This window comes from Aegilops tauschii, chromosome 4, assembly GCF_002575655.3.
Source record: "Aegilops tauschii subsp. strangulata cultivar AL8/78 chromosome 4, Aet v6.0, whole genome shotgun sequence".
In the NCBI taxonomy this organism is placed as follows: domain Eukaryota; kingdom Viridiplantae; phylum Streptophyta; class Magnoliopsida; order Poales; family Poaceae; genus Aegilops; species Aegilops tauschii.
This window is the reverse complement of record NC_053038.3, coordinates 89182768-89254856: the sequence shown is the minus strand read 5'-3', so window position 1 is coordinate 89254856 and position 72089 is coordinate 89182768. Positions and strand designations below refer to the sequence as shown.

General features: G+C 45.8%; 1 protein-coding gene across 1 annotated transcript; it reads right to left on the bottom strand.

Annotated features, from left to right (window-relative positions):
* Positions 1 to 51145: 51145 nt before the first annotated feature.
* LOC141021679 (uncharacterized) lies at positions 51146 to 51928 on the bottom strand. The gene has a single exon (XM_073497531.1). The coding sequence runs from the start codon at positions 51926 to 51928 to the stop codon at positions 51146 to 51148; it is 783 nt and encodes a 260-aa protein (XP_073353632.1).
* Positions 51929 to 72089: the final 20161 nt, after the last annotated feature.

Below are 72089 nucleotides of genomic sequence, written 5' to 3'. Positions count from 1 at the left end.
ATGCATGATACTTATGATGAAACCACTTCTATGCTTGATACTACTGTGCCACTTGGTGAATTTCTTGATGAACAACTTGCTAGGGCTAGAGAGAATGAAATTATTGAAACTGATAATATTGAAGATAGTGATGATGAAGACTCTCCCCCTAATAAATATGAATTACCTGTTGTGCCTGAGGGTTATGTTTTGGATGAAGAATCTGCTAGAGCCATTCTTGCTTGCAATGATAGAAGTGATCTTAAGAAATTATTAGCTAAATGGAAGCAATGATCTCTTAATGCTAGAATGAAACCTGACCCTGCTTTTGCCACTTCACCTATCTGTGTTACTGATAAGGGTTATGAATTCTCTGTTGATCCTGATATAATTACTTTGGTTGAATCTGATCCTTTTTAGGCTATGAATCTAAAACTGTTGTGGCACATCTTACTAAATTAAATGATATAGCCACCCTATTCACTAATGATGAGAGAACTCGCTACCTTTATATCCTTAAAATATTTCCATTCTCATTAAAGGGTGATGCTAAGATATGGTTTAATTCTCTTGATCCTGGTTGTGCGTAGTCCCCAGGATATGATTTATTACTTCTCTGCTAAATATTTCCCTGCTCATAGGAAACAAGCTGCTTTAAGGGAAATATATAATTTTGTGCAAATTGAAGAAGAGAGTCTCCCACAAGCTTGGGGGAGGCTTCTCCAATTACTTAATGCTTTGCCTGATCATCCTCTTAAGAAAAATGAAATACTTGATATCTTTTATAATGGACTAACCGATGCTTCCAGAGATTACCTCGATAGTTGTGCTGGTTCTGTTTTCAGGGAAAGAACACCGGATGAAGCTGAAATTCTATTGAATAATATGTTGACCAATGAAAATAATTGGACACTTCCTGAGCCAATTCCTGAGCCTATTCCTAAACCAACTCCGAAGAAAAGAGGTGTTCTATTTCTCAGTCCCGAAGATATGCAAGAGGCAAAGAAATCTATGAAAGAAAAGGGTATTAAAGCTGAAGATGTTAAGAATTTACCTCCTATTGAAGAAATACATGGTCTTAATTTACCGCATGTTGAAGAAATATATGATCTTAATCCTTCACCTATTTAAGAAACACATGGTCTTGATAACCCGGCACAGGTAGTAAAGGTAAATTCTCTCTATAGATTTGATGAAGGTGATATTCCTCACTATAAGTCTGCTAGACAATGCTTAGAAGAGTTCGATAATTTTATTGTCAAACAAGAAAACTTCAATGCTTATTTTGGTAGACAATTGAAATACAATTCCGATACGCTTGAACACTTGGGTGATTATATGTCTAGAGTTAAAGGTGAACTTAAACTCATTACTAAACATGCTTCTATGGTTACCACTCAAGTAGAACAAGTACTTAAAGCTCAAAATGATTTGCTCAATGAATTGAATAGTAAGAATAATGATTATGCTGTTAGGGTGGCTACTAGAACTGGTAAAATGACTCAGGAACCTTTGTATCCTGAAGGCCATCCTAAGAGAATTGAGCAAGATTCTCAAAGAAATAATATAGATGCACCTAGTCATTCTAAAAAGAAGAAAAAGAAAAATGATAGGACTTTGCATGCTTCTAGTGAACCTATTGCTGAAACACCTGAGAATCCAAATGATATTTCTATTTCTGATGCTGAAACACAATCTGGTAATGAACATGAATCTAGTGATAATATTAATGAAGATGTTCATGATGATGCTCAACCTAGTAATGATAATGATGTAGAGATTGAACCTGCTGTTGATCTTGATAACCCACAATCAAAGAATCAACGTTATGATAAGAGAGACTTTGTTGCTAGGAAACATGGTAAAGAAAGAGAACCATGGGTTCAGAAACCCATGCCTTTTCCTCCCAAACCATCCAAGAAAAAGGATGATGTGGATTTTGAGCGCTTTGCTGAAATGATTAGACCTATCGTTTTGCGTATGCGATTAACTGATATGCTCAAAATGAATCCTTATGCTAAGTATATGAAAGAAATTGTTACTAATAAAAGGAAAATACCGGAAGCTGAAATTTCCACCATGCTTGCTAATTACACTTTTAAGGGTGGAATACCTAAGAAACTAGGAGATCCAGGAGTACCAACTATACCATGCTCCATTAAAAGAAACTATGTTAAAACTGCTTTATGTGATCTTGGAGCCGGTGTTAGTGTTATGCCTCTCTCTTTATATCGTAGACTTGATTTGAATAAGTTGACACCTACTAAAATATCTTTGCAAATGGCCGATAAATCAACTGCTATACCTGTCGGTATTTGTGAGGATGTGCCTGTTGTAGTTGTAAACGTTACTATTTTAACGGACTTTGTTATTCTTGATATCCCCGAGGACGATAGTATGCCTATTATTCTTGGAAGACCTTTTTTGAACACTGCAGGGGCTATTATTGATTGCAACAAAGCCAATGTCACCTTTCATGTTAATGGTAATGAGCATACGGTACACTTTCCGAGGAAACAACCTCAGGTCCACAGTATCAATTCTATTGGAAAAATTCCATCGATTATTTTTGGAGGTTTCGAATTTCCTCTTCCTACTGTCAAGAAGAAATATGATATTCTCATTATTGGGGATGTGCATATCCCCGTTGAGGTAACATAGTGTTATTCGAAATTTCTCCGGTTCCATGTTATTCGGAATGAGTTTGTTAACAAGACTTGATCAACCTTGTTAGTGGATTCCTTTTGATGAGCATGAGATGGATGAAACTAGAAGCACAACCTTCTGTACCCTCTCTCTACTTTCTGTTATTTAGTTGAAATAAAGTAAAATTTGTATTTTTTCTGTCTGTTTTCTGAATTATCCGTGCAATATAAAAATACCCCAAAAATAAAAGTTCTCCAAATGCCCTGAAAATGGAATATGTTTTCTTCTGGAATATTTGAGAATATCTGGCACTGAGAACACAGCAGGGGGAGCAAGCACCTGGCCACGAGGGTCCAGGGCGCGCCCCCTGCCTCGTGGGCCCATGGTGGCTCCCCTCCACTTATTCCTGCACCCACACACTTCTTCTTCCTCCCAAAAAATCACCATCCAGCTCAAGCACGAGTTCTAGCTCATTTTGCTGCGATTTTCGATCTCCTTGCTCAAAGCACCTCTCACAAAACTGCTTGGGGAGATTGTTCCTTGGTATGTGACTCCTCCATTGGTCCAATTAGTTTTTGTTCTAGTGCTTTATTCCTTGCAAATTTGTGCTGCCTAGGTGACCATGTTCTTGATCTTGCATGTCAAATGTATATGGTTTCAAGTAGTTCTAATGCATGTTATAGTCTCTAGGCACTTGTAGGAGTAGTTGCTATCAATCTTGTTGAGCTTGGTTCACTTTTATTTGAAGTTACTAAAATTTTCAGAATTTTTCAGAAAATAATGAAGAGATTTTTGAGGGGCTCATCGAGCCAAAGCTCGAAGGAAAAGCAAAGTGAAGAAGCACAGAGGCCCAAATATAATTTTCCTCGCACCGCGGAGGTCCGGCCGTGTGAATGGCCTTCCAATGATTTCTTGAGAGCAGCCGGGATTTATGATGATTTTTATGAATTGGCTGAGAATGCAGGCCTCACCGACTTCCTCCGCGACCAACGCGAACAGTATCTCTTACTCACCAATACTTTTGTGCAAAACTTCTACTATTATCCTAAGGAATCACCTCCTTCAGTAGAGTTTCATTTATATGATGTGGTTAAGAAGATGCCACTAGATGAATTTTGCAAGGTTTGCAAAATACCTTTCGAGGGTAGTTTAGAGGAACCACATCGTAAAGATGTGGACGGATTTATTGACACTATTACTGTAGGGGAAACTAGGAAGGTTTCCGATGCAAGAATCACTAGCATACATTTTCCTGTTTTACGCTACTTTGCCATATTTGCTAGTCGTTGCTTAATTGGTCGCGGAAACTGTGGAAACCTTAGTGTTCTGCTATTATTATTTTGTTCCATGGTTTATTCTGTGATAATACTATTAGTATGGGTGATATTGTTGCCAAACGGTTAAGTTTGAACCGTACAAAGGGTCCCATCTTTGGAGGTATTTATGCTTCACGCCTTGCTGCACACTATAACATACCTATTAGGCACTATGAAAAAGAATAAAAATTGCTGCCCACTGCTTATTTAGATTATAAGAGTATGGTAGCGCATGACTTTATTGTTAAGAATAGGGAAGGGGCGCTTAAATACAAATTGTTCTTTGATAAACATCACCCTGAGACTATTGCCTTGCCTGCTCCTTCCTTGTTTGATTTATCTGCAGGCCCGTATCTCGTTCCGTTGGCGGCCATTCACGCCTACCGGAACCCTACACCAGCCACGGAGCCAGAACCACAATTTGAACCTCCACGACAGTCTAATTACCAGTGGGATCCGGAGATGATTTCCAACCAGTGGCAATTAGAGTCTTCTTCATCTCAGTACGACCCCAACTACAACTATGGATATCCGCCAGGCCACCCGTGGCAATAAACCAACTTAGGCCAAAAGCCTAAGCTTGGGGGAGTACGTATTTCTCACCGACATTACATTCATGTTCACACACTCATTGCTAGATGCCGGTGCTCATACTTTTTCACTGTAATATCCATGCTAGTTTATTTTCTTTTTCTTGCTTTCTTCTTGTGTGTTTAATAAACCTTAAGAAAAACAAAAACAAATTAGTGTAGCTTTTAGTTAGTTTACTTTTCTTGCTGTAGTAGTAATAATTAAGAAGAAAACCCAAAAAGATTTCCCGTTCTTCTTTTGCTTGTTGGGAGCTTTCCCGTGTAAATAGTTTTATTTCTTTTCTTTTCTTTGGGGGTCGATAGGAGAAGACCATAATGAAATTGTTGAAGTGGCTCTTATATGCATTGTTGTTGATTTAACCAAGAGCCCATATTGCCTTGTCTTCTCCTGTTTATTGAATGCTCGTAGATTCCAGCTTAGTCCCATGCACGTGCACTCTTATTATTTTCACATCGTTCGGTCGTGAAAGTGAAAGGCAATTATGACGATATATGATGGACTGATTGAGATGAGAGAAGGTGGTATGAACTCGACCTCTCTTGTTTTTGTAAATATGATTAGTTCATTGTTCCTGATTCAGCCTATTATGAATAAACATGTTTGCAATGACAATTAGAGATTATAGTTGCTTGTGCCATGCTTGATTAGCTACGAGTTATAATGGTTTACCTTACGTGCCAACATGCTATTAAAATGGTTGTGATGTGGTATAGTGGGGTGGTATCCTCCTTTGAATGATTTAAGTGACTTGACTTGGCACATGTTCACACATGTAGTTGAAACAAATCAACATAGCCTTCACGATATTTATGTTCATGGTGGATTATATCCTACTCATGCTCGTACTCAATGTCTATTAATTTCAATGCATGTTCATGACTGTTGTCGCTCTCTAGTTGGTCGCTTCCCAGTCTTTTGCTAGCCTTCACTTGTACTAAGCGGGAATACTGCTTGTGCATCCAATCCCTTAAACCCCAAAGTTATTCCATATGAGTCCACTATACATTCCTATATGCGGCATCTACCTGCCGTTCCAAGTAAATTTGTATGTGCCAAACTCTAAACCTTCAAATGAAATTCTGTTTTGTATGCTCGAATAGCTCATGTATCAACTAGGGATGTCTGTATCTTCCATGCTAGGTGGGTTATTCTCAAGAGGAGTGGACTCCGCTCCTCACTCACAAGAAAATGGCTGGTCACCGGGATGCCCAGCCCCATGCTTTATGCAAACTAAATCAAAATAATTGCAAACAAAACTCCCCCGGGGCTGTTGCTAGTTGGAGGCACTCGTTGTTTCGAGCAAGCCATGAATTGATGCTTGTTGGTGGAGGGGGAGTATAAACTTTACCATTCTGTTTGGGAACCGCCTATAATGTGTGTAGCATGGAAGATATCGCCATCTCTTGGTTGTTATGTTGACAATGAAAGTATGCCGCCCAAAATATTATTTATCTCTGCTTTAAAATCGAGCTCTGGCACCTATACAAATCCCTGCTTCCCTCTGCGAAGGGCCTATCTATTTACTTTCATGTTGAGTCATCACCCTCTTATTAAAAAGCACCAGCTGGAGAGCGCTGCTGTCATTTGCATCCATTACTATTAATTTATATTGGGTATGACTGGATCTCTTTTACCATGAATTACAATGTCTAGTCAGTCCTTGGTCTTTAAAGGTGCTCTGCATTTATGTTTTGCGGTCTCAGAAAGGGCTAGCGAGATACCATCCTGTTATATCATATTATGATTGTTTTGAGAAAGTGTTGTCATCCGAGATTTATTATTATTGCTCGCTAGTTGATTATGGCATTGATATGAGTAAACATGAGACCTAAGAGTTATTGTGTATGTGGTTAGTCATAATCTTTGCTGAAAACTTGAATGCTGGCTTTACATATTTACAACAACAAGAGCAAACAGAGTTTCTAAAAGTTTTTCTTTATCACTTTCAGTTTATCAACTGAATTGCTTGAGGACAAGCAAAGGTTTAAGCTTGGGGGAGTTGATACGTCTCCGTCGTATCTACTTTTCCAAACACTTTTGCCCTTGTTTTGGACTCTAACTTGCATGATTTGAATGGAACTAACCCGGACTGACACTGTTTTCAGCAGACTTTCCATGGTGTTATTTATGTGCAGAAACAAAAGTTCTCGGAATGACCTGAAACTCCACGGAACATATTTTTGGAAAATATTAAAAATACTGGAAGAAGAATCCACGTCAGGGGGCCCACACCCTGTCCACGAGGGTGGGGGGCGCGCCTGCCCCCCTGGGCGCGCCCCTGCCTCATGGGCCCCCTGATGCTCCACCGACCTCAACTCCATATATTCACTTTTGGGGAGAAAAAAATCAGAGAGAAGGATTCATCGCGTTTTACGATACGGAGCCGCCGCCAAGCCCTAAAACCTCTCGGGAGGGCTGATCTGGAGTCCGTTCGGGGCTCCGGAGAGGGGAATCCGTCGCCGTCGTCATCATCAACCATCCTCCATCACCAATTTCATGATGCTCACCGCCGTGCGTGAGTAATTCCATCGTAGGCTTGCTGGACGGTGATGGGTTGGATGAGATTTATCATGTAATCGAGTTAGTTTTGTTAGGGTTTGATCCCTAGTATCCACTATGTTCTGAGATTGATGTTGCTATGACTTTGCTATGCTTAATGCTTGTCACTAGGGCCCGAGTGCCATGATTTCAGATCTGAACCTATTATGTTTTCATGAATATATGGGAGTTCTTGATCCTATCTTGCAAGTCTATAGTCACCTACTATGTGTTATGATCCGGCAACCCCGAAGTGACAATAATCGGGACCACTCCCGGTGATGACCATAGTTTGAGGAGTTCATGTATTCACTATGTGTTAATGCTTTGGTCCGGTACTCTATTAAAAGGAGGCCTTAATATCCCTTAGTTTCCATTAGGACCCCGCTGCCACGGGAGGGTAGGACAAAAGATGTCATGCAAGTTCTTTTCCATAAGCACGTATGACTATATTCGGAATACATGCCTACATTACATTGATGAATTGGAGCTAGTTCTGTGTCACCCTATGTTATGACTGTTACATGATGAACCGCATCCGGCATAATTCTCCATCACCGATCCAATGCATACGAGCTTTCCACATATTGTTCTTCGCTTATTTACTTTTCCGTTGCTACTGTTACAATCACTACAAAACCCCAAAATATTACTTTTGCTATCGTTACCGTTACTTCCATACTACTTTGCTACTAAACATTTTGCTGCAGATACTAAGTTATCCAGGTGTGGTTGAATTGACAACTCAACTGCTAATACTTGAGAATATTCTTTGGCTCCCCTTGTGTCGAATCAATAAATTTGGGTTGAATACTCTACCCTCGAAAACTATTGCGATCCCCTATACTTGTGGGTTATCAGGAGTCGACCTTGAACCTTGTGTTCATGCCCATAGACACGATGTAGATCTTATCATTAAAGCTTCTCTTAAATTAATTATTCCTTTGGTATAAGTTCATTTTATATTTGGGATCTGGCCTTTTGCAATCGTGGTTCCGACCATGTTCTCCTTTAAATACCATTTCGCGTGCAAGTTTAAGCACTTGTCTTCTGTAGAGCAATACCCCGGTCCAACCTCTACTTTGATCTGTCGTCGAGTATTACCCCCCTGGTATCTCGAGATTAGCACGGAACTGCATAACTTCTTATGAGTTCTTCATCAAGTACTACATTCTCACTGATTCCATTTTTTTCACGGGCTCTGAGTTATTAGACACTCAAAGACACCGATAACTGAATCGAGTTCGCACCGCGATTAAACAACTCTTGGTAACCTTCATTACTGATGAATTTGAACTCGATCACATAAGTCCTAGCCTGCTCGGCTATATCATTATCATGCTAAACTTTAACTGTGCTACCGGGTCCTTAATCCCGGAGCACAACTTTTGATGATGAGCTAAGCTTACGTCGATCTTCCTCGTCATACCATTTCGCCTTGAACAGCAAGCTTGATTTCGAGTTTGTGTCGTACCCATGGTTCCAATAACCTTTTGTTTCATCATTCCTTTAACTTGATGTCATCGCCGATCGATTACATCTTCATGAAGTCTCTCGACAAATGTGCCGTGATCATCATCAGCATTCGGAGCTCTTCCAGGATATCAATTGAATTCATGATGAGAAATACCATCCTTGCCCTCGATGATTTGTGTTGTCATCGACCACTTTAATGCCTCCCCTCCAACACAAACTTGTTCGTGTTCTGTGTTATACCTTGAGTTCCTTGCTATCCAGCATTTGTTCTTCTTTACCTTGGAGTACTACCATCTTTTATGTCAAGAATGTCATGAGGATTACTCCATCTCTTAAGAATTCTTGGTATAGTGACACTTCTCACCATCACCATTCTTTCTTGGTCCCCGTGTTGATTCCAACAAGTGAATGGTGTTGTTTGGATTCCTTCCTTCTAGCAACCCTATTGCTTTGAAGTTAATGGTCGACATTTCATTCTTAGACCATTGGTTATCGAATCACCATTATAACATCGGTCATGCTACCTAAGCCCATATTTCAGGTGCACCTTTCAACCAATGTTTAATTGTGTATATTTTCCTCGAGCATACATCATTATATCATTTGATCCGACAAATGTTATCTCCTTGTTCACATAATTGTGGAAATCCATCTTGTCGGAAATCTTGATGAATTGTCGCTGAGTCCCTCAGTCACCTCCTCGTCCTCTCCTTGGTTTGATGATGAACTCTTATTTTGGAACTCGCTTCCATAGTCCAATTCCCAAGAATCTTACAATGTCATCTCGACAATTTGTGTTGCACTTTCTTCTCACGCATCCTGAATCTGAGTTATCCTAACACCAATCAGATCTGAATCTCGGTCAGATATGATGGTTGGAACATATTTTCAAGAGTTATAACATTGATCCTCATATGACCCGGTAAGGTGATGTCATGCCTAGCACACTTGGCCGGAGGACCTAGTGTTATAGTTTCCTTTTTAACAAGGTTAACCATTTCTTCCATGAGGAAATTGAATGCCTTGTTTAATAAGTTTATCCTGATGGATCCTTTGTATATCCAAGTTCGACCTTTGCTTGAAGTCCATGTCAATGCTATCTCGAAGCATGTATGTGGTACTCCAATTTTCAACAAGAACATTTGAAGCCCAATGCTAAATGTTTCTTGCTCAATTATCCAAACACCGCTGTATGGGTAATGTCATGAAGTTTCTCTCCCCTTACCTAAAGGGTTTTCTACATTATATCTTGTCATAGATATCATGCTCTGCTTGTCCTTGGGAAGGATATGCCCCTGAAATATGTGTTTAAACACATTTTTCCTTTCCATTGTTCTGTTTAATCTAATAATCATATTTTCCTTTCCATTGTTTGGTTTAACCTTTCTTGTGATCTATATGATCTAAGCAGTAATATTCTCCTGCTTATGTAAACACCACGGTGTACAATTTTGTCAGCAAGACCCTGTTACTATTGTTGATGACATTCCGGTAGCCACCGATGGACGAGAACTTTGCCTATTGGTCCGCCTCGTTCAATGAGCAGGATAATGGTTCTCTTCGTCCCTCGCCCTTGGTACCAATGTTGTTGCCGACATAACTGACAGGCTATCCTCTCACATGCCTTCCTTACATGATCGTGTAAGACATCATCGCCTTCCTACTTTTAACCCACGTGGTGGGCCCATAACACACAGATCCCAGGATCGAAACCTGACTCTCCTGTACACCCTGTTGTCAAAATTATTCCTCGCGCTGGACTTCGTATGTAATTCACGGGCCACCTGCCTAGTGATCTATTTTGGATCAAAGACAAAACTTATTACCATTGCTCTAGACCCTCTTTTACACATTGTTTCAGGCTTCGAACGATTGCCTACCCGTTTGAAGCTTCTCATGGTACTTTCTTACTTGCTCTCAAAATTTTCTTAAGTTTTAGTTCGAGAGTTACTTTCCGCCACCTTCCTCGATGTTAGCTACCAGATAGTCAACCCTGCAGGTCCGTTCTCCCGGAATACCCGCCCTTTATTCTTTCGTAAGTGCGATGGAATTCCCGAAGAATGAATGCCGACTTCATCATGATGACCCAAAGCAGAGAAATGAAGACATCAATGTAATGGATCGACCTCTTCAAGAAGAGAAACCAAGACTGAGAAGATCCGTTAGATTTTTCGTAACTCAATCCCTCCCCCCTTAGTCCCCTCCTAAATCTCGGGACGAGATTTCTTGTAGTGGAGGAGAATTGTGACGCCCGGGTAATTAAGCTACAGTGAACCTCTGCTAATGATGCCACTTCACCTCGATTACTATTACTAATCTCGCGATAGTTCGAAATCGATTCGAATTCAAATTAAAAATCAAGCAAACAATAAAAGTTTTCAAACATTAAAACAAAATGTTCGGATTGTGCCAAGTATTGCCTAGGTAATTATGGTGAAGAAAACACATTTTTAGAAAGTACTTAGCTACTCTAAAATAAATAAAACAACAAAAGGAAAAAATAAATAAAAACCGAAAAGAATAAAAAAAAGAGAAACAAAGCCCCCATGCTGGGCCGTGGCCCAGCTGACCACCAGGCCAGGCCCAACCGGCCACCCAATCCTCCATAACCCCCACTACCCAAACCCTAACCCCCCACCGACACCCACTTCCCCCCTCTCCCTCCCCCCCGATCCAGATTGGATCGGGGCTCACGCACTCCCCCCACTCTCCCTCTCCCTCCGATCCAATCGGGATTGGAGCGCACCACACCGACGCTGCCCCACCTCCACACCGATGCCACCCCGTCCACACCTCGCTCCCTCGTCCCTCTTGGCGCCATACCGACCGCATCGCCCCTGGCGCCGCCACCCGTCGCCCGAAGCCGTCCCCGGCGCCACCGGACCTCGTCACCACGCCGGAGCGTTGTCCCCGTCCTCCTCCCCAAGCCCCGCTGCCATTACCCCACGTCCGCCGGTGAGACGCCACGCCTCCCCTCTCCCCCTGTCGGACGCCGTCTGCCGCGCCCGACCGCGCCGTTGCACGGGCCAAGCCCCGCTCGCCGCTGCCCTCCCGGCCTGCGCCCACACGCTGGCCTCGCCGGCCTCGCCTCGCCTCGTGCATCACCACCGCTGCTGCCCCGGGGACGCGGCCCCTCCCCGCGCCGCGGCCTGGCCGAGCGCCCGCGCCCCCGGCATTCCTCGTCTCGCTCTGCCGTGGCCTTCCGCCGCCGCGCGCCGCCCGGTTCTCTCTGCAGCGCCTACTCCTTCAGCCCGCGCTAGGTCGCACCCGGCCCGTTGTCGCGCTCCTCCCCCCGCACGCAGAAGCCGCGCCGGCACCAACTGCGCCGCTTCCCCCGGTGAGCCGCCCTGTGCACACCGCCGCCCCGCTCCGGCCTCCCTCGCCGCGGCCCGCATCGCCGCGCCCGCACCAGCCACGGCCGCCGCCGCTTTGCTCGCCGGCGTGCCCGTTCGGGCGACGCCGCGCCTGGCGCTCGCGCCCATCGGGCCCCCACGGCCTCGCCCGATAGCCCACGCACCACACCTGCTATGGCCCCCTGTGCCAATGAGAAGGGGGCCCCGCCCCAGAATGTTTTTATAAAAAAAGTAAAAAATGAATTAATAAAATTAATAATTAATGAATTAATTAAGTTAATTAAGCCTATTTAATTAATCTAATTAACTAGTTAGTTTAACTAAACAGTAATTAGATTAGCTAAATCCTAATTAACCTAAATAGAGTATGACAGGTGGGTCCCGCACGTCAGTTTGACCCAGTCAACGCCCTGTTGACTGCCGACGTCATGCTAAATGACGTCAGCATACACTATTCTGGATAATGTTGAATTAAAATAATTAAATAAATTCTAAAAATGTTTTAATCTTTTAAAAATTAATATAAAATAAACCGTAGCTCGGATGGAAAAACCTTATACATGAAAGTTGCTCAGAACGACGAGACGAATGCAGATTCGCAGCCCGTTCGTCCGCCACGCGTCCCTAGCATAGCAAACCTGCAACCTTCCCCCTCCGGTTCATTTGTCCGAAAACATGAAACACCGGGGATACTTTCCCGGATGTTTCCCCCCGTTCGCCGGTATTACCTATCCCTGCGTTAGATCACCTCTAGCACCGCGTATTGCCATGTTATGCTTTGTGATGCTTTGATTGCTCTGTTATTTATTGTGTTCCCCTCCGTTACTTCTTCCCGATAGTCCCCGAGACCGCTGCCGCTACCCCTGTGATCGACTACATCGACGACGAACCCTTCTTGCCAGAGCAACCAGGCAAGCCCCCCCTTGATCACCAAATATCGCCTATTCCTTCTCTCTACTGCTTGCATTAGAGTAGTGTAGCATGTTACTGCTTTCGGTTAATCCTATTCTGCTGCATAGCCTGTCATTGTTGCTACAGTTGTTACCCTTACCTGCAATCCTAAATGCTTAGTATAGGATGCTAGTATTCCATCTGTGGCCCTACACTCTTGTCCGTCTGCCATGCTATACTACTAGGCCGTGATCACTTCGGGAGGTGATCATGGGCATATGCTATATACTTTATACTGTTACATTACTTATGATACTGTTCGAAGATGGGGGCTGAAGGCGCAGGTGGCTCCATCCTGGTAGAGGTGGGCCTAGGTTCCCGACGGCCCTCGACTGTTACTTTGTGGCGAAGCGACAGGGCAGGTTGAGACCACCTAGGAGAGAGGTGGGCCTGGCCCTGGTCGGCGTCTGCGGTTACTTTAAAATAACACGCTTAACAAGTTCTTGGTATTTGATCTGAGTCTGGCCATTGGCCTATATGCACTAACCAACTACGCGGGAACAGTTATGGGCACTCGACGTCGTGGTATCAGCTGAAGCCTTCTTGACGTCGGCGACTGAGCGGCGCGCGCCGGATTGGACTTGAATGCCTGCTCTTGTATTAGGGAGGCTAGGTCTGCTTCCGGTCGCGTTCGCAATGTGCAGGTGTGCAAAGGGCGATGGGCCCAGACCCCTGCGCCATAGGATTTAGACCGGCGTGCTGACCTCTCTGTTGTGCCTAGGTGGGGCTGCGACGTGTTGATCTTCTGAGGCCGGGCATGACCCAGGAAAGTGTGTCCGGCCAAATGGGATCAAGCGTGTTGGGTAATGTGGTGCACCCCTGCAGGGAAGTTTATCTATTCGAATAGTCGTGTCCCTCGGTAAAAGGACGACCCGGAGTTGTACCTTGACCTTATGACAACTAGAGCCGGATACTTAATAAAACACACCCTTTCAAGTGCCAGATACAACCCGGTGATCACTCTCTCACAGGGCTGCGAGGAGGGGATCGCCAGGTAGGATTATGCTATGCGATGATACTTGGTGAACTTACCATCTACTCTCTTCTACATGCTGCAAGATGGAGGCTGCCAGAAGCGTAGTCTTCGACAGGACTAGCTATCCCCCTCTTATTCTGGCATTCTGCAGTTCAGTCCACCGATATTGCCCGTTACACAAATACCCATGCATAAGTAGTGTAGATCCTTGCTTCCGAGTACTTTGGATGAGTACTCACGGTTGCCTTTCTCCCCCTTTTCCCCCTTTCCTTTCTTCCTGGTTGTTGCAACCAGATGCTGGAGCCCAGGAGCCAGACGCCACCGTCGACGACGACTCCTACTACATCGGAGGTGCCTACTACTACGTGCAGGCCAGTGACGACGACCAGGAGTAGTTTAGGAGGATCCCAGGCAGGAGGCCTGCGCCTCTTTCGATCTGTATCCCAGTTTGTGCTAGCCATCTTATGGCAACTTGTTTACTTGTGTCTGTACTCAGATATTGTTGCTTTCGCTGACTCGTCTATGATCGAGCACTTGTATTCGAGCCCTCAAGGCCCCTGGCTTGTATTATGATGCTTGTATGACTTATTTTATTTTTAGAGTTGTGTTGTGATATCTTCCCGTGACTCCCTGATCTTGATCGTACACATTTGCGTGCATGATTAGTGTATGATTGAATCAGGGGTGTCACAATAGCAATTATCATCATCACAACGAGTAATAGGAGCAACATCATTTGGGAGGGATACCTTTCTACCTTTGCTCCGCCGTCTTTTCTTTTTCTTTTTCACCTCATGTTTAGGTTTAACCCTCTTTTTTGAGCTCCTTATTGATGAGATTGGTTGGATAGAAGGCTCCTCCTCGTTACCTGATTCATCATAAGAAATAATAGGAGGATATTGGGAAGCCTCTTCCCTTTCATTAGTATTCTCTTCATCCTCTATTTCTTTTCTTTTCTTTATGTAACTGGCAATATAAGGATTTTCAACGCAATTCACCGCACAATACATATAAATTTCCTCTAGATCAAAAATCAAGAAGTTTATCACGGGCAAATACTGGAAGATAGTTAGTTATACGTTTCATTTCTTCATATCCCATAAGCAAACTAGGTTCATTATGATGTGCAAGGGAAATCAAGTCATCACAATTTTTGGACACGATTAGATCATGAAACAATTTGCATCGGATAGTTAAATGACCACGTTCATTGCAAAGTTCACAAGTACAGCTAAGAAAATTTAAATTTTCAGCGCAAACATCTAGCCTTTCTTGCAACCATTTAGTTTCTAAGTACTTATGCCTCTTACAAAATCTATCTTCCCTTTTTGGTATGTATTTGCAAACTCTATGCACTCCACAAAAATCGACATGCTTATAAGAGATATTTTCATCATGACTAGTGCAATCGTCATTAGTACCATAGATATTCAAGGAGTTCATACTAACAACATTGCAATCATGCTCATCATTCAAAGATTTAGTGCCAAACATTTTATAGACTTCTTCTTCTAGCACTTGAGCACATTTTTCCTTCCCATCATTCTCACGAAAGATATTAAAAAGATGAAGCGTATGAGACAAACTCAATTTCATTTTTTGTAGTTTTCTTTTATAGACTAAACTAGTGATAAAACAAGAAACAAAAAGATTCGATTGCAAGATCTAAAGATATACCTTCAAGCACTAACCTCCCCGGCAACGACGCCAGAAAAGAGCTTGATGTCTACTACGCAACCTTCTTCTTGTAGACGTTGTTGGGCCTCCAAGTGCAGAGGTTTGTAGGACAGTAGCAAATTTCCCTCAAGTGGATGACCTAAGGTTTATCAATTCGTGGGAGGTGTAGGATGAAGATGGTCTCTCTCAAACAACCCTGCAACCAAATAATAAAGAGTCTCTTGTGTCCCCAACACACCCAATACAATGGCAAATTGTATAGGTGCACTAGTTCGGCGAAGAGATGGTGATACAAGTGCAATATGGATGATAGATATAGGTTTTTTTAATTTGAAAATATAAAAACAGCAAGGTAACTAATGATAAAAGTGAGCACAACGGTATTGCAATGCGTTGAAACAAGGCCTAGGGTTCATACTTTCACTAGTGCAAGTTCTCTCAACAATAATAACATAATTGGATCATATAACTATCCCTCAACATGCAATAAAGAGTCACTCCAAAGTCACTAATAGCGGAGAACAAACGAAGAGATTATTATAAGGTACGAAACCACCTCAAAGTTATCCTTTCTAATCGATCTATTCAAGAGTCCGTAGTAAAATAACACGAAGTTATTCTTTCCGTTCGATCTATCATAGAGTTCGTACTAGAATAACACCTTAAGACACAAATCAACCAAAACCCTAATGTCACCTAGATACTCCAATGTCACCTCAAGTATCCGTGGGTATGATTATACGATATGCATCACACAATCTCAGATTCATCTATTCAACCAACATAAAGAACTTCAAAGAGTGCCCCAAAGTTTCTACTGGAGAGTCAAGACGAAAACGTGTGCCAACCCCTATGCATAAGTTCACAATGTTACGGAACCCGCCAGTTGATCACCAAAACATACATCAAGTAGATCACGTGAATATCCCATTGTCACCACAGATAAACACATGCAAGACATACATCTAGTGTTCTCAAATCCTTAAAGACTCAATCTGATAAGATAACTTCAAAGGGAAAACTCAATCCATTACAACAGAGTAGAGGGGGAGAAACATCATAAGATCCAACTATAATAGCAAAGCTCGCGATACATCAAGATCGTGCCAAATCAAGAACACGAGAGAGAGAGAGAGAGAGAGAGAGAGAGAGAGAGAGAGATCAAACACATAGCTACCGGTACATACCCTCAGCCCCGAGGGTGAACTACTCCCTCCTCGTCATGGAGAGCGCCGGGATGATGAAGATGGCCACCGGTGAGGGATCCCCCCTCCGGCAGGGTGCCGGAACAGGGTCCCGATTGGTTTTTGGTGGCTACAGAGGCTTGCGGCGGCGGAACTCCCGAACTATTCCGTTCCCTGATGTTTTTAGGGTATATGGACATATATAGGCGAAAGAAGTCGATCAGGGGAGCCACGAGGGGCCCACGAGGGTGGAGGGCGCGCCCAGGGGGGTGGGCGCCCCCTGCCTCGTGCCTTCCTCGTTGCTTCCCTTATGTACACTCCAAGTCTTCTGGATTGCTTCCGTTCCAAAAATAACTCTCCCGAAAGTTTTATTCCATTTGGACTCCGTTCGATATTCCTTTTCTGCGAAACACTGAAACAAGGAGAAAAACAGAAACTGGCACTGGGCTCTGGGTTAATAGGTTAGTCCCAAAAATAATATAAAAGTGTTTAGTAAAGCCCATTAAACATCCAAGATGGATAATATAATAGCATGAATACTTCATAAATTCTAGATACGTTGGAGACGTATCAATCAACATAGTGATGTTCACCATTGAAAACTACTCCATCTCACGTGATGATCGGACATGGTTTAGTTGATATGGATCACGTGATCACTTAGATGATTAGAGGGATGTCTATCTAAGTGGGAGTTCTTAAGTAATATGATTAATTGAACTTTAATTTATCATGAACTTAGTCCTGATAGTATTTGCAGAACTATGATAGTAGCAATGATGCGGACTAGGTCCGTGATCTGAGGATTATCCTTGATGCACCGCTAGGTGACAGACCTATTACATGAGCAGATACAGACGTTATGAATGTTTGGCAAGCTCGGTGTGATAACTACTTGATAGTTTAGTGCGCCATGCTTTACGGCTTAGAACCGGGACTTCAAAAAATGTTTTGAAATGCCACGGAGCATATAAGATGTTCCAAGAGCTGAAATTGGTATTTCAGACTCATGCCCGAGTCGAGAGGTATGAGACCTCTGACAGGTACTTTTCCTACAAGATGGAGGAGAATAGCTCAACCAGTGAGCATGTGCTCAGATTGTCTGAGTACTACAATCGCTTGAATCAAGTGGGAGTTAATCTTCCATATAAAATAGTGATTGACAGAATTGTCTAGTCACTATCACCAAGTTACTGGAACTTCGTGATGAACTATAATATGCAAGGGATGACAAAAATGATTCCCGATCGAGATCTTCGTGATGCTGAAATCGACGAAGGTAGAAATCAAGAAAAGCATCAAATGTTGATGGTTGACAAGACCACTAGTTTCAAGTAAAAGGGTAAGGGAAAGAAAGGGGACTTCAAGAAGAATGGCAAGAAAGTTGCCACTCCCATGAAGAAGGCCAAAGCTAGACCCAAGCCTGAAACCGAGTGCTTCTACTGCGAAGGAAATGGTCACTAGAAGCGGAACTGCCCCAAATACTAGGCGGATAAGAAGGATGGCAAAGTGAAGAAAAGTATATATGATATACATGTTATTGATGTGTAATTTACTATTGTTCATAGTAGCCCCTAGGTATTTGATACTGGTTGAGTTGCTATGATTAGTAACTCGAAACATGAGTTACAAAATGAACAAAGACTAGTTGAGGGCAAGGTGATGATCTGTGTTGGAAGTGATTCCAAGGTTGATAAGATCACCATCGCACACTCCCTTTACCTTCGGGATTAGTGTTGAACCTAAAATAAATGTTATTTGGTGTTTGCGTTGAGCATAATATGATTGGTCATTGTTTATTGCAATACGGTTATTCATTTAAGTCAAAGAATAATTGTTATTCTGTTTACATGAATAAAACCTTCTGTGGTCATACAACCAAGGTGAATGGTTTATTGAATCTCGATCGTAGTGATACACATATTCATAATATTGATGCCAAAAGATGCAAAGTTGATAATGATAGTGTAACATATTTGTGGCACTGCCGTTTAGGTCATATTGGTGTAAAGCGCATGAAGAAACTCCATGTTGATGGGCTTTTGGAATCACTTGATTATGAATCACTTGATGCTTGCGAACCATACCTCATGGGCAAGATGACTAAGACTCCGTTCTCCGGAACAATGGAGCTAGCAACTGATTTATTGGAAATAATACATACTGATGTATGCGATCCGATGAGTGTTTAGGCTCGCGGCGGGTATCGTTATTTTCTGACCTTCACAGATGATTTGAGTAGATATGGGTATATCTACTTGATGAAACATAAGTCTAAAACATTTGAAAAGTTCAAAGAATTTCAGAGTGAAGTGGAAAATCATCGTAATAAGAAAATAAAGTTTCTATGATCTGATCGCGGAGACGAATATTTGAGTTACGAGTTTGGTCTTCATTTGAAACGATGTGGAATAGTTTCGCAACTCACGCCACCTGGAACACCACAGCGTAATGGTGTGTCCGAACGTCATAACCGTACTTTATTAGATATGGTGCAATCTATGATGTCTCTTACTGATTTATCACTATCGTTTTGCGGTTATGCATTAGAGACAGCTGCATTCACGTTAAATAGCGCACCATCTAAATCCGTTGAGACGACACCATATGAACTGTGGTTTGGCAAGAAACCTAAGTTGTCGTTTCTTAAAGTTTGGGGTTGCGATGCTTATGTGAAAATGCTTCAACTTGATAAGCTCGAATCCAAATCGGAGAAATGCGTCTTCATAGGATACCAAAAGGAGACTGTTGGGTACACCTTCTATCACAGATCCAAAAGCAAGATATTCGTTGCTTCGAATGGATCCTTTCTAGAGAAGGAGTTTCCCTCGAAAGAAGTGAGTGGGAGGAAAGTGGAACTTGATGAGGTAATTGTACCTTCTCCTGAATTGGAAAGTAGTTCATCACAGAAATCACTTCCAGTGATGCCTACACCAATTAGTGAGGAAGCTAATGATGATGACCATGAAACTTCAGATCAAGTTACTACCAAACTTCGTGGGTCAACCAGAGCACGTTCCGCACCAGAGTGGTATGGTAATCCCGTTTTGGAAATCATGTTACTAACCATGACGAACCTACGAACCATGAGGAAGCGATGATGAGCCCAGATTCCACAAAATGGCTTGAGGCCATGATATCTGAGATAGGATCCATATATAAGAACAAAGTGTGGACTTTGGTGAACTTGGCCGATGATCGGCAAACCATTGAGAATAAATGGATCTTCAAGAGGAAGATGGACGCTGATGGTAGTGTTACTATCTACAAAGCTCGACTTGTCGTGAAAGGTTTTCGACAAGTTCAAGGTGTTGACTACGATGAGATTTTCTCACTCGTAGCGATGCTTAAGTCTGTCCGAATCATGTTAGCAATTGCCGCATTTTATGAAATCTGGCAAATGGATAACAAAACTGCATTCCTTAATGGATTTATTAAAGAAGAGTTGTATATGATGCAACCAGAAGGTTTTGTCAATCCTAAAGGTGCTAACAAAATGTGCAAGCTCCAGCGATCCATCTATGGACTGGTGCAAGCATCTCGGAGTTGGAATATATGCTTTGATGAGTTGATCAAAGCATATAGTTTTATACAGACTTGCGGTGAAGCCTGTATTTACAAGAAAGTGAGTGGGAGCACTACAACCTTTCTGATAAGTATATGTGAATGACATATTGTTGATCGGAAATGATGTAGAATTTTCTAGAAAGCATAAAGGAGTGTTTGAAAGGAGTTTTTCAAAGAAAGACCTCGGTGAAGCTGCTTACATATTGGGCATCAAGATCTATAGAGATAGATCAAGACGCTTGATAAGATTTTTCAATGAGTACATACCTTGACAAGATTTTTGAAGTAGTTCAAAATGGAACAGTCAAAGAAGGAGTTCTTGCCTGTATTGCAAGGTGTAAAGTTGAGTAAGACTCAAAACACGACCACGGCAGAAAATAGAAAGAGAATGAAAGTCATTCCCTATGCCTCAGCCATAGGTTCTATAAAGTATGCTATGTTGTGTACCAGACCTATTGTGTACCTCACCATGAGTTTGGCAAGAGGGTACAATAGTGATCCAGGAGTGGATCACTGGACAGCGGTCAAAATTATCCTTAGTGGACTAAGGATATGTTTCTCGGTTATGGAGGTGACAAAAAGTTCATCGTAAAGGTTACGTCGATGCAAGCTTTGACACTGATCCGGATGACTCTAAGTCTTAATCCGGATACATATTGAAAGTGGGAGCAATTAGCTAGAGTAGCTCCGTGTAGAGCATTGTAGACATAGAATTTTGCAAAATACATACGGATCTGAATATGGCAGACCCGTTGAATAAACCTCTCTCACAAGCAAAACATGATCACAACTTAGTACTCTTTGGGTGTTAATCACATGGCGATGTGAACTAGATTACTGACTCTAGTAAACCCTTTGGGTGTTGGTCACATGGCGATGTGAACTATGAGTGTTAATCACATGGTGATGTGAACTATTGGTGTTAAATCACATGGCGATGTGAACTAGATTATTGACTCTAGTGCAAGTGGGAGACTGAAGAAAATATGCCCTAGAGGCAATAAAAAAGTTGTTATTTATATTTCCTTATATCATGATAAATGTTTATTATTCATGCTAGAATTGTATTAACCAGAAACTTAGTACATGTGTGAATACATAGACAAAACAGAGTGTCCTAGTATGCCTCTACTAGACTAGCTCGTTAATCAAAGATGGTTAAGTGACAAGACCCATCCGTTAGCTTAGCATAATGATCGTCAAGTTTTATTGCTATTGCTTTCTTCATGACTTATACATGTTCCTCTGACTATGATACTATGCAACTCCCGAATACCGGAGGAACACTTTGTGTGCTATCAAACGTCACAACGTAACTGGATGATTATAAAGATGCTCTATAGGTGTCTCCGAAGGTATTTGTTGGGTTGGCATAGATCAATATTAGGATTTGTCACTCCGTGTATCGGAGAGGTATCTCTGGGCCCTCTCGGTAATGCACATCACTATAAGCCTTGCAAGCAATGTGACTAATGAGTTAGTTGCGGGATGATGCATTACGGAACGAGTAAAGAGACTTGCTGGTAACGAGATGGAAATACACGCAATTGCGGGATGGTGATTGTGACGCCCCCGATTCAATTGTACACTAATCATACACGCAAATGTGTACGATCAAGATTAGGGACTCACGTGAAGATATCACAACACAACTCTAGACACAAATCAAAATAATACAAGCTTTCTATTACAAGCCAGGGGCCTCGAGGGCTCGAATACATAAGCTCGAATACATACGAATCAGCGGAAGCAACAATATCTGAGTACAGACATAAGTTAAACAAGTTTGCCTTAAGAAGGCTAGCACAAAAGCATCTACGATCGAAAAGGCAAGGCCTCCTGCCTGGGAGCCTCCTAACTACTCCTGGACGCCGGTGTCCGTCACGTAGTAGTAGGCACCCTCGGGTAGTAGTAGTCGTCGGCGGTGGCGTCTGGATCCTGGGCTCCACCATCTCGTTGCGACATCCGGAAAGAATGGAAAATGGGGGAAAAGAGGGAGCAAAGCAACCATGAGTACTCATCCAAAGTACTCGCAAGCAAGGATCTACACTACATATGCATCGGTGTCAAAGAAATGGGTAGTATATGTGGACTGAACTGCAGAAAGCCAGAAGAGAAGGGGAAAGCCTAGCCTATCAAAGACTAGCATCTTCAAGCAGCTCCAAGCATCTTGCAGCATCAGAAGAGATAAGAGTGGCATATTATAATATTAGTAAGTATGTTGTAACCTCGCCCAGAGATCACTTCCTCGACTCCCTGCGAGAAAACAATCCCGAAGCCATCATTTTTTCCATGACATGCCTCATCATCAAGTTCTAGTTGTATCGATCGGGATACAACTCCGAGTGTCCATTACCGTAGGACAGGCTATCGATAGATGTTTTCTTCCCTGCAGGGGTGCACCAACTTACCCACCACACTTGCTTAACTCCGGCCGGACACACTTTACTGGGTCATGCCCGGCCTCGGCCAAACGATACGCCACAACCCGACCTAGGCTTAATAGAGAGGTCAGCACACCGGACTAAACCTATGGCCCTAGGGGTCTTGGGCCATCGTCCCGGGAACTCCTGCACGTTGCGTGTGCGGCCGGTGACCAGACCTAGCTACCTCCTTAAAAAAGGTAGGTGCTTACGAGTCCAACCCGGCGTGTGCCGCTCGGTCGCATGACGTCTATTAAGCTTCAGCTGATGCATACGACGCAGAACGCCCATACTATGCCCACGTGATGGCTAGTGCTATCAGGCCAGAGGCCTTCTTGGATCAAATATCCAAACCGTTAGTGTGTTGGTAGTGCGGTCACGAGCAGAGACTCATGAAAGATGTGACCCCGTCGCCCCGTCTCGAGGACTTGCGGTAAGGGCTAAGAATGCCCGGCCACGCCTCGTATTCAACTCTCAGGTACCCTCCAGGTCAACCCGTCTCCACATCACTCGCGGGTACCCCTCAGGGTCGACCCGCCTTTCCAAGTAATAGTTGTAAAGTCCAAGTATCCGTGTGTCCAAACACCAGGGGGAAACCCCGAGGAATCACCCTCGGTGGATTCCACTCGATGTAATCATCAAGCTAAACGTAGGAGGAACCACCCTCGAGGTTCACACTTGGGGGGTTGCACGATAGAGTCGTATTGGAAGTGGTTAAGGAGGAATCACCCTCGATGACCACGACCAAATAGCTACACTACAGGGTTAACATCAGAAGTGTTGATGAGGTATCACCCTCGGCACTTGATAGTAACTCTATAGAGTCGTACAACTAAGGGGGGGTGATGTGCAGTGTCGGGGCCTGGACATCGATCACGTTGATCGAGTCATCGAACATATATAAAGCGGGGCAACTGGGACAAGGTGGGGTCACTGCTGGATCTATAACCAACCTATACTAAGCAGTTTAGGATAAGCATGTAAGGTACAATGAGCAGGTTACAAAAGCAGGCTATGCATCAAAATATGAGCAAACAATAACAGTAGCAAAATCTAATGCAAGCATGAGAGAATGGAATGGGTGATATCGGGAAGATCAAAGGGAGGGCTTGCCTGGAAGCTCCGCTGAAAGGGAAGAAGGGTCGTCGTCGACGTAATCGATCACAGGGGCATCAGTAGCGGTCTCGGGGTCTACCGGAGAGAAGAGGGGGAGAAACAGTAAATACAGAGCAAACAAGAGCAATACTATTCAAGACAAGACAATAAGCAGCGCTAGGGTTGTTCTAACGCGGTGCTCCACGATACCAGCGAAGGGGGAAACATCCGGGAATGTTCTCCCGAAGTTTGCAGTTTTCGGGCAGACGAAACAGAGGGGGAAGGTTGCACGTTTGCTATGCTAGGGACGTGTGGCGGACGAACGGACTGCGTATTGGGATTCGTCTCGTCATCGTTCTGAATAACTTTCATGTAGAAAACTTTTCAATCCGAGCTACGGATTATTTTCTACGAATTTTCAAAGTTTTAAAGTTTTTCTGGAGTTTATTAATAATTCGAAATTAATAGCAAAACTGCTATGTGTACCCAACTATGGCTAGCCACAGAGGCTTATAGGTGGGACCGGATATCTGGGTTGACCCAGTCAACTTGACTAGTCAACAGGAGGTGGTGTGGCCCACATGTCATGGACTTACTTTTAGTTGGATTAATTAATGGAGTTAACTAAGCTAGGGTCCCACATGGCATAGGCTAAATTAGCCCTAGCTAAACTAAATAAACACTAAACTAAACTAAACAAATACTAATCCTACTCTAATTAAACGGGCTGCCCAGAGGCAAAACCATGCGTCCATGCCCATGGCTGGGCATACACGCGCATGAGCGCACAACAGCATGGCCAAAAGGGCTCGTATGGGTGGCGGCTAGGAGCAGCAGCCTGTGGCTGCGTGCAAGCAGGCAGGCGCGCGCGCGGGGCCGGTTCAGCTGGCCCGCGCGCAGGGCATGGTGCGGGCAGCAGCATGCAACAGCTAGCAGGTAGCAGCGACAACGGCAGCAGGGCAGCTGCGGCGAGCACAGGCGTGCGCGGGCACGGGTAGCTGCGAGGGCGCGGCCAGGGAGCAGCAGTGCAGCAGCAGGAGCAGCAGTGAAAAGGCAGTAGGAGCGGCGGCTCAAGCACGCACGTACGCGTACGCGTACGCGGGAGCTCGGACGAGTTCGGAGATGGCGGCTACGGCAACGAATCGAGGCGGTAATTAAGAAGGGGGTTTGGGGAAGGAGCTCACAACGAGCTCGGTGGCGAGGTTAGGGAGGCCGGGGGAGGCTCGGAGCAGCAGCAATGGTGATGCGAGATGCGACGGCCGAGACGGACGAAGACGATGCAGGCGTCATGGAGGGGGCGTCCCGGCTTGATCTGGTTCCCAGAACGGACGAATCCGGCCGCGGCGGACCTCCTGGACGTGCTCCTGCACACCGGAGAGGTCGACGGCCGTGTCAACGATGGCGAGGCAGTGGTCACCGCATGGGCTCACAAGCTTGAATCGAGCCAGAGAGGAGGGGGTGCGAAGGGGATCGAGGGGGCACTGAGCGAGATGGGGATTAGGGTTTTGATCTAGCGCGCCCCAAGGTTGCTCTTATCCTCCCACAGGCCGTGGGATGGCTGACACGGCGACCATGGTGGGCGGATGGGCGCCACGCCCTGGTCTCTGCCTCTCCCCTGCGAGGTAGGAGAAAAGGCCGGCCAGGTGGGCTGGGCCTGATACAATGTAAGTACTGGGCTTAAGTGAATAGGAGGTTTCTTTCCATTTTTCTCATTTCCTATTTTCCTCTTTTATTTAATAACAGAGATAGAAAATGATTATTTAGGGTAACCAAAAGAGCCGAGAAAAATGTGAGACTTAGCCTATTAAATAGTTTGCATTTTAGGCAGTGTCACAAAAAGTTTGGAGGCCATAGGAATCCATTTGCATTTTTCACAAATAAAATAGCACTTTAAAATGCTGAAATTGCATTGTAATAATTGCTACAGTCCATCTTAACTCTTAGGTGATGTTGTTTTCCTTAACAATTAAACGTTATGGAATTTTGGCTAAATGATGAACTATTTTGCAGCAACTTTCACTTGCAAATTGAATTTCATTCCAAAGTGGAATTTCAAATGATATTTGAGTCAAAGTTGATCAAGCACTATTTAGCAAAACGGTCAGCTTTAATCACAGTGGGTTACTGTAGCATGACACTGGGGGTGTTACAGTGATACCGACGATCGAATCTCGGGCAACTAACATACCGATGACAAAGGAAACAACGTATGTTGTTATGCGGTTTGACCGATAAAGATCTTCATAGAATATGTAGGAGCCAATATGAGCATCCAGGTTCCGCTATTGGTTATTGACCGGAGACGTGTCTCGGTCATGTCTACATAGTTCTCAAACCCGTAGGGTCCGCACGCTTAACGTTCGATGACGATTTGTATTATGAGTTATGTGATTTGATGACCGAAGTTTGTTCGGAGTCCCGGATGAGATCATGAACATGACGAGGAGTCTCGAAATGGTCGAGAGGTAAAGACTGATATATTGGAAGGCTATATTCGGACATCGGAAAGGTTCCGCGTGATTCGGGTATTTTTCGGAGTACCGGAGAGTTACGGGAATTCGCCGGGGGAAGTAGTGGGCCTCAATGGGCCATACGGGAAAGGAGAGAAGGGCCTCAAGGGGTGGCCGCGCCCCCCCCCCCATGGCAAGTCCGAATTGGACTAGGGAGGGGCGGCGCCCCCCTCTCTTTCCTTCTCCCTCTCCTACTCCTTCCCTCTCTCCCCTCTTGGAAAAGGAAGGGGACTCCAGCTAGGATTGGGAATCCTAGTTGGAATCCCCCTATAGGCACGCCCCTCCTAGGCCGGCCTCCTCCTCCTCCCTCCTTTATATACGTGGCCAAGGGGGCACCCCAAGACACAACAGACAATCTCTTAGCCGTGTGCGGTGGCCCCCTCCACAGTTACACACCTCGGTCATATCATCGTAGTGCTTAGGCGAAGCCCTGCGCTGATAACTTCATCATCACCGTCACCACGCTGTCGTGCTGATGAAACTCTCCCTCGGCCTCAACTGGATCAATAGTTCGAGGGATGTTACCGAGCTGAACGTGTGCAGATCACGGAGGTGTCGTGCGTTCGGTACTTGGATCGGTTGGATCGCGAAGACATTCGACTACATCAACCACGTTACTAAACGCTTCCACTTTCGGTCTACGAGGGTACGTGGACACACTCTCCCCGCTCGTTGCTATGCTTCTCCTAGATAGATCTTGCGTGATCGTAGGAATTTTTTTGAAATACTACGTTCCCCAACATTATCTCAATTTGCAATGTGGACAATTAATATGCAAATGTCTTCTAGACATTGGTGTTGATCGTCACGTCGAAAACATGGACATCCTATACTCTACAGGGCACACACTTAAACTGAATGAACTGTGTACGATACTAATACTTTGAGTGAAAATTTAAGAACTTGGCAAACAACATTTGAGTAACATATATATAGTGGTGACACTATTCAACAAAAAGCAGATCTAGGTAACACGGTATTTAACAATTCTAAACTTAACAATTTTGAAAACCATATGGTCCATATCTAGATACATAACATAGTAACAACTAGCACATTTTAAGAGGCAGAGGGCCAACAACCACAACTATCCACTAGAAGCAGCTTGATTACGGTGACTCAACATCCCGACAATGAAAAGAAAGAACCCTCCTGTGCCTTGGTAGAGCATGAGTAGAACAATGTCTCCAATTTTTCAATGTGGATGCATTGCCACGACAAGCGAGAACTTGTCAATTTGAATGGTTCAATTTCTGCGGGAAATGCAGTACCTTGCAATCACTTTGGCATTATTAGCAGGCACAAGTGTAATTCGACCACGCCGGAAAATCGACTCAGAAATGCTACAACGTGCAATTTCTGTTGTAATGAAGAATAAAAATCAGTTGTAATATATTGTTGAAGCTATATATAGTTTTTGACATCAACATAAAAATAAGACTTTGTACCAGCATTTTATGCACACAATTGGTCTTATTCAATGTGTGCACCAGTGGTAGAATTAATCTCATCCAAAATCCAGCGTTTATATGTTGCGTTATCTCTGTCACATTATCAACAAATTTTATGACATGCTCCAAATCTTTTCAGCGAAATTTGGTACGTCGAGTAACATACAAATCGTTAACTAGACATCCAACATATCCTGCTTAAAAGGTGGAAATGGATTATTTACTCAAAACATGGTAGAACACTACTAGGGAAAACCCTAGTAGTAGCATGGATTTTGATGCTATCAGCAGCGCGGGTAGCCGCGCTACTACTACGGCGCTACAGCTAACAGTTAGTAGTAGCGCGGTATAAACCCGCGCTACTACTATTGACTATATCATTAGCACTTTTATGGAACGCGCTACTATTAAGTAGTTGTAGCGCTTTTCTATCCCCGTGCTACTGTTGTATCTTTCATCATTTTCCCTATTCCCTGCCCCGTTTCAGTTTATAAACTGCAGTTTCACATGTACCAGATAACAATATCATTAACCACAATACCATATAGTCATACAGTAGTCATACAATATCATAAAGCATTATAGGTACTCATACATAGTCAACATGCATCCTCACATGAATATAGCATATATGATAAGCAGTACTAGGTAGTCTAACAGCCACCCCTATATAGCAGTTCTAGGTATATATAGTCATACAACCACACACACATATGTAGTTCTAGATGATATCGACGATGATAATCATCCTCAAGTCTGGACGGTGGGTGTTCCTGATAGTAATTAGGATGGCCTGTTCAACATGAAGATTCTTGCAACGAGGAATCTTTTCCACCCAACGGAGTTTCAGTGTGTGCAACCGTCCGTGTCCACGCCGTAAGTACAGGTGGTGACGGAGCCCCTTGCGGTAAGGCGTAGTCCAGCTGAGCCTTCTTCATCAGGCTCGATACCACAACTCACAGATAGGCTCTTTGGCAATTTCTGAATAAGAAAAATATATCAATTAATAAGTAGCCTCGCACATACTCTTGCAAATATATTTCTACTAAGTATAGATTTTTACACTATCAAAAGACACAGTACTACACATTTCTACTAAGCATAAATTCTAGTAATAAGTATATATGGTTTATCTACACTATTAATAGCTCTTTGGATTCTACACTAATAAGCATGTGATCGGACTCTACACTAAAGCATATCATCGGATAATTTGCATTTGTAAGTATAACAATAAAGTACATCATCGGATTCACTAAGCATATCAAATTACTACAGTTAGTATAACATACCATATCATGCCGATCAACCATGGTACTTGTCAGGCGGGTCATGAATGGCACCCCGACAAAGTCATCACGTGGCGGAATTATGTCCCATAGGTTGCACACCTCCTCCTCGCTCAGCCTCATTCTTTGAGCTACGATGGCTTCATGAAGTGGGTCCTCATCATCTTCATCGAGTGGGTCCTCATCATCTTCATCATCTTCCACCTTGTTAATATAAATGACAGCCAGCTTTGGTCTTTCTGCTCTGAAGGAGAAGCTGATCAACTCACCACCAGTAACACGCACGCGGGCGAGGAAACAGGCCCATCCATCTCCTCCAATCTGTGACATATTGCGTCCTTTCTCGACTTCCATAGTGTAGGGCCCCCGAGGAGCCTCATGTTGGGGAACATAGTAATTTCAAAAAAATTCCTACGCACACGCAGGATCATGGTGATGCATAGCAATGAGAGGGGAGAGTGTGTGCACGTACCCTAGTAGGCCGAAAGCGGAAGCGTTAGAACAACGCGGTTGATGTAGTCGTACGTCTTCATGATCCGACCGATCCAAGTACCGAACGTACGGCACCTCCGAGTTCAGCACACGTTCAACTCGATGACGTTCCGCGAGCTCCGATCCAGCAGAGCTTCGCCGGAGAGTATCGTCAGCACGACGGCGTGATGATGATGCTACCGACGCAGGGCTTCGCCTAAGCACCGCTACGATATGATCGAGGTGGATTATGGTGGAGGGGGCACCGCACACGGCTGGGAGAGATCAACAGATCAACTTGTGTGTCTAGAGGTGCCCCCCTGCCCCGGAATATAAAGGAGCAAGGGGGAGGCCGGCCGGCCCTTGCAGGGCGCGCCAGGAGGAGGAGTCCTCCTCCTAGTAGGAGTAGGACTCCCCTCTTTCCTACTCCTACTAGGAGCGGGAAAGGAAGGGGGAAAGGGAGAAGGAAAGGGGGGCGCCGCCCCCCTCTCCTAGTCCAATTCGGACCAGAGGGGGAGGGGCGCGCGGCCTGCCCTATGCCAGCCCTCTCTCTCTCCACTAAGGCCCATAAGGCCCACTATTTCTCCCGGGGGGTTCCGGTAACCCTCCGGCACTCCAGTTTTCTCCGAAACCACCCGGAACACTTCTGGTGTCCAAATATAGTCGTCCAATATATCGATCTTTACGTCTCGACCATTCTGAGACTCCTTGTCATGTCCGTGATCATATCCGGGACTCCGAACTACCTTCGGTACATCAAAACACAAAAACTCATAATACCGATCGTCACCGAACTTTAAGCGTGTGGACCCTACGGGTTCGAGAACTATGTAGACATGACCGAGACACGTCTTCCGTCAATAACCAATAGCGGAACCTGGATGCTCATATTGGCTCCTACATATTCTACGAAGATCTTTATCGGTCAAACCGCATAACAATATACGTTCTTCCCTTTGTCATCGGTATGTTACTTGCCCGAGATTCGATCGTCGGTATCTCAATACCTAGTTCAATCTCGTTACCGGCAAGTCTCTTTAATCGTTCCGTAATACATCATCCGGCAACTAACTCATTAGTTACAATGCTTGCAAGGCTTGTAGTGATGTGCATTACCGAGAGGGCCCAGAGATACCTCTCCGACAATCGGAGTGACAAATCCTAATCTCGATTTATGCCAACTCAACAAGTACCATCGGAGACACCTGTAGAGCACCTTTATAATCACCTAGTTACGTTGTGACGTTTGGTAGCACACAAAGTGTTCCTCCGGTATTCGGGAGTTGCATAATCTCATAGTCATAGGAACATGTATAAGTCATGAAGAAAGCAATAGCAACATACTAAATGATCAAGTGCTAAGCTAACGGAATGGGTCAAGTCAATCACATCATTCTCCTAATGATGTGATCCCGTTTATCAAATGACAACTCATGTCTATGGCTAGGAAACATAACCATCTTTGATCAACGAGCTAGTCAAGTAGAGGCATACTAGTGACACTCTGTTTGTCTATGTATTCACACATGTATTATGTTTCCGGTTAATACAATTCTAGCATGAATAATAAACATTTATCATGATATAAGGAAATAAATAATAACTTTATTATTGCCTCTAGGGCATATTTCCTTCAGTCTCCCACTTGCACTAGAGTCAATAATCTAGATTACACAGTAATGATTCTAACACCCATGGAGTCTTGGTGATGATCATGTTTTGCTCGTGAGAGAGGCTTAGTCAACGGGTCTGCAACATTCAGATCCGTATGTATCTTGCAAATCTCTATGTCCCCACCCTGGACTTGATCGCGGATGGAACTGAAGCATCTCTTGATGTGCTTGGTTCTCTTGTGAAATCTGGATTCCTTTGCCAAGGCAATTGCACCAGTATTGTCACAAAAGATTTTCATTGGACCCGATGCACTAGGTATGACACCTAGATCGGATATGAACTCCTTCATCCAGACTCCTTCATTTGCTGCTTCTGAAGAAGCAATGTACTCCGCTTCACACGTAGATCCCGTCATGATGCTTTGTTTAGAACTGCTCCAACTGACAGCTCCACCGTTCAAAATAAACACGTATCCGGTTTGCGATTTAGAATCGTCCAGATCAGTGTCAAAGCTTGCATCGACGTAACCATTTACGACGAGCTCTTTGTCACCTCCATAAACGAGAAACATATCCTTAGTCCTTTTCAGGTATTTCAGGATGTTCTTGACCGCTGTCCAGTGATCCACTCCTGGATTACTTTGGTACCTCCCTGCTAAAGTAATAGCAAGGCACACATCAGGTCTGGTACACAGCATTGCATACATGATAGAGCCTATGGCTGAAGCATAGAGAACATCTTTCATTCTTTCTCTATCTTCTGTAGTGGTCGGGCATTGAGTCTTACTCAACTTCACACCTTGTATTATAGGCAAGAACCCTTTCTTTGCCTAATCCATTTTGAACTTCTTCAAAACTTTGTCAAGGTATGTGCTTTGTGAAAGTCCAATTAAGCGTCTTGATCTATCTCTATAGATCTTGATGCCTAATATGTAAGCAGCTTCACCGAGGTCTTTCATTGAAAAACTCTTATTCAAGTATCCTTTTATGCTATCCAGAAATTCCACATCATTTCCAATCAACAATATGTCATCCACATATAATATTAGAAATGCTACAGAGCTCCCACTCATTTTCTTGTAAATACAGGCTTCTCCAAAAGTCTGTATAAAACCATATGCTTTGATCACACTATCAAAACGTTTATTCCAACTCCGAGAGGCTTGCACCAGTCCATAAATGGATCGCTGGAGCTTGCACACTTTGTTAGCACCCTTTGGATCGATAAAACCTTCAGGTTGCATCATATACAACTCTTCTTCCAGAAATCCATTCAGGAATGCAGTCTTTACATCCATTTGCCAAATTTCATAATCATAAAACGCGACAATAGCTAACATGATTCGGACGGACTTAAGCATCACTATGGGTGAGAAGGTCTCATCGCAGTCAACTCCTTGAACTTGTCGAAAACCTTTCGCAACAAGTCGAGCTTTGAAGACAGTAACATTACCATCAGCGTCTGTCTTCTTCTTGAAAATCCATTTATTCTCGATGGCTTGCCGATCATCGGGAAAGTCAACCAAAGTCCACACTTTGTTCTCATACATGGATCCCATCTCAGATTTCATGGCCTCCAGCCATTTTTGCAGAATCTGGGCTCATCATCGCTTCCTCATAGTTCGTAGGCTCGTCATGGTCTAGTAACATGACCTCCAGAACAGGATTACCGTACCACTCTGGTGCGGATCTTACTCTGGTTGACCTACGAGGTTCGGTAGTAACATGATCTGAAGTTTCATGATCATCATCATTAGCTTCCTCACTAATTGGTGTAGGTGTCACAGGAACCGGTTTCTGTGATAAACTACTTTCCAATAAGGGAGCAGGTACGGTTACCTAATCAAGTTCTACTTTCCTCCCACTCACTTCTTTCGAGAGAAACTCCTTCTCTAGAAAGGATCCATTCTTAGCAACGAAAGTCTTGCCTTCGGATCTGTGATAGAAGGTGTACCCAACTATCTCTTTTGGGTATCATATGAAGACACATTTCTCCAATTTGGGTTCGAGCTTATCAGGTTGAAGCTTTTTCACATAAGCATCGCAGCCCCAAACTTTAAGAAATGACAACTTTGGTTTCTTGCCAAACCACAGTTCATAAGGAGTCGTCTCAATGGATTTAGATGGTCCCTATTTAACGTGAATGCAGCCGTCTCTAAAGCATAACTGCTACCTCTTGAGCACTGCATTGGTTTTCCTTTGAAGAGGAAAGGGTGATGCAGCAAAGTAGCGTAAGTATTTCCCTCAGTTTTTGAGAACCAAGGTATCAATCCAGTAGGAGGCCACGCCAAAGTCCCTCGCACCTACACAAACAAATATAAACCTCGCAACCAACGCAATAAAGGGGTTGTCAATCCCTTCACGGTCACTTACGAAAGTGAGATCTGATAGATATGATAAGATAATATTTTTGGTATCTTTATGGTAAAGATGGAAAGTAAAATAAAAGGCAATAAAAATAGCTAAGTGTTGGAAGATTAATATGATGGAAAATAGAGCCGGGGGCCATAGGTTTCACTAGTGGCTTCTCTCAAGAGCATAAGTATTACGGTGGGTGAACAAATTACTGTTGAGCAAATGACAGAATTGAGCATAGTTATGAGAATATCTAGGTATGATCATGTATATAGGCATCACGTCCGGGACAAGTAGACCGACTCCTGCCTGCATCTACTACTATTACTCCACACATCGACCGCTATCCAGCATGCATCTAGAGTATTAAGTTCAAAAGAACAGAGTAAAGCTTTAAGTAAGATGACATGATGTAGAGGGATAAACTCATGCAATATGATATAAACCCCATCTTGTTATCCTCGATGGCAACAATACAATACGTGCCTTGCTGCCCCTACTGTCACTGGGAAAGGACACCACAAGATTGAACCCAAAGCTAAGCACTTCTCCCATTGCAAGAAAGATCAATCTAGTAGGCCAAACCAAACTGATAATTCGAAGAGACTTGCAAAGATAACCAATCATACATAAAAGAATTCACAGAAGATTCAAATATTGTTCATAGATAATCTTGATCATAAACCCACAATTCATCGGTCTCAACAAACACACCGCAAAAGAAGATTACATCGAATAGATCTCCACGAGAGAGGGGGAGAACATTGTATTGAGATCCAAAAAGAGAGAAGAAGCCATCTAGCTAATAACTATGAACCCGAAGGTTTGAGGTAAACTACTCACACATCATCGGAGAGGCTACGGTGTTGATTTAGAAGCCCTCCGTGATCAGTGCCCCCTCCGGCAGGACGCCGGAAAAGGCCCCAAGAGATGGGATCTCACGGGTACAGAAGGTTGCGGCGGTGGAATTAGGTTTTCGTGGATGCTTCTGTTGGTTTGGGGGTACGTAGGTATATATAGGAGGAAGAAGTACGTCGGTGGAGCAACGTGGGCCCCATGATGGTGGAGGGCGCGCCCAGGGGGGTAGGTGCGCCCCCTACCTCGTGCCCTCCTGGTTGCTTTCTTGACTTAGGGTCCAAGTCCTCTGGATCACGTTCGTTTCGAAAATCACGTTCCCGAAGGTTTCATTCCGTTTGGACTCCGTTTGATATTCTTTTTCTGCGAAACTCTGAAATAGGCAAAAACAGCAATTCTGGGCTGGGCCTCCGGTTAATAGGTTAGTCCCAAAAATGATATAAAAGTGTATAACAAAGCCCATTAAACATCCAAAACAGAATATAATATAGCATGAAGCAATAAAAAATTATAGATACGTTGGAGACGTATCAAGCATCCCCAGGCTTAATTCCTGCTCGTCCTCGAGTAGGTAAATGATAAAAACAGAATTTTTGATGCGGAATGCTAATTGGCATAATTTCAATGTTATTTTCTTAATTGTGGTATGAATGTTCAGATCCGAAAGATTCAAGACAAAAGTTCAATATTGATATAAAAATAATAATACTTCAAGCATACTAACTAAGCAATTATGTCTTCTCAAAATAACATGGCCAAAGAAAGTTATCCCTACAAAATCATATAGTCTGGCTATGCTCTATCTTCACCACACAAAGTATTTAAATCATGCACAACCCCGATGACAAGCCAAGCAATTGTTTCATACTTTTGGTGTTCTCAAACTTTTTCAATCTTCACGGAATACATGAGCGTGAGCCATGGACATAGCACTATATGTGGAATAGAATGGTGGTTGTGGAGAAGACAAAAAGGGAGAAGATAGTCTCACATCAACTAGGCGTATCAACGGGCTATGGAGATGCCCATTAGTAGATATCAATGTGAGTGAGTAGGTATTTCCATGCAACGGATGCACTAGAGCTATAAGTATATGAAAGCTCATCAAAAGAAACTAAGTGGGTGTGCATCCAACTCGCTTGCTCACGAAGACCTAGGGCATTTTGAGGAAGCCCATCATTGGAATATACAAGCCAAGTTCTATAATGAAAAATTCCTACTAGTATATGAAAGTGATATCATAGGAGACTCTCTATCATGAAGATCATGGTGCTACTTTGAAGCACAAGTGTGGTAAAAGGATAATAACATTGTCCCTTCTCTCTTTTTCTCTCATTTTTTTCTATTTGGGCCTTTTCTCCTTTTTATGGCCTCTTTTTTTTAGTCCGGAGTCTCATCCCGACTTGTGGGGGAATCATAGTCTCCATCATCCTTTCCTCACTTGGGACAATGCTCTAAAAATGATGATCATCACACTTTTATTTACTTACAACTCAACAATTACAACTCAATACTTAGAACAAAATATGACTCTATGTGAATGCCTCCGGCGGTGTACCGGGATATGCAATGAATCAAGAGTGACATGTATGAAAGAATTATGAACGGTGGCTTTGCCACAAATACGATGTCAACTACATGATCATACAAAGCAATATGACAATGATGGAGCGTGTCATAGTAAACGGAACGGTGGAAAGTTGCATGGAAATATATCTCGGAATGGCTATGGAAATGCCATCATAGGTAGGTATGGTGGCTGTTTTGAGGAAGGTATATGGTGGGTGTATGATACCGGCGAAAAGTGCGCGGTATTAGAGAGGCTAGCAATGGTGGAAGGAAGAGAGTGCGTATAATCCATGGACTCAACATTAGTCATAAAGAACTCATATACTTATTGCAGAGATCTACAAGTTATCAAAGAAAAGTATTACGCGCATGCTCCTAGGGGGATAGATTGGTAGGAAAAGACCATCGCTCGTCCCCGACCGCCACTCATAAGGAAGACAATCAATAAATAAATCATGCTCCGACTTCATCACATAATGGTTCACCATACGTGCATGCTACGGGAATCACAAACTTTAACACAAGTATTTCTCAAATCCACAACTACTCAACTAGCATGACTCTAATATCACCATCTTTATATCTCAAAACAATTATCAAGCATCTAACTTCTCATAGTATTCAACACACTCATAAGATTTTTTTTACTAATCTTGAATGTCTATCATAATTAAAGCAAATTACCATGCTGTTTTGTAGGACTCTAAAAATAATCTAAGTGAAGCATGAGAGAATAATAGTTTCTATAAAACAAATCCACCACCGTGCTCTAAAAGATATAAGTGAAGCACTAGAGCAAAAACTATATAGCTCAAAAGATATAAGTGAAGCACATAGAGTATTCTAATAAATTCCGAATCATGTGTGTCTCTCTCAAAAGGTGTGTACAGCAAGGATTATTGTGGAAAACTAAAAAATAAATACTCAAGTAATACAAGACGCTCCAAGCAAAACACTTATCATGAGGTGAATAAAAATATAGCTCCAAGTAAAGTTACCGATGGAAGTAGACGAAAGAGGGGATGCCTTCCGGGGCATCCCCAAGCTTTGGCTTTTTGGTGTCCTTAGATTATCTTGGGGGTGCCATGGGCATACCCAAGCTTAGGCTCTTGCCACTCCTTGTTCCATAATCCATAAAATCTTTCACCCAAAACTTGAAAACTTCACAACACAAAACTCAGCAGAAAATCTCGTGAGCTCCGTTAGCGAAACAAAACCAAAGACCACTTCAAGGTACTGTAATGAACTCATTGTTTATTTATATTGGTGTTAAACCTACTGTATTCCAACTTCTCTATGGTTTATAAACTCTTTTACTAGCCATAGATTCATCAAAATAAGCAAACAACACACGAAAAACAGAATCTGTCAAAAACAGAACAGTCTGTAGTAATCTGTAACTAACGCAAACTTCTGGAACTCCAAAAAATCAGCAAAAATAGGACGAACTAGACAATTTTTTTATTGATCAGCAGAAATTGGAATCATATTTTATCACGTTCTGGTGATTTTTAACAATTATTTTCGTGAACAGAAAGTTTCTGGAAATTACAGCAAGATCAAATAACTATCATCCAAGAAGATCCTATAGGTTTAACTTGGCACAAACACTAATTAAAACATAAAAACACATCTAACCAGAGGCTAGATCAAATATTTATTCCTAAACAGAAGCAAAAAGCAAAAAACTAAAAATAAAATTGGGTTGCCTCCCAACAAGCGCTATCGTTTAACGCCCCTAGCTAGGCATAAAAGCAAGGATAGATCTAGGTATTGCCATCTTTGGTAGGCAATCCATAAGTAGCTCTCATGATAGACTCATATGATAACTTTATTTTCTTCCTACGGAAGTGTTCCATGCCTTTCTTTAATGGAAATTGGAATCTAATATTCCCTTCCTTCATATCAATAATTGCACCAATCGTTCTAAGGAACAGTCTACCAAGAATAATAGGACATGAAGGATTGCAATCTATATCAAGAACGATAAAATCTACGGGCACATAGTTCCAATTTGCAACAATAAGAACATCATTAATTCTTCCCATATATTTCTTAATAGTGGAATCTGCAAGGTGCAAGTTTAAAGAGCAATCATCAAAATCACGGAAACCTAGCAAATCGCACAAAGTTTTTGGAATCATGGAAACACTAGCACCCAAATCACACAAAGCATAGCATTCATGATCTTTAATATTAATTTTAATAGTAGGTTCCCACTCATCATAAAGTTTTCTAGGGATAGAAACTTCCAACTCAAGCTTTTCTTCATAAGATTGCATCAAGGCATCAACGATATGTTTGGTAAAAGCTTTATTTTGACTATAAGCATGAGGAGAATTTAGCACGGATTGCAACAAGGAAATACAATCTATCAAAGATCAATTATCATAATTAAATTCCTTGAAATCCAAAATAGTGGGTTTATTAACATCTAGAGTTTTGATCTCTTCAATCCCACTTTTATCAATTTTAGCATCAAGATCTAAAAACTCCGAATTTTTGGAATGCCTTCTAGGTAAAGGTGGATCATATTCAGTCCCATCATTATCAAGATTCATATTGCAAAACAAAGATTTAATAGGGGACACATCAATAACTTTTAGATCTTCATCTTTATTTTCATAGAAATTTGAAGAACACGCATTCATAAAGCAATCTTTCTTAGCACGCATCCTAGCCGTTCTTTCTTCGCACTCATCAATGGAAATTCTCATGGCTTTGAGAGACTCATTGATATCTTGCTTAGGAGGAATAGATCTTAGTTTCAAAGAATCAACATCAAGAGAAATTCTATCAACGTTCCTAGCCAATTCAAAACCTTTAAGCAATTTCTCTTCAAGCAAAGCATTGAAATTCTTTTGCGAATTCATAAATTCTTTAACACTAGTCTCAAATTCAGAGGGCATCTTATTAAAATTTCCATAAGATTTGTTGTAGGAATTACATAATTATTAGAGGAATTGCTAGGATAAGGCCTAGGATTAAAGTTTCCTCTATACGCGTTGTTACCAAAATTATTCCTACCAACAAAATTCACATCCATAGATTCATTATTATTCTCAATCAAAGTAAAAAAAGGCATATCATTAGGATCAGAAGAAACACTCTTACTAGCAAATAATTTCATAAGTTCATCAATCTTTCCACTCAAAACATTAATTTCTTCTATTGCATGCACTTTTTTATTAGTAGATCTTTCAGTGTCCCATTGAGAATAATTAACCATAATATTATCTAGGAGTTTAGTAGCTTCTCCTAAAGTGATTTCCATAAAAGTGCCTCCCGCGGCCGAATCTAAAAAATTTCTAGAAGCAAAATTCAATCCGGCATAAAAAATTTGTATAATCATCCACAAATTCAAACCATGAGTAGGGCAATTACGTATCATTAATTTCATCCTCTCCCAAGCTTGTGCAACATGTTCATGATCAAGTTGCTTAAAATTCATGATGTCGTTTCTAAGAGAGATGATCTTAGCGGGAGGAAAATACTTAGAGATAAAAGCATCTTTGCACTTATTCCAAGAATCAATACTATTTTTAGGCAAAGACGAAAACCAAGCTTTAGCACGATCTCTAAGCGAAAGAAAACAAAAGACCACTTCAAGGTACTGTAATGAACTCATTCTTTATTTATATGGGTGTTAAACCTACTGTATTCCAACTTCTCTATGGTTTATAAACTATTTTACTAGCCATAGATTCATCAAAATAAGCAAACAACACACGAAAAACAGAATCTGTCAAAAACAGAACAGTCTGTAGTAATCTGTAACTAACGCAAACTTCTAGAACTCAAAAAATTCAGCCAAAATAGGAAGACCTAGACAATTTGTTTATTGATCAGCAGCAATTGGAATCAATATTTTATCACGTTCTGGTGATTTTTAACAATTGTTTTCGTGAACAGAAAGTTTCTGGAATTTACAGCAAGATCAAATAACTATCATCCAAGAAGATCCTATAGGTTTAACTTGGCACAAACACTAATTAAAACATAAAAACAAATCTAACCAGAGGCTAGATCAAATATTTATTCCTAAACATAATCAAAAAGCAAAAAAACTAAAAATAAAAATTGGGTTGCCTCCCAACAAGCGCTATCGTTTAACGCCCTAAGCTAGGCATTGAGATTTCAATGATGCTCACATGAAAGACAAGAATTGAAGCACAAAGAAAGCATCAAAGAACACGTGATAAACACATCTAAGTCTAACATACTTCCTATGCATAGGCATTTTATAAGCAAACAAATTATCAAGACAAGCAAAATCTAGCATATGCAAGGAAGTGGAACGAAACAATAGCAATCTCAACATGACGAGAGGTAATTTAGTAAGATAAAGATTTCTACAACCATATTTTCCTCTCTCATAATAATTACATGTAGGATCATAGGCAAATTCAACAAAATATCTATCACGTAACATATTCTCAACACGATCCACATGCATGCAAAGTTGACACTCTTCCAAAATAGTGGGATTAACATTAACTAAAGTCACGACCTCTCCAAACCCACTTTTATCAAAAACTTCATAAGATTGAACATTCTCCAAATATGTGGGATCTAAAGTTGACACTCTTCCAAACCCACTTTCAATAATATTGCAAACACTATTATCAATCTCATATTCATCATGGGGATTAAATGAATTTTCAAGACCATAAAAAGAATCACCCCAATCATGATCATTGCAGCAAATAGTAGACATAGAAAAACTAGCATCCCCAAGCTTAGGGTTTTGCATATTAGTAACACAATTGGCATTAAGAGAATTTATAGCAAAATCATTGCAATCATGCTTTTCATCGAAGGAACTGTCAAGTATGTGTGCAATAGCAACAATCTCATGATTAACATAAGGAACTATAGCAAATTCATCTTCATAAATATTGGCATCATGGCCACAAGAATAGCAAGCATCATGTTCATCAAGGGATATTTCAATCAAATCATTGGAATCATAATTATCTATAGATTCATGCATATCATTATTTTCTTCCTCCATGGACTCCTGCGAAATATTAGCCTCTTCTTGGACAGCGGAGGAGTCCTCAATATAGGGTTTAACATAGGCATTGGAAGCATAATTATCATAACAATATTTAAGTATGGCAAAAAATTTAGATTTGTAAAGAGTAGCATCATACGTTTCAATCAACGAAGCAATTTCATAAGCACCCTTAAAAGCAACAAATTCTTCAATTTGTTGAACATCATAGTAATTATAAACACCCTTAGCATATGAAGATACGATTCCATTATCACTAAACTCACATTGGTAGGGAAGGTGTTTCTTAATGTTTTCAGAGCAACAAGTAAAATCATAAATTTCACAAAGATTCCAAGCATAACACATCAAACTATTTATATGATACCGTAAGAGCTTCCCCTTTTCAGACAAACGATGACGCACAAAATGAGCATGCTCATCTAAAGATTTCCCATCAACTAGGCTAGTTGGGGTGTCAGCACGAGCGCATAAGGATCGAAGATGATCCAAGTAGAACACTTTAAGTGGATCCATATCAATAGATTTTTAGCAAGCAAAGATGCAAGCAAATAGAAGGCACAAGGAAACACAAACAAAGATACATACGGGAAGAAGGCGAATGAAAAGGCGAATAAAACGGCAAGGGTGAAGTGGGGGATAGGAAAACGAGAGGCAAATGGCAAATAATGTAATGCGGGAGATAAGAGTTTGTGATGGGTACTTGGTATGTTGACTTTTGCATAGACTCCCCGGCAACGGCGCCAGAAATGGCTCGTTGTCGGGAGTCCAAATCTTGACTTGACTTTGCGTAAGCCTCCCCGGCAATGGTGCCAGAAATCCTTGCTACCTCTTGAGCACTGCGTTGGTTTTCCCTTGAAGAGGAAAGGGTGATGCAGCAAAGTAGCGTAAGTATTTCCCTCGGTTTTTGAGAACCAAGGTATCAATCCAGTAGGAGGCCACGCCAAAGTCCCTCGCACCTACACAAACAAATATAAACCTTGCAACCAACGCAATAAAGGGGTTGTCAATCCCTTCATAGTCACTTACGAAAGTGAGATCTGATAGATATGATAAGATAATATTTTTGGTATTTTTATGATAAAGATGCAAAGTAAAATAAAAGGCAACAAAAATAGCTAAGTGTTGGAAGATTAATATGATGGAAAATAGACCCGGGGGCCATAGGTTTCACTAGTGGCTTCTCTCAAGAGCATAAGTATTAAGGTGGGTGAACAAATTACTGTTGAGCAATTGACAGAATTGAGCATAGTTATGAGAATATCTAGGTATGATCATGTATATAGGCATCACGTCCACGACAAGTAGACCGACTCCTGCCTGCATCTACTACTCACTACAAAAAAAGACACATCCGTGACATTTTGGGCCGAACGAAATTTTTTTCTGTCATACATATGACACTTCTATGACGATAATTGTGACAAAACCCGGTATCATCATAGATGTGGTGGGCTCCTACTTCTATGACAAAAAATCATGACAGAAAATGGGATTTTCGTCCTGCGCGGGCCGGAGACGCAGCTGCATGACATTCTTTGGGCCGTCCATGACGGAAAAAACCATGGTAGAAGCGAGGGGGAGGAAAATTTCGGGGAGTTCCCGGTTACGGTGGGAGGTCGGGGGCTGAGCGATGCGCGTTTATCTCGTACACGTACGCGCGTGTGTGCGAGGCGTTGGCTCTAACTGAACCCGAGCGAGGCGTTGGGCTCTAACTGAACCCGAGCGATTGCACTGCAGGCTACGCGTTACTGAACCCGAGCGATCGATCGATGGCTGTTAACTGAACCCGATCGAGCGATTCCTTCGCTATTGCTGTTAACTGAAGCCGATCGATTGGATGAACAGTGAGCGTTGCGGGGGAGGGGGGGTTGGATGAATAGTGAGCGGTGGCGTTGCCTCTGGATGAACAGGACCCCGTGGTGTGGAGGGCTGGATGAACAGTAGACGGTGGAGGGGTGCCCGTGGAGGGGTGGTTGAACAGGACCCCGTGGTGTGGAGGGCTGGATGAACAGTAGACGGTGGAGGGGTGCCCTTGGAGGGGTGGTTGAACAGTAGCCGGTGGAGTAGCGCGCGGTGGAGGCTGGATGAACAGGAGCCCATGGAGGCTAGAGGAGGTCGACGATAGCCCGTGGAGGCTGGAGGAGGTCGACGGTGGAGATGAACAGTATCCCGTGGAGTCCCGTTTTGCGGTACGCCACACCCCTCCCGATGAACAGGACCCCCGTTTCGACCGTAGGAGGTCCGTTTCGTCCGTTTTGCGGTACGCCACACCCCTCCCGATCAACAGGACCCCCGTTTCGACCGTAGGAGGTCCGTTTCGTCCGTTTTGCGGTACGCCACACCCCTCCCGATCAACAAGACCCCCGTTTCGACCGTAGGTGGTCCGTTTCCTCCGTTTTGTGGTACGCCACACCCCTCCCGATCAACAGGACCCCGTTCCGAACGTAGGAGGTCCGTTTCCTCTGTTTTGCGGTACGCCAGGCCTCGTTTCCATCGCCTGTTCCGTCCAAGCCCTCCCGATGAACACGACAACGCATTCCGTTCCGACCCAGCCGGTTGGCTCCCACGCGTTCCGTTGCCTCCCAATGAACACGGCGCATTCCGTTGCCTCCCCATGAACACGACGCATTCCATTGCCTCCCCATGAACACGACGCATTCCGTTGCCTCCCCATGAACACGACGACGACGCTGTTTCTCCGTTCCGACCCAGCCATGTACACGAGCCCTGGCCGTACGTATGCGCGAGTAGGCGTTCGAGACCCCGCCCGTATGTACACATACGTGGCCGTATCTTCTTTCTTGCACCCTGGCTGCTGTACGTACGTGTACATGCTACATGCGCACCTCTACTACGACACGTGCATGCCTCTACTACGACCAGTATGTACGTACACGTTCGCGACCAGAATGACAACGCTACGTACGCTTCGACCAGGTGGGTCCCGACTGTCAGTCACTTCCTTGACTGCGAAGATGTAGCTGGTGGGTCCCAGCAGTCAGGGGCGAATCATTTTTTTTGCCCGGACGCACTTCCTTGTGTGCGAAGATGTAGCCGGTGGGTCCCAGCAGTTAGGGGGGCGAATCGTTTTTTTGCCCGGACGCACTTCCTTGCGTGGGAAGGTGTAGCTGGTGGGTCCCAGCAGTCAGGGGGGCGAATCGTTTTTTTGCCCGGACACATTTCCTTGCGTGCGAAAATGAAGCTGGTGGGTCCCAGCAGTCAGGGGGAAACATTTTTTTCGTGAAATACAGTGGCCCGTCCGGTGGGTCCCAGCTGTCAGGTGGAGGAATCATTATTTTCCGCGTAATAAGGAGGCACTTCCATGCTGCGGCTGTGGACCCAGCTGTCAGCCTCTCCACATACAGTCCACGTCCGATGGAAGTCGTTCCTTGACCACGTTGACCAGGCCGCGCCGAGAGCACCACGGCGGTGGACGACGGCGAGGCCTAGGAAGGGGACGACGCGGAGCCGGGGAAGACGCGGCAGTGGAAGCCCGCGCGGAGAGGAGTACGAGGGTTCACCGGTTCGGCTGCGGTGTGAGGCTACCATCGCCGCAGGGCCTGGCCAGCGGTGGGAATAGTAGGGGGCGGTGAGGCCTCCGCGGCAGCACAGCCGGCCACGGGAGGCAGGAGCATGCGGCACGACCGGCGCTGCTTTGGGCGGCTGGAGCAAGAAGACCAGAGGTTGAAGAAGCACTACGGCCGTTGGATGGACATCGTACGTTCACTGGAGCTAGAATCGTTCATATTGACTAAGTTGACAAAGCCCTCCGTAACCGTCAACTTAGTTGGCCCACAAGTCATCCTCCCACTATGGTGGGTCCCAGCTAGCAGGGGGTATTCATTTTTTGTGCGTAATAAGGAGGCACTTCCTTGGGTGCGAAGATATAGCTGGTGGGTCCGACATGTCAGCGGGGGGAACGTTTTTTTCGCGAAATACAGAGGCCCTTCCGGTGGGTCCCAGCTATCAGGTGGAGGAATCATTATTTTTGCGCGTACAGTCCACGACCGATGGATGTCGTTCGTTGACCACGTTGACCAGGCCGCGCCGAGAGCACCATGGCGGTGGACGGCGGCGAGGCCTTGGAAGGGAACGACACGGAGCTGGGGAAGACTCGGCAATGGTTGCCCACGCGGTGGGGAGTACGAGGGTTTACTGGTCCGGCTGCCGTCGCCGGAAAATAACAGGAGGTGTGGGTGAGTAGAGGAATGGCCTGGCCAGCAATGAAGTAGGGTGGGGCGGTGCGGCCTGTGCGGCAGCACAGCCGGCCACGGGAGGCGGGAGCAGGCAGTCCCACCGGAGCTGGTTTGGGCGGCTGGAGCAAGAAGATCAGATATTGAAGAAGCAGCACGGCCGTTGGATTAACATCCAACGGTCACTGCTGCTAGAATCGTTTGTGGACTAAGTTGACAAAGCCAAAGTACACGTCAACCTAGTAGACCCACAAGTCAGCCTCCAAATCTGTCCCAAACAGCATACAGCTCGAAATTTCTAGCAAGATTCAAATTAATTTTAAATCTAAATATACCTTAATTTAAATTCAATGAAATTTTACCCGCACAAAAACAATGAAATTTAAAATATCAAAATCCGAAAGAAAACAGTATTTTGGAACTAATTGCCTGTTTGCTGTATTTTTTCATTTTACAGCCCATTTATTATTACTTATAGCCCATTTCTTATTACTTATAGCCCATTTTCTGGGCAAAATGGATCCCTCCTCGTCTTGAAAGATTTCCGGCCCAGCAGGGCGTAGAAAAGCAAGTAGGCCTACGTTGGTTATTCTGCAAAAAACAAAATAGCTGGCTAGCCATTTTCAGAAAGGAAAAAAACAAACTAGGCTGGTCATGTGCTAAACATATGAAATAAAAGCCTGGGCTAGACAGGCCACGGGTCCCGCACAACCCAGTTGATACCCTTCTCCGTCCCGAAAAAACAAAATTACTGCGCGCGCTGCTGGGTCCCTACTGTCATCCTCACCATGTACAGTCATCTCCTTATTCCTCTCAGTTGTTGACCATGTTGACAACATCGAAGGGCGGCGCCGCGGCGAGCGAACCAAGGCGGAGGACGATGGTGAGGCCTCGGACGGGAACGAACAGGAGCCGGGGAAGATCACAGCCAGCCGTGGGAGGCGGGAGCAGGCGGTCCCGCCGGCGCTGGTTTGGCTTTGGCGGCTCGAGGAAGAAGAGACTGAAGAAACGCGACAGACGTTGAATGTCAATCCAACGGTCAAGGTTGGCACAATCTTTTGTTGACTAAGCGGACACCAAGTAGCATACTTTTTTATATATAGGAAGAAAATTGCGAGGAAAATGCGTTCGTCTGCCGTCCTCCTCACAGGGAACGTTCGCCACATAAGTGACTAGCACCCTTGGTTTTCAACCGAGAGGTCTTGGGTTTGAGTCCCAGGAACTCTCAATTTTGTCCTCCTTCCTTCCTCGCAAAAAAAGGGAAAGAAAATCAAAGACTTGGGAAGGCGTACAGAACAAGCTAGTGTACCAGTAAAGAGACGTTGCCGAGTTTTAGAAAAAAGAAAGACGTGCTCCTGCAGCTGGTTCGAATCCAAACCTAGACTATGACTATATATGGTGCTATGCTACTCTACAAGTAATGAAACTGACATATGGAACGTTCGCTTCTCCTCTTCTCTACTTACTCTGCCTAGCATCAGAAGCTCTGGCCGCAGCAACCATGTCCGCTGGCTGCTCATCCACCTGCTCTTCAGCAGGCAACAACCAGATATGCGCCAAGTCGCCACCCGTACCATCGCCTATGGGTCTCATCACACCCCCGCCGGCACGCGCACCGCAGCCGATTGCTCATCGCAACCCGCTGCCGTTGGTGTGGTGCCATTGCTGCAAATCACGCAGAGTCATCCGTCGCATCTCAACCACAATCCGCAACCCTGGCCGAGTCTTCTACAAATGCCCGAATCATGGGGCAATAATATGTTTAAGTGTTGTTCTAATGCTTTCAGTTGCTAATTTTTTAATAGTTTGGTTGATGATCTTCCAATTTGATTCGTGCAGAAAAGGGAAGATTCGTGTGATTTGTATTTCTGGGAAGTTGCTGATGTGGGGGAATGCAACTACGCTGATTATTTGGTTAGCCGAGGAATCCCAATACCAGCAGGTTGGGGTGTTGGACAAGTAACTGAAGGAACGGCAGAAGAGGAAGATGCAGAGTAGAAGGTTAAAGATGCAGTTCCTCTGATCATGGCCAAGCAACAGCTGCTGAATGACCATGACAGCAATGAGGAGATGAAAGAGCTTGTGAAGATAATGGGCAAAATCGATGTGCTCTGTAGGATGATTGTCTCTTTATTTGTAGTGTATGTAGCACTTGTGATGTATTCAGTGGCTACGACATGAGCACTTTGCTGAAACTAGTAATGAATGAAACCTATGTAGCAGGCTGGGCGTAGTGTTGTGAACATCTAATGATTTCTATTAACGGAAATCAGGGGTATCCCCTTTTGCTCATATAAATAAATAAATAGCAGAGGCCCTGTCGGGTCAGCTTTGTTCTCATTCGAAGACATCGAGAAAATTGCAGTCCAACAGCAAACTATGTCATCAAATTCAAGTTTCACAGCCAAATATGAGTACAACTAAACAACAATGTCATCATGTTTTAGTTGTCATACAATCACCAAACACAAATCAGCATACATAACAAGTGATGTTCTCACAGCAAAATACTAAACAACATGTTCATCAGGTTTCAGTTGTCATAGCAAACACAATTTCACATAGTAGATAAAAAAACGTCTTCTGACAGGCAAATACGACAAAAGCAATGTAATCATCATCCGCAGCAGCAGCGTCAACATCTTCGCCATGTATATCAGTCTGAATCGTAATTCCCCACGGTGTCATCTTCTTCTTCATCCTCAACGTCCTCGAACGTTGGCTTCATCTTGATCAACTCTTGTATGTCCACAACACGACAGGGAATCTTTTCGCCGGCGTCATTGACATGATGGTTCTCAAAGATATTAGGAACATCTATGTATCTTGTACATCAGGAGCAGTGTAAGCATCATCTTGTTGTGCAACTTCATTAAACGAAATCCTCTGCTCAAACCTTTGCAATACTCTCCAGTCATCGCAACGTGCAAATGTGTCTTCCAAGAAAAATATCTGTGTTGCTTGATTTGCCAAAATAAAAGGCTCGTTGGTCTGGTACGCCGCCTTGACATTGATGGATTTGAAATAATCATCAGCTCTGGGTTTTGCGATCCTGGAAAATAGGTTATACCAACGACAGCACAACAGAACCACACACCGATGATCCTCGAAACTGGAGATATACTGCAACTGAACAATGTCTATTATTTTTTTTCTCGAATATGCACGAGCGTGCATATTATATATTAAAGAAGGAAGGCAAAGGTTGCCTCCACCATGTTTTACAAAATTTCCGTTACAATTACCCTTCCCTACGCGCCCACCTCTTTAAGCTACCAAAGAAGGGTCCAATGTCCCCTTTGAACTTGCCGGCTAGCGACCATATCTTCCCTTCGGACTTGACCCTAGCAATAAGCACATCCATCGAAGGAGAGGCTCCCTCGAACACAATAGCATTGCGATGCTTCCACAGCTCCCAAATGGTGAGGATGAAGATAGTATGAAGATCCTTGCGCCGCAGGTTATTCGGTCCTTGTTTATCCCGAAGCCAAACGCCAAGCGTGTCTTGCGCCATCGGTGTCCAATCTAGCTTGCCCAATGCCTCACAGACCACAACCCATATGGACCTAGCGAACACACATGTTAGCAGCACATGGTTGATCGTTTCGTCCTCCTGGCCGCAAAGAGGGCAAGCGTCCTGATGCGGTAACCCTCTTCGTGCAAGTCTATCCGAGGTCTAGCACCGATCTCGCAGTGCTAGCCAAGTGAAGAACTTGCAGTTGGAGGGGGCTCGGGACGTCCAGGTCAGCTCCGTCGTAGGTGCCACCTCTCGGCCCCAAAACCCTGCCGCATATGCCGACCTCACCGAGTAGCGTCCGTTCGTCTCCCAGGACCATGCTATCATATCAGGCACATCCACCTCCGGCTCCCACGTGTGCACACACAGCCATAGGGATAAGAATTCCCTCAAGGCTTGCTCTCCAAGGTCCGGGCCAACATCCATAGCCCAAGAACCATCCTCAATGGCCGATGCCACATGCTTCGTAGATCTGACGCGTCGAGGGATCATGCCATATATAGTTGGTGCTATTTCCTGTACCCTTATCCCATTGATCCAACGGTCTTCCCAAAAAAGGGTGCTTCCTCCACAATGCGCCTCGCTCTTGGTGGCTGCCTGGAACAGAAGTTGTGCATCTGTTGGAACTTGAATTGTGAACTCACTCCAAGGTCTGCTCGAGTCCACCCTTTGTAGCCATGGCCACCTAGCTTGCATGGCCACATTCAGCCATTTGAGGTTTGGTATTCCCAGTCCGCCAGCCCATTTTGGAGCACATACTGTGTCCCAGGCGACAGCGCAATTGCCTCCATTCGCATTAGCTCGCTTGCACCAGAGGAAACCTCTACACACCTTGTTCATCGCAGCTATAGTCTTCTTTGGAAGATCCAAGGCCATCATGGCATGAATGGGCATGGCACATAGCACCGATTGGACCAAAGTCAACCGTCCACTCTTCGGCATCAAAGCCGCCTTCCACTTAGGGAGGCAATTAGCCATTTGATCCACCAAGTATTGTAACTGCGCTGGAGTTTGCTTCCGTAGTGCCAACGGGAGGCCCAGGTATTTGATTGGGAAGGCCCCTCTCGGGCAACCCAGCACGCTGCTCGCCATGTTACTTTCCTGATCCGAGCACCTTATTGGAAGGGCCGCAGATTTCGCCATATTCATCCGCAAACCTGATGCCTCCCCAAAGACCTTGAAGATACGTTTCGCGGCCTCAAGCTCTCCTGGCTTGGGTTTAATGAACACCACCACATCATCTGCGAATATGGACAGTCGTTGCCTCAACCCTCGAGACGCCAATGGCTCCAAGAGTCCTCTTTGCGTTGCCCGCTGGAACAGCCTTTGCAACGGCTCCATGGTGAGAATAAAGAGCATCGGCGATATCGGGTCGCCTTGTCTGAGCCCCTTGCAGTTGTAGATAGTGTCCCCGGGGTATCCATTCACCATGATCTTGGTGGTGGAAGTTGCAAGAATACCACAGATCCATGATCTCCACCTAGGTCCGAAACCAAGTTGCTGCATCACCTCAATCAGGAACGGCCATTGAACGGAGTCAAATGCTTTCGAAATGTCTAGCTTGAGTAGAAAGGCGGGGTTGCGCAAGGCATTCAGCCTTCGGGCTGTACTTTGGACCAACATGAAGTTGTCATGTAGGGATCTACCCTTCACGAAGGCACTCTGATGGTTCCCCACAAGCATCGGTAATTTCCACACTAATCTACATGCCAGGACCTTCTCAAATATCTTGATAGCTCCATGCACGAGACTGATCGGCCTGTAGTCCGCCACATCCAGGGCACCATCGATCTTAGGCAGCAAAGTGACGAGAGATTTGTTGATCACGGCTAAACCTCGAACGTCCCCGTTGTAGAAACAAGCCAATGCTTTCATGAGATCGTCCTTTATGATATGCCAACATGCGGCATAGAAGCGGCCCGTAAATCCATCTGGCCCAGGCGCCTTGTCCAGGGGCATCCCTTTGATGACACCTTCCACCTCATCGTACGTGAATGGCTCCTCCAGCTGTGATAAATCCAGCTGCGACAAGTCCAACTCTTCCAGATTTATAGTGTAGCCCTGGGATTCAGCGGTAGCGAACGCCGCGCCGTAATATGCATCCACCGCGGAAGCCACCTCCTCCTGGCCAGAATATAGGCATCCATTGTACTTAACCAAGCGTAGGGCATTCTTGCGTTGTCTATGGCACGCCTGCTGATGGAAGAGTCTTGTGCTTCCATCTCCTTCCCGCAGCTGCAACAAGCGCGACCTCTGTCTTGCTATGGTTCTCTCCAGAGAGGACAGCCCTAGCAACTTCTTCTTTAAGCAGCTCCTCAAGTTTCTTTCCGCGTCCGACAGTGGCCTGGTTTCCATAGCGACGTCCAGCTGCTTTATTACCTCCAGGGCAATGGAGATTTGGAGTTTAACATTGCCAATCCAGCGAGAGCTCTATCGTTGAAGACTTATTGCCGTAGCTCGCAATTTGTTATGTAGCGTAAGGTACACATTGGACGCCTCGGGCGTCGAATCCCAAGCCCCTTGCACCGTGTCAAAAAAAACCCTCTGCCTTGGTCCAGAATGCCTCGAACCTGAATCTTTTCCTCATACTAATCTCCACATTCATATCCAAGATAAGTGGGCAGTGGTCCGAGATCGCCGTCCCTAGAGCAGACAGGAAGCAAGTCGGGAATGCCTCGTCCCACTCATTGGAGACAAAAAAATGATCAATTCTTTCCAGCGTGGCATTCCGCCTCTCATTCGACCAGGTATAGCGCCTCCCATTGAGGTAAACTTCCTTGAGCTCCAATCTGTTCAACTTAGCCCTAAATCTCCTTAGCATCCTTCGGTTAACCAGCTCGTTGCTCTTGTCCTCTTGCCTAGCCAGGAGATTGAAATCCCCAGCTACCAACCACGGCCCTACGTGCAGATCCCGAATGTCCACCAAGTCTTGCATGAACTCAATCTTGTCGACCTCATCTTGCAGCCCATATACACATGTAAGCCACCATGCATGTTCGTCATCCGGGCACTTAACCAGCACGGTCAGCGTATGATTAGTGTAGTGCGGGTTGGATATGTGGGTGATAGAGTCATCCCAAGCTACCAAAATCCCGCCACGAGTTCCCACCGCCGGCAAGTAGAAGAAGTTTTCATATTTATTACCAAGGCATTGCCTTACATCAATCACCGATACAACTTGGAGCTTGGTTTCCTGAAGACAGACGATTGCCGGATTGGCCGCCGCCACCACCTGGTACAGCGCGTTTCTCCTAGCTTGGGCATTTAGCCCACGAACATTCCACACTAAGACTTTCAACGGGTGCGCATTCATTTAGAATGTCCGCACAGACCCCACAGCTAAACCCCAATAGGGCTGTCCACCAACGGCATCGGGGGCGACTCCCAGCCAAACAAGGCTAGAATAGCTGCGATGTGCGCATCCGAGAGTGGACGCGAGAACAGGTCCACATACATCTGCAGCGCCTCCTCGGATATAACTTCACCTTCATGCGCTAAGCATAGTTTCCGGATGAGGACTTGCTGCTGTTTGGTCACCGCACGCTTGGCAATTCTAGCGCTACGCCTCGGCGTTATCTCCAGCCCTTGCTTCTTCCTTGCCTGGCGTCCCGGGTTAGCGACAGCACGGCCACAAGGCCTTGGCAGCACGGGAGAAGTAGGCACACGCATATCAGCGCAGAAAACGCCCAAATCCACGTGAAAATCCTCCGCTGGAACGTTCTGCATGGCCGCTGGCGTGCATGGCCTCGGATCTGGTGCCAGCACATGGCCAGCTTCCTGCGGGGCCACCGGTTCCCCGATCCCAGGTGGGCATGGCGTGGGAACCCGGGCCTGGCCATCCGCGTCCTCCCGCTGAGCCAACTGAGCAGACACCGAAGGCGTGCATGGCCTGGCCGGGCGGATCGGGCTGCTCTCTCCACCTGACAAGCTGACCTGGAAAGTCTCCCAAGCTTCCACTTGTCCTATACCCTCAGAAACCGTGCATGAAAGCGACAACAGCTGCACATCCGCACCAACCCCAACAGAGTCGTGATCCTCCGTGATCCGGTCCTGCAGTGGGATTAGCAGTCCACCAATCCGGACCGAGTCCACCAAACCCTGCCCAGCAGAGGGCAGCGGCCCCGACGCGCCTGGCCCAGCCTCTTGCAAAGCGCTCTGTCCCCTCCCCATGCCTTGCCGCCATCTGGCCAGTTGCACCGAGGGAGGGGAACCAACGGTCTGCTGCGCCTCGGCCGGGGCCACACAGGACGCCACCCGCGAGCCTGCCCAGCTTTCGGCCCCAGGCCTATCCTTGCCAAAAGGGCAATCCACCGGACCCACCAATGATCCCCTAACACCAGCCTCGCCACTGCTGTTGACCACTGGGTTGACCAGATCGGGCGCGGTTTGAACACACGCGCGCGCGCCTGCTGGCGGCGCCGCCGCCGTCGAGGACTCCACCGTATGCACCGATCCACCACCGGACCCCTCAGCACGGCGAGAGTGGCCTCCCCCACCCGAACCACCAGGGGACCCCTGGCCGTGGCCATCGTCTCCGGTGGGCGGGGAAGGAGGCGGCGGCGGCGGCAGGGGCGCCTCCCCGCCATCATCAGCCAGAACGCCCGGCAGCACCGAGATCTCAATGGGGTACCAGAACGCGCTTGAGCAAGGCCCGGCCGCCGACCGTCGTCCGTCCGCCTCCGACCAAAGCGTGCGCCGGAGCTCGTCAATGTAGAGAAGACGCCGTCTGGGGATCCGCCTAGGCCGGTCCGTGCGCAACCAAACCCTAAAATCTGCCATGTCCACCCTGCTTGCAGTATCCGCATCAACGCCGACGACGTAGCCCAATCCGCGCAAGATCACACTGGCTGTCCGCCGGCACCAGGCATGCGCCGGCACACCCCGGAGCGAGATCGGAATGAGGTACGGCAAGGACGCCGCCGTCGCCTGTGCCTGCCGAATCCATGGCCTCAGAGAAAGCTCGAACCAGGGTGCCTCGACGCGCCCAGCGCGCACCATGCGCTCCCGAAGGGCACCATCATGGCAGAGCATGAGGAAATCCTCAGGGAAGAAGCGCCGAATTGACATCTCCGCCGGTCCAACACCGAACGCGGCATGCATCGCGGACGCCGCCGCGTCCACATCCACCGCTGGCCTAGTGCCGACGACGGTGACCAGCAGGCCCTGTGCCAGCTCCGCCTCGAGCGACCGCGTGTCCTCTGCAGCCTCCAGAAAGCATACCTCCACCTCCTCATCACAGCAGCACACCGGCCGAGGGGGCTGGCCGCCCAGCGAATCGAAAGGCACCGAGAACGCCGGACCTGCGGACCTACCCACCGACAGCGGCCGCGCCGCGGGCGGATCCCGCACCACCTGGCTCCAAAGACGCACCGCACCCGGCGACGGGGGACCCGGCAGCGGGGGCGGCAGGACCACGGGCGAGCGCAGGGGCGAAGCCGGCGACGCCGGGCGCTGGCCATCCGCTGCCCGAAGCTGCAGAGCAGGCGGCGGGCGAGGCGGCTGCTCCACCGGAGACGGGCTGCGCGGACGAGTACAGCCCCGCGAGGTGTGACCAGGCCCATGGCAACGAACGCAGAGTGTGGGGTTCGTGCACTCCCTGGAGATATGGCCATCGCTGCCGCAGTTGTAGCAGCAGCCGTACAGCTCCGCCGGAAGCCTGGAGGAGGGAGGAGGACGAGCCACCGTCAGGATGCGCCTCCGCCCCTCCTGCCGCCGGCGCGGCAGGCGCTGGGCGCGAGCCTGCGGCACGCGCGGACGCCGCGGCATCTTGGTCTACCATCCACCATGCGCCGGACGCGGCGCCGGAGCACGAGAGGGCCCCACCGCGCCGCCCTACACCACCGGCCCAAACGGGGTGCCCAGGACCTGAGGAACGACGGGGGCGGAACGAAGCTGCCGCCGCGGTGGCGCGGGGGAAGAAGATGGGAGGGGATCCACACGGGGCGGAGGGGGCAGGGGAGCGTCGGACTCCGATGAGAACGAACCAGAGAGGGAGACCCTAGAGGCCATGGCCCCGCGGAGAGGTGGGCGCCGCTGCCGGAGTGGAAGGCGGCGCTTTAGGTGGCCACCGGCGCCGGAGTGGCCGCCGGCGGAGAGTAGGGGGAGCTGAGAGAGGGTAGTTTGGGATTTTCTGCAATAATGCCCGTTTTACAATGTCGATTATGTTAGCATACATTTCAGTTGTCTCTTTGTCATACGTATCCATGCTCATGATGGCACTGTTTTGTGTCTTCCTGCCTTCGTCTCGTGCAAGGGTGTTGTAGCGCACATCTCCAACAACGCAAGATTCATAATGTCTTACCCGAGTATTAGGACCCATTGCTAGTGAGTAAAGGGCATCATCAACTGCCTGCCCATCCTCCCGCATCTTCTTAACCTATGCTTAGAAAATAGACAAGCTGATCATCTTATGTACTCAATATATTAAAAAAACTGACAGTGCACTTCAAAAGCTTACATGGTTCTTGAACCATTTCGCAAATCCTGCCATAACCAGTTTGTCAATGTTTCTTGGATTTTGTGGCAGTAACTCCTCTTTGTAGATGCTGCACAACATAGTGATCGCGTCAAACATCTAAATATATAAGAATGTGCTGCAAGTTTAGTAGATTACGATGTATAAGCTGTTGTACTGCACTTACTTGATATAAGGTAGTATCTCAGGACAGTTATTCAACACATACCAAACCATTTTGTCCAAATCTTTAGGTTTGTCCTCTTGTCGACTCTTCCCTGTAACTCGAACAGAATAATCGAAAACATTGAGCCCGGGATTGTCTTCACCCACATCTTTGCTAAGCTGATCAGCTGTTTCAATGTATTTTGAGCAGAATGTCAACGCTTCTGTAGAAATGTAGGCCTCTGCAATGGAACCCTCGGGTCTAGCTCTATTCCTAACATAGCCCTTGAAAGTGCCTAGCTGCCTTTCAATAGGGTACATCCAGCCATACTGTACTGGACCTCTAAGTAGTGCCTCATCAGGTAGATGAACAGCCAAATGCACCATCACATCAAAGAAAGCTGGAGGATATATCTTCTCAAGGTCGCATAGGATAGTTGGTATCTTGTCTCTAAGACGCTCCAAAGCATCTATCCTGATATTCCTACTGCAGAGTTCCCTGAAGAATTGTCCCAACTCTGCAACTGCTCTGTATAAGTCAGGGCGGCCCAATCCTCTAAGGATAACAGGTAAAACCCTTTGAAGTAGGACGTGGCAGTCATGAGTTTTCAACCCTTGTACCTTGTTTCCATCTGCACTGACTCTCCTTTCAGGGTTGGAAGCAAATCCATGTGGGAATCTCACACGTGACAGGACCTTGCAGAATTCTTTTCTTTTTACCTTGTCCAAGACGTACACAGCTGGTGCCATATCCCGTGGTTTACCTTCATCTTGCACCTGCAATTCCTTTCTGATACCCAGGTGTGTCAAATCAATCCTATATTTTAAGGTATCTTTCGTCTTGCCTTCAATATTAAGAAGTGTGCCGATAATGCTGTCACATATATTTTTCTCGATGTGCATCACATCAAGATTATGCCGCAGATCCAAATCTTTCCAATACTCCAAGTCCCACAAAGTGGACCTGCGGGTAAACAATAATCTCTCTTCTACCCTGCCATGCTTCCTTTTCCCGCTACCATTACCAGGATGGTTTCCTGGTGTAAGATGCCTGACCTTCTCTAATTCCACTTGCAACTCATCGGCGGTGAGCCTCTTTGGCGCATCACGGTTTTCATGCTTTGCATTGAACACATGTCTTCGGTATTTTCTAGGATGCGGCTTGTCCTTGGCAAGGAAACGGCGGTGTCCAATGTAACAGATCTTGCTAAGTATTGCGTATGACAGCGGATTCCTGTCACAGCGAACACATGCATTGTAACCATGTGTCGTTCGCCCTGACATAGTGCCCAAAGCCGGATAATCATGGATGCACCAAATTATAATAGCACGCAGAAAGAAATCAGCTGGTGGGCTGCTATATAGGTCTTGAGTGAGAACACCCTTCCATAGTTGTCGAAGTTCCTCCACAAGAGGCTCCATGAACAAATCAAAATCCTTTCCAGAACTTTTTGGACCTGGGATGAGCAAGGCCATCATGTAGTTTGATTCTTTGGTGCAGACATTTGGAGGCATGTTGTAAGGGATAACAAGCACTGGCCACATGCTATATGTGGCGCTCTGGTGGCCAAATGGGTTAAATCCATCTGAAGCTAAGCCAAGTCTAATGTTTCTCGGGTCAGCAGCAAACTCTTTGTGTTTATCATTGAAGCTTTTCCACTCACTACCATGAGATGGATGGCTCATTACATTCTGATCTCTGTACTCCTGGTTCCTAGAATGCCACAGTACATCCTCTCTTGTTTCAGCATCATGAAACAACCTCTGCAATCTTGGTGTAATTGGAAAATGTCTCAGAACATTATGAGGAATCCTCTTCACAGCATCGCCATCTTTCCATCTTGATGATTTGCATTTCGGGCATTCACTTAAGTTGGCATAATCCTTCCGGAACAGAACACAATTATTCTTGCAAACATGGATCATATCATATCCAATTCCAACTGCACGAAGGAAATTCTTCATTTTACTGTAGGTGTGTGGCAGCTCAGACGCATCTGGGAAAGATTTGCAGAAAGCAGCCAACATCGCATCGAATGATTTGTTGGTCATCCGCTCAGATGTCTTCACCTGAAGAAAGGTGGCCATAGCTGAGAATACTGACAGCTTATTTCCTGGGGTGACAGCAACGTTGCATTGTTCCAACATGCGGGCCCACCATTTTTCTTCTGCAGGTGAAAGTTCACGGAATGCACGAGCATTTCGTAGCATTGTTTCAATGTTGGTCAAACTCACTGGCTCCGCCACCACCTCCTCCTCCTCCTCTTCCACCTGAGCATCAGGCAGATCAAGATGGTGATCTGCTGCTTCCACGTAGTCAATAACATTGACGTTCACAGCTTCACCATGATGAACCCACCTAGTATATGTGACCGACATCCCATACAAGTGTAGATGATTTTGCACAGTTGACTGGGGTCTTGTAATTGAATTCATACAACTGTTACATGGGCAGAGCACATCTGATTTCGGACCACCGTACTCAGCTCTGATAAAGTTCATGAAGTTTTCAACCCCCTCGACATATGCAGCGGAGAATCTTCGAGCAGAAGTTATCCAAGTCCTGTCCATCTGTTAGACATACCAATTAGTTCTTCTACTAGATATTACAGGAAAAACATATATGCTTTTTTATGAAGTCCAGAAAAAAATACCTAGGTCGATGTCTAAAGCTATGGCAAGATATTTGGACGAGCAGATCAAGTAACGAAATATATGTAAAGCTAATTCAGCAAACAGATTTGAGTGCCAAATTATGGCAGGCTGTTTCAGCAGTCAATGAGGCCGAGCACACAGCCATCGAACTATTGAAGGCCATCGCAGCAACAAAGATCGAGTATAAAACGGTGGAGAGCTATTTCACCTAACAGATTGGCTACTAGACCATGGCAATCTACGTCACAATAAATATATGGCAGGATATTTTAGCAACTAATCGGCCTTGGCATGCCATCTCAGCTAAGCAGATTGAGTGCAGAACAGGGCAAGGAAGCTTCTTAAGCAGAGCATATTGACAGTAAACTACTTCGGCAAAAAGTGAGATTAACAGCGTCTATCAGCTAACATTCAGCGCTACACCGACATGAACGGGGCCTCAGTCTAGAATGCGCGTACCGTGGGAGAAGCTGACCGCCGTGCGTCTCCACACGAATGTCGCCAGCGGTGGCGGCGCTGACCGCCGTGCTCCTCCACAAGAACGTAGCCAGAGGTGGCGGCGCGGCTAGAGGACGACAGTCTACGAGAGCGTACTATGGGAGCGAGAGGATCGCTGAACCGCGACGCCGACGTATCGGCCCGGCGGGGAGGGCGGCTTTGGCGGAGCGAATGGAGTGGAGGGGGACAGGGGGGAGGGAGGTTTGGGGAATATTATTGGCTAGTTGGCCGAAGGGCGGTTGAATCGGATTTGGGGGGAATTTTTGGGTGTGGGGGGGAGGATTTTCGTGCGGTGGGCGGGGGGAGTTTGGTGCATGGTCGATTTCTCCAAGTGCAGTCCCACGTGTCAGTGAAGAGGCAAGCCGAAGCGCGTTCCGTTTGCATGAGCCGTGTGCAGGACCGAATGTGTGTGGGGTGCAATGCAACCGCGACAGGAGTGCTGTGAGTGTACCGCTTTTTTCCTTTTAAACTAGGTGCTTCGCCCCCTCAAAAAAAATTGTTGCTTCGCGTGATCCATCGATACTACTACTAGTAATCCGGTAATCCCGACTAAAATGGCGCGGCCGGGTCTTTTCCCGCGCGATATGTTGGGAGGTTGGCTTAGTTGGGTTTTTTAGGACGAGTAATACTACACCTACGTAATCCCAGTTACGTAATTAACATAATGTGAAACGTGTGAACTGTTGATTGTTGATTGGGGGGAGGGAGGGGCCCACCACCATGAAAATCAGGGGAGGAGAGAGAGAGAGGCAATTTACGTTAACCCTTTCGTAGGTTCCCGTAGATGTAGAAAGATGTGAAATGTGTGAATGTGTAGTGGATGTACTATTGGAGTGCCTACGATAATTTGTGTATGTATAGACCCTATGTGTTTATTTTACTTCGCATGTTAGATTTGTCTCGGTTCAATAAAAAGCAGAGTTGGTGATGATGGTGTGCCTGTCATCCCGCAATATAGGCCATCCGATCTATATCTAACGGATAGGAAGGAAACTATGACAATTTACCCGCACTCCTCTCCACATTTGCAGATAAGGCTTTCCCTCGTTCATCCTTTTCTCCCACAAGATCTTGATCTTCCGTGCAACGCACGGGCATCTTGCTAGTACTCCTACAATATGTATATTATTGTGAAAGTTCATATACACCGGCCAAGATTAATGCAAACACGGCAGATTTTCATTACATTTCGAACTTTTATAGGACAGAAAAATAAAAGAAACCCGACCCTAAACCTATTCTACGGCGGCGACCGACGTCCTCCATCTGTGATCTCTATGTATGGGGGCGGGGTTCAAGACCCGTGAAGTGAAGGTGCGGTCTCCGGCGAGGAAGAGTAGAACACGGGATACGGACCGGCCAGTTGGCACACCATGCCCTGCCGCCTCCCATACCCTACTCATCCTCGGAGGAGTCCCCGACCTCGGCGGTGCCGGACGTTGGACGGCGGCAAGTAGGACGCGTGGCTGACGGTGCTCCCGTCGTCGGCCGCCAGCGTGGCCACCGCTTGTGCGGTCGCGTCCGTGTCTGGCTACGCCGCTATTGCGTCGCGAGAGGCGACTTGAGCGAGGGCGGCGACCTCGAGCTTCATCCCCGAAGACAAGCTCTCCCGCAGAGCGTTCGCACTTGCGGTCATGGCGGATGTGGTGCCAGGTAGGAGGACAATGTGCTATGGTGTGGAGGTTAGCTGGGCGTTGCCGCTTTAAGTAGCACATTCCGGTGAGGCCAAGCGTCCGGGTGCGTCATTAAGTCGCCGGAGTTGGTTCCTCGGGCACCGAGCCTCTTAACGACGACATACGAACGAACGGGATGAATGCGGGCAGCTGGCGCCGGCTAGGAACGCACCGCGCGACGGTGCGAGGGACGAGGGTTTTGGTGTGCCAGGGTAGTCAGTTGCGGTCGTGGCAACGTTGGAGATGCCCTTTGCTCACATGCGATCCCCGCATGTCATTGAAAAAGCAAGACGACCCGGCATGGTCTCAGGTCCAGAGGATGCAGTTGGCCGTGCTACACCACTCCGTGGACGTGTCACGGCGCCCCGTGCATCCTCGACGAGCCGGGTGTTGGGGTGTGTTTGGATTGTGGACAAAGTGCACCTTACCAAAATTTTGGTCATGACCCAAAGATTGGTCTTTGTTTGGATGGTTGCCATTTTCTTGGCATGCCAATGAACTCTAGCCAACTCTAGTTCATTTTTCTTGCCAATGTCGGCCAAATCATGGGCAACCAATACCTCAACCAAAATTTTGGTCATGACCCAAAGATTGGTCTTTGTTTGGATGGTTGCCATTTCTTTGGCATGTCAATGAACTCTAGCCAACTCTAGTTCATTTTTCTTGCCAATGTCGGCCAAATCATGGGCAACCAATACCTCAACCAAAATCTTGGCTATGCTTTGATGGGGCAACCTTGGGCACAAACCAAACATACCGTTGGTCGTGCCACAGCACTAACGCCACCCTCGGCACACTGAAACCGACCGCGTCTAGCGATGATATGAGCGTGTCGCTCACCGCGGTTGCCGTGTCCAGAGGCGGTGCTGGAGCTGTGCCCCGTTGTTGGCCCCAACGACCCACATGAACGGTTGTCGGTGGCGAGGAGGTCGTGGGCCAGCTCCTCCATTGGACTAGTCTGCGCTACGTCGTCCCGACGGGTGTGCCCCACATGTCGGTTTCCCTGTTTTCCCGGCCATATTCGAGCGTCAGTGCTCCGCGTTGCGCATTAGGCCTTTCACTATGTAGGCCAAGCGAGACAACTTATTGTTTATTTGAGCCGTTCAAGTATAATCATGTGGCGTTTGCTTATTTCTCATTCCTCTCCAACCCTCTTCTCCATTGATCATGTCGCCTTCCAGTCAAGTCCATCCTCCCGCATGCCTCATTTGAACATTCCACCGAGTATCATTCGCATGTACCCACCCTAGTCCTCTTTCAATAGATCTCCGGACCCCGAGATGAAATCGAGAGGGAACAAGTGGGGGCATGTGATACCTAAGGCGGATTCAAAATTTTGAACCGGTGATCATAGCATCCGCAAATCATATATAAAGGGTATTCAATGTTCGTTTCGTTTTTGAACGTACAATATACTCCCCCTATCCTTTCTAGTTTACATATAAGTTTTATGTGTAGTCAAAGTATCTCTACTTTGATCAAAAAGGTATCAACATTCAACAACGCCCAATCAATATTGTTAGATTCGTACGTACTCCTAGATTTGTACTCGAGATGGTTTCCAATTTGACTATTGACAAGATTAATAGTACATGAGATGAATAATGTGAAAATTATATCATTGGAAACTCCTTTCACATACGAATTTGACCGTATGCTCTGTGTAAGTTGCATGTCATATATTATTACTCTAACATTTGGTCAAAGTTAGCCTCGAAAAACGCATTAGACCCTGTATGCTTTGTGTAAGTTGCATGTCATATATTATTACTCTAACATTTGTGTAAGTTGCATGTCATATATTATTACTCTAACATTTGGTCAAAGTAGTATAGTGGATGTGGATCCTCTGACGTAGGTATCCCTGCCTTACCCTCCCTTTAGGTCACTTACTAGCGGACCCCATGCTTGCTAGGCCCCGCATGTCAGTTACTCAATGGGTTAGGCCACGTCAGGGGATCCTCATCCGTAGTATACTCCCTCTGTTTTTATTTACTCCGCATAAAACGGAGGGAGTGGTGGTATAATAAATGACGCGGGCGGGGGAGGGGGAGGGACGTCGGTTTGCTCTCAACTACGGTCCCACAAGCGAGCGAAAACGCAAGACGAAGCGCGTTCCATTCGGTGAGCGACATGGAGGGTCCAGCAAGCCGGGCTGCAACGCGAACGCGACAAGAGCGATGTACAGTCAAAACCGATTGACCGGTCGTCACCGGAACCACTATTCACACCAGAACCTTCGCTACTCGGCCTACGCCAGCCACTGCCCTAAAACCACACCAAATCTCCAGCCCATTCCCCCACCTTTCGATCCCCTAGCCCGCATCAAGCGTCCCCTAGTTCGCCAGAAAGCCATGGTGCGCCGCAAGATCACTTACTACAAGATGCTGACGCCAGAGCGCCGCGCAGAAATCGCGGCGGTGGTCGGCGCCACAGACCTCCGTTCCCAAGCTCACTTTGCGGCGGGCCAATCCCCGAGTTCTCTGGAGCCAAGCTACGAGGAGGAGGAAGCCGATCCAATGTTCATGGCGGAGGTCGCGGCGCAGACGGCCCCCGATGGGTATGAGACGACGGACGTCAACTTCGTGCCGGCGTCCGAGTCCCCCATGGTGCAGGCGGACCAGCGGTTCAACATGGCGATACTAAAGGAGGAACGGGAGGCAGAGGCTCAACTCGACACGGAGCGCACACATGCCGCTGCCATCGAGGCTCTCCTGCAGGCGGAACCGGATGTCGTGGATGTGAACCCGGCGGCGGAAGCTCAACTTGAGGCAGAGCGCGCGGATGCCGCTGCCATCGAGGCCCTCCTGCAGGCGGAACCGGACGTCCTGGACTTGAACCGGGCGGTAGAGGCTCGACTTGACGCAGAGCACGTGGATGCCGCTCTCATCGACGCCCTCCTGTAGGCGGAACCGGACGTCCTGGACTTGAACCGGGCGGTGGAGGCTCGACTCGACGCGGAGCGCGCAGATGCCGCTGCCATCGAGGCCCTCCTGCAGGCGGAATCGGACGTCCTCGACTTGAACAGGGATGTGCTCTCGTCCGTGTAGAGCGCCCGCACGCTCCGCTTGAACGAGTAGCTGGAGGCCGAGGACAACCACGGTGCGGAGACACACGTCGGCAGCGACGGCTGGTTCGCGCCGGCAGCCAAAGACGACGAGGCCGTCTCTTTCCGCGAGCAGTGATAGTTTTTCTTTATGTTGTTGTTTTTATGGATCTTTTGTTGTGTAAAAACATATATTTGTTATGCAAGTCGCCTGACTTGGGTCAGTCTACCATTTCAGGCGGTTGGATGAATATCCTACGTCTCCTAACCCTTCGTTCCTTCTTCCTCATCTCTTCTTCTTCCCCAACAGACCACCGAACGGGCCATACGGATACTCCCCAACATGCGGTTGGATAAACATACTCTATGAACGAAAATTATGTGTCAGCGACAGGATGGCTGAGTTTGGTTTGTTCACATGTGACAACACGTGTCAGTGAGGGTGTTTTCCCTTGGTTGGGTTTGCGGCGTGCAGGAGCGACTGTGTGAGGGTGCGGTGCGACCGCGGCGTGCAGGAGTGACCGTGTGAGGGTGCGGTGCGACCGCGACAGCCGTGCGCAAGTGTACCTCCTTCACATTTTGAAAACTTTAGGCAAGCTTGGAAAAAATGTGTGGCGAACTTTGGCAATGCAAGGCCTAGACCCAAACAAGATAAGTACGTACGTACTAGGAGTACTAGTGTTAAAAAAGAAAGGCGGGGTTTTCCTTCGCGGGATTTAATCGATACAAATCCTCGTTTCACGTGTCAATTAATGCGTATTTTTTTCTCCAAAGACCAAAGAGCTAACCATCTCACTCCTCATCGCTTGATTAATGCAGCGCCATGCAAACCAACCTTCTCACTTCCGCATGCATGCAGGGGATATTAATGTCCTTGGTTGCTAACCCCATTAATTTTGCCTCGATTAGTGTTAGTGGCCCTTTGCAAATTGTAATTTTCATATACTGGCCTTGTGTACAAAAAAATGGAGGTAGTAACTATATTTAACTTCCTTCCCCATTGCGGTGATGTCGATGATATCTTTTTTTTGGTGGTTTGGCGAAGTGCGTTCGTCGGAGAACACCATTGAGGGAGACCACGGTAAGTCGTTCGCAAGTGCCGCCTGCAAGCCGAGACAACCGCCTTATTTGCATCCAGGAAGTCCTTTACTAGTACTACTAGGAGTACTAGTGCGGTGAGATGGTTTCTCGAAGAAGACGATGGAGAAGCGGAGTTAGCGAAGAGTGATATGATGGTTGCTTTGTCCGTGCTTTTGTGATTTGACGCCTCACTGCTTTGTGATTTGTGATAGAAGGGACAGGGGAGTAGACTCTGTGCTCTATACTGTACTACATGCGTCCAAGCATGGGAGAAAGAGGAGAGACGTTGCATTTTTCTATTCCTTCAATCAATCAATCAGGGAGCTTCGGTTCCATCTTTTTGGCTTTCGCAACACCGTCCACAATGGTTCCCACGATGCCAAAAGCTATTTTCACATTTGGCTACACATTGTGGATGCCCTTAACCGTACCACTTGGTTTTGCTCCTGTGTGCTATCTATACAAATCTCAATTATATTGATCTAAAAAATTATAGAATCAAGATTAGTAAAAAGGAGGTGATTTTGCCGCGCGGATGGTGGGGGAGGTTTCTTATTTGAGAAATGCTACATCCACGTAATGGTTTACGTAAAGTTACGAACTGATGTGATGTGGGACTATTTGATTGGATTAAAGGAGAGGATTAGGCCCACCCCACCTGAAAATCAGGGGGGCATATATAGATTAGATGGAAAGTATACGTAGCAGCTACGTAGCCCTTTGTAAGTCTAGGATTAGGCTTCTTATTTTCGGAGGACGTTGTCCTGGCGGTTTGCTAACATGCGGTCCCACGTGTCAGTACTTTACCAAGCCGATCCGCGTCCCACATGAGGCAGGACAACGGCAGAAGCAACACGTGGTTAAGTTGAAGAAGATGAGGGAGAAGCGGATTCAGCAACGAGTGAAATGATGTGATGGTTGCTTCGTCCCTCCAACTTAACTGCGGGAAAGGTGCAGCTTTGTGATTTGACGCCTCATTGCTCATTACTACGCCGGTGCCATGACTGGAGTGCTTCACCCCGGCTGCTCTGCACTGTATTCCGGTATGGCACATGGACCCGGTAGCTTGATGTCCCACATGTCGGCGAAAGGGACTAGAAGATTTATGAAAGCGAGCGCTCCACTCTTATGACGGAGGAGTAGACGACACGACGGCCCAGTGAACTGTCACTTGTAGTACTGTATAGTACTATAGTTTTGTTGTTTCGCACGATCCATCGATACAAACCCGATTAAACAGGAAAGGGCGGGATTTTTCCCGCGCGGTAGATGATACTGGCCATACATTTCAAAGGCAATTTTAATGTATGCAAACTGAATAATTATAAGTAACAATATGATATCTAGTAAAACTAAAAACACATATGATTTATTGTGTTAGAGTGTAGTAGTAGTGATGTATTGCATAGTTGTTAGATGTAACATGCGAGAACGTGTAGAGATGTAGTTTTGGAGGGCCTACAGAGAGAAAAGCGTAATACGGTCACCGAACTTCAGAATAAGCTGATTACGGTCACTATATACGTTTTGCGGTGATTATATGGTCACTTGCTCACAGTTCAGCATCAGATTGCACTCTGTTGACCGGCCAAATAGTCTGCGTGGCACCATGTTGACTAGTTAAATTGACCACATTCCTTGTGGGTCCCACCTGTCAGTTCGCATAGGCAAAAGGTCAGATAAACACAAATTTACGCAGGCGCGACAAGGCTCCAACCTGTGCGGGGGAATCACCTGGTTGTGTATGTGTCTGTCAGGGCCTGATGTGTGCGCATGCACGTGTAGGTTGAGCACTTGAGCGTGAGAGTGTGTGTTGGTCGTGTGGTGTACTGGTGTGTGCATGCATGCGTGCGTGTGTGCGTGTGAGTGTTGCGTGCGTGCGTGTGAGTGTTGCGTGTGTGTGTGGCTGCGTGTGTACGTGTGAGTGTTGCGTGCGTGCGTGGGTGCATGTGTTTGTGTGAGTGTTGCGCGGATGCAGTTCGTGTGCATGCGTGTGTGTGTGTATAATCACCACACCAGCTCATGTGTGTTAAAACAGACGGCTCAGCATACCAATACAAGGCCACCTTGTCCGCTGTGCCCGCGGTCATGACTTCGAACCACCGTCCAAATATTTTTTTGTCGTTTGTTTTCATTCTTACTAGCAAGATGCCCGTGCGTTGCACGTAACATCAAGATGCATTTGTATGACTTGTTTATCTTGTGAGAGAAAAGGATGAACGAGGGAAGGCCTTATTTGCAAATGTGGAGAGGTGTGTGGGTACCTTTTTGCAAAATTGCCATAGTTTCTTTCCTATTCGTCAGATATAAATCGGACGGCCTATATTGCAGGATGGCAGGCACACCATCATCACCAACTCTGTTTTTTATAAGAGTGTATTTTATGTATTTTATAGGAGTGTAGATGTAGAGTAGATACAAGTCGACAGGTGGGCACGATGGTAGTGAGATAATGTGATGCAACACTAGAGGTGCCACGTGGAGCGTTTAACTGGTCAACTAGTCATGTCATGAGCAAATACAGAGTTGTACGGTGAGCCCGTGACTGTATAATAACCACTAAACATAAATGGTGACCGTAATGAGTGGATTCTGAAGTCCAATGTATGTATCGTGCTTTCGCTTCAAATACAATGATCGTCATTGCATATATCGCGAGAGAAAGATGAAACATGCGTGAATTTTCTGGGGGCTTACTTTTAGAGGACCTGCAGATAGTTTTGTGTGCATACGTGAAAGGGGTGTACAGGGGGGGTATGCGATGGAGAGAGAGATGCTCTTCGTTTCTCTTTATTATGACTAACTTTGTATATAGTATAAAAATATACAAAGTCACAGTGCAGAATAAATATCATTGTGGGCACCATGCAATGCAAATTAGCGTTCGTACTCCTCCATATAACTTTGTAATGTTGTATATATGTAGTAACTCTAAAATAATTTTTTGGCCACACTTTATTCAAAAGGAATGTTGTATGCGAAATAAACGTGAAGAGAGGGCTTTTTAGATCAATGGGGTACGTGATGTAACATGTGTGAATGTGTAGTTGATGCATTTGGCGGGGCCTAGAGAGGTATGTGTGTGTATTACGTATTCGAGAGAGGCATGGATAGAGGGGCCGACGGGGGGGGGGGGCGTGGGAGAGATAGCACGAGAAATGAGAGTGGTCTAGAGAGAGAGACGAATATGACGTCACGACAAGAGATTCCATTCCCTTGAGTGTGTATATGCAAGGGGGGATGGAATAGAGGCACCAGGAGAAATTTTCTCTGTGTGTGGTGTTTGTGTTGGTATGTGTGGGTATGACAAGATAATGAGACGTGGGGGCAGAGGGTGTGTCACCGCGTGAGGTCCGGTGGGTCGAGGTGAGGCCCTTCGTTCAGTTCCGTCCTGCACCACATTGGTCGGCCCGTGACGCATTTAGGAAGACCCATGGATGACTAGTCGTACAAGACAAAGATAGCAGAATTGTGAAGGACTCTGTGTCCACTGACAAAGCCGGCTAGGATTTGTAACTCTAGGTTCTCGGACTAAGGTAACCCCTTCATCTCTGATATTACTATTCATCCAACCTAACTTTAAGGGGCATCCTACAGAATGCTCTGCTAGAATCGTACTCGTTGATTAGTTAGAGAGGTGTGAGACAATGCGTGAGAGACAGGCATAAAGATAATGTGCGTACATGAGACACGTAGGCAGGTCCATGTATATAGAAAGGGTCAATGAGGATTGTGCGTGTGTATGTTTGCGAGAGGAAGAGTGCTTGTGATAAAGGTTAGTGAAAACAATTGTAAATGGTTACGAGAGGGAGGGAGGGTTATATCTAGAGCATGTGTGCGAGAAAGACACCTCGGGAGAGAGTGTGTGAGCATGTGTGAGAGACCACCGATGGAGAGTGAAACTACATGTAAAAGACTGCTCTACACATTGATTAAAGATATAAATTGTATCCAAATATTAGGATGGGATCATGATATTTGCAATTCGCGTAAGGAGAGGTCATTGATCCATCAGACATCTAGATTCTATCGAATTTGAGCATGTCTATGTTATTATTCGACACAATTGATCCACATAGTTAGTATTTTGAACTCCAGACAATGCATCGCTTTAGCAATCGAATATAAACGTGAGTATAGTTCATGTTGTGTGTGTAAAGCACATTATACATACGAAAGTTACACAATGGACATTATAAATAGCTACCTATGAACTAGCATACATTTGAATTCAACTTAAGGTGGTTTAAAAAAATTGAATTCAACATGAAGTCCATTCAATTTTAATTTGATATCATGGCATTTGTAAACCATACCTAAATTATGGGGGCACCAATCTTTGCTCTGATTTTGTACATAATAGCATATGTAGTCATGTACAAAATAGATTCAAATTTAGCTCCTCCATTCCAAAATAATCGTAGTTATAGGATTTTCAAGTGTCAAAATTTCAAAAAGAAGCGGATAATTTAATGAGGTTTTCAAACATACAAGGTCAAATATAACATTGTCTATTTAGGTCAATCCTCATAGTTCAGGAGTACTCTAAACGTGAATGCTTGTGTTTCAAAATTTCGAACGAAGCGCCAAAAGAGCCTCTACTCGCCCGAAACCGCGTGAGACCAATGTTTGGTAGTACAAGGAAATTACTTTTCTAATAACTCCGACCCGTGAAACCTACCGGCCCGACGCCCAAAGGTCTAAACCGGGGTAGGTTTGTAGCTTCATCTAGACGCCACGCAACCGCATCTGGAAAACATTCATACACAATGGCCGCCTAAGCACACATGCACGCGTCCGAAATCGCTCCCGCCCACTATTTGGGACACCTGTGATTACCATCCTACCCCCGACCCGCAGTAGGTCCGAAATTTAAGAGGGGGGCAAAGTTTGTACTTTCCCCAAATTTCAAACAAGCGCGTCCCATCTTCTGTTCAAAAAAGCCAAAAACAAGCGCGTCCCAGACCGAAACATGGTTCCCCCCCCCCACCCGTCTGATTCCCCATTCATACTCCGTTGGCGCCAAAACTACCTCTCCACCAGCCGCGAAACCCCGGCGTCCTCCGTCCGCCACCCCATCCCACCCATCAACCGCCGCCCTCCTCCATCACGCCGGAGCCGATACCCGGACGTCGTCGTCCACCGCAACCTCAACCGCAACGCCCTCCACGGCTAGTAGTTGAAGCCGAGGCCGAGCCGTCCGTACCCGAGCCAGTTCAACCACGCCGTCCTGCGCCTCACCGCTGCCGCTCCAACTTCGCCACCCTCCACCGCACCAGAGTTGTTCCTGCTACGCCGTCCTTCGCCGCCTCGGATCTGCTTCCCCTCCGCCGACATACGGCCACGGCAACACAGTCAACAATTTGGCCATGGGTTCCTCCAAGCCTGCACCCTCCAGAACATCGGTTTCCCCGGTAAAAAGAAGAAGATCGGCGCGACATGTGGAGGTGACCACACCGGCAACCGAAAAAAGGTACTCCTCTTCCCTTATTCGTGCAAATCTTACGTCTCTGCTTGCACGGTATTCATCCCACAGAAGACACTAGTTGACCGCTTCTTCTTGATACTAGATGTTCCTAGCAACTCGCGATGCACAAGGTTTCTCCTCATATACTATTTCACCTTAGCTAGAGGTCCGTCGCCCCCTGAATTTCAATTTCTGGCCAGTTGATTCACAATTAACAGAAGCATTCCCCGGCGTACAGGCGCTAGTACGCCTATTACACCGGGGAAGCAACGCCTTGGTGTTTATCTTAGGGGCGTGTGCGGCCTAGAGCTACTGGCGCCCGATCTGGAGGTCGGCCGGGATTAAAGGGATGGCCTGGGGGCGCTGCCAAGCACGGCGGTGGTGTGAGGTCGATGGGAGGGCGGGGCGGCGGAGGCAGGGGCCTGGGCCGGTGGTCACTGGCGGTTCGAGAAAGATCGTCAACAGTGACTGGCGGGAGGTAGACGAAGGCCATCTGCCCGTTCCTTATAGATCGGACGGTTCATTAAAAAAATCGACTGACCTATTTATTTTCAGTCGACTCTTATCTTAGATATGACCACATGTGGTGGTGTGCTGGAGGAGTACCTGCATTTCCTGTGCTCATATATTACAAAATCATACGGAGTAGCATCTAATTTTGTTTGCCATGCAATGTTGTAGAGCTATCATATGTCTCTTGTCATTTATTTTTCAGCCACCTGCTATCTGCTACTTTTATAGTGCACTAGTTCTGCACACACTTCACCCCTACTCTCACTATTGTGTTTTTATGCAAGGGTATTTCAGACTCTGCTGCCATGAGAGAAGCCAAAAAGAAAAGAGAGAAGTCGCTCCAGCTTCGTATGCGGGTAGGCAAGACACATTACAGCGCTATAAAGGGTGCAGTGTCAGCAGATGGAGACGGTAAACGTAGCTCTGGAGTTGATGACCTCGCTCGCAATGAACCACCATCCCAGGTGCTTGCTTTAACTTCGCGGTGTCATATGTGGTTGCATGTTCCATATGGTGTCTAGCTTGTATTCGAAAGGCCGAAGTCGGTAAGATAAGGAAAGATATTTTTTTTACATGAACCACCATCCCGTGAGCACCAGAAGACAAATAGCTAGTCAGGGCACTAGCCGAGCCAGTGACAAGCCCAGCAAAGATAGGCATCACCTGGAAGCCAACTAAAAAGCTACGATGGTGGCGAAGCAGCCCGCCTCCCACTAGGCTCTCAGGTCCTAGATGATCATGCTCACCACTCCAGCCGGATGTCTAGCTTGTATTGCTTCCAATTTGGTTAAATTGCATCTGCTTAGCTTACACATTATACCTTTGAATATGACATACCTTTCTGTTTTTGGTACATACTAGTACATCTGTGTATTAACCATGTTCTTACATCAAACTAATGTTCTTGTGTATCTCTCATCAATCACTTATGACGAGGCAGGCAGGCAAGGGGACTACTCCTCATTTAAAGAATGCAGCGTCAGCCTCCCGACATGATTCTCAAGAAACAGAAATGCTAGATGAAGATAGTGAACGTAGCTCTGTAGTTGATTACAGCATTTCCCCTACACTAGCATCGCAGCGTGATATGTGGTTGCATGTTGCATATGGTGTCTAGATTGTAATTCTTCCTATCTGGTTAAACTGCATGTGCTAGTCTGCTTAGCTTATACATTATACCTGTTAATGTGACATGCCTTCCTGTATTTAGTACATAGTACATCTGTCTATTAAGCATGTCCTTACATAAAACTATTGTTTTTTTGTATCCCGCATCAATCAACATGACGAGACACCTTTAGTATATGCAGTGCGATATTAGTTGCATCTTTCATATGATTTATAGCATGCACTGCTTCTAATTTGTTGAAATTCCATTTATGATTGGATGCTTTTAACTTGGCAGAGTCATATTGGTTGCATCTTTCATGTGGTGTCTAGCTTGCATTGCTTCTTATTTGCTGGAATGGTTTCTGCTTAGTTTACACAAACAGTTGTGAACATGCCATGCCGTCCTGTTTTTCGTACATATTCCATCCTGGTATCATGTGTTTGCCTTACATCAAAGTAGTGATTGTCAGTATCATGCATGAATGAGTTCTGAAGAGAGAATTTTATTGCTTTTTCTTGTCGGTTTTACTTGACAATTCAAAATCAATAAAGCGGAAGGAAGTTAGCAAGGTAGCGGATAAAGGTGCTCCTTCCGAACGGAGGGCCTCTACAGTTTCTACTCCTCCACACCCCAAGATGATTTCCAAGACAACACATGCATAGACACTCAACAAAGTTGTGTTTATGATGAGCACGTCTCCCCTAGTGCAGCATCACCGGTGCTCCCTCTAACTTGGCACTGTTATATGTGGTTGCATGTTATGTGTGATGTCTAGCTTGTATTGCTTCTAATTTTGTTGAATTCCATCTACT

Coding starts and splice junctions, on each gene's coding strand:
- LOC141021679 (XM_073497531.1), bottom strand. CDS start 51,928: ATGAATGCGCACCCGTTGAAAGTCTTAGTGTGGAATGTTCGTGGGCTA.